This window comes from Impatiens glandulifera, chromosome 2 (genome assembly GCF_907164915.1).
Source record: "Impatiens glandulifera chromosome 2, dImpGla2.1, whole genome shotgun sequence".
In the NCBI taxonomy this organism is placed as follows: Eukaryota; Viridiplantae; Streptophyta; class Magnoliopsida; order Ericales; family Balsaminaceae; genus Impatiens; species Impatiens glandulifera.
In genome coordinates, this window is record NC_061863.1 from 46,415,382 (window position 1) to 46,487,470 (window position 72,089).

Here is a 72,089-nt window from a genome sequence, read left to right on the forward strand (position 1 = left end):
CAACAACTGTAGGCAACTCAACCGTTGCAGGAACATTCGAAGGATAAGCATTGAAACCTTGATCGGGGTAATGCTTGGGTGGCAAAAACGACTGAACCATATTTGGCTTCGCACTGAAACAAGCAGGACTCATTGTCATGTATTGTGCTACAGAAGCAGGAGCAGGAGCAGAAGCAAGATTTTCATTGTACTGTGCTACATTTCCGAGGATTTGAGTTTGGAAACACTTGGGAGCTATTTGTACGTAACTGGTATGTAGATCAGGGTACGCTTGTAAATAAGTCGGGGATGGTTGAAAGTTAACCACCTGTTGTTGAGTGGGCAATGCAATTCTTGGAGCAGATTCGAGAGAAACCGGGGGAATTGCAGGGCTAACCTCGGTGGCACACATATCAGAATGTTGGGTGGAAGAAACAGTAGCTAAACTACTCTCCTTTCTGGAAATAACAGAAATTCCATTAACCGCTTCAACATACTTGTGCCCACTATTATCTTGCAATTCTCCAAAATGTACCATTCCAGCCAAATCAAGATCAGAAGGCGAGAACAAGAACACTCTCAGCTTCGCCGACCCATCTATCGATTTCTCAACCAACTTCTCATACTCGTCCATCATGTTCTCGAGATCATCTGGACATGAAACAGAAACCAGCGCATCTAGATCCTCATCAGGCAGCTGATACTTGACAACCACACTACTTTGTCCATAAGTATCAGCCATCTTCTGAATAAGTTCACTTAAATTCACATCTCTCCTTACACTAACGATCCTGGTCTGACCACCCACATATCTCAGCATTCCATCGCTCGGCCTAGGGAGAACCTTCCCACCAAAACTACACAAGAATTTCACTTTCCGCCCAGAAAAGGAAACTGAATCCTCACCACCACCACCACCTCCACCACCACAGTCGTCCTCACTGGTGGCATTTCGACTGCACCCATTTGCAGGAACAATGGATGGTATGCGAGGATATTGTTGAAGACCATAACCCAAACCAACAAAACCCGGATCAGATATTGTTGGAGAATAATAAACGGGAGAGGTGTTCACATAATAACCACCACCACCTTCAATGTTTCTTCCTGATGCAGTAACGGGAGTATTTCTAGTCTCCTCAGGCATTATCGTTGGTCTTACTATATTCAATTGATGCAAATCTAAAGGCACAGAATTGGGATCGAAAGCCATATCTAATTTCATAAATCAATACATATTAAAGAGGAAACAAACGAAAACAAATCTAGGGTTTAATTCGTATTTCAGCTAAACAAACAATCAATCAATCAATCCCCCAAAGACACGAATCTATACAAAGCCAAAAGAGAGAGATTCAAGTAAAAACTTGCACCGTTCTTAACAGTTGTCAATCATGAATAGATGAGAGCAAAATAGAAATGGGAATGTACCGGATTAAGCGGCCGTGTGTAGATTGATAAAAGGGATTGATTGGGTCAGCAAAGGTGAAGATAAATGACAGATGGCCAGCTGAAAGATGATGATGATGATGATTCCAGCCGGGTTTATTCGATCTTTATTATTGGATTACACCCTTTGTTTTTGTGGATTGTTGGGTTCTTTTTTCTCTGCAAATCTTTGCTTATGACCGACCGCCATTGGAGGAAGAGAGAGAGGGGAAGAACCGAAGAAGAAGTGTCACTTGTCGCGGCAAACGAGGTTGTATTTATTCTTAAATTTTGTATCCTTCAGCATGGGAAGAGTAATTTAAATAAAAAAAAGAATATTAAAATTATTCTCATTAATTTATTTATTTATTTATATGAAGAATTATTATTCCTAATTATTTTGATATTTATTCTAAGGAGGGCACGTGGGCTTCATGCAAAGCATCAAAGTGTAAGGATGTTGTTGATATATGTTATTTTTATTTACTTTAGATTAAAACAAGATAATTTAATCATTAGTTAGACAAAAGTAAGTTTTGTGAGGGTTTATGGGTTCATGTTCCTGGAATCAAGGTTTCCAACATTAGTGAATATAAATGAAGATTTTGAAAAGATGAGATAAATTTTTAAATATCTTTTTGAGCCCACCCCATGTGACTTGTAACTTTTACAATTTATTTGAGCCCATGTGCTATGGGCCGCTGCCTACTAAGAAAGGTCCACAAATTAATCTCTCAAAGCTATAAAGTATAGAGTAAATGATTCTCTTTGTAAACCTGAAATAGAAACTCCAGACTTTAATCATGGACTAGCCACTTGTAGTAATGAAAATCATCATTTAGATTCAGAGATTGATTGTTTTTAAATACTATTATATATAAGTGATATTGCTTAAAACAAGATATGATAATTTCATTATTCTTTTAGCTGGCTATGTCCAAAAATTTCATTTCATAAAAGTAAAAGAAAATTACCAATGAAAAAAACATTTTAAGAAAACTAAGGAATTCGGTTGTTACTTAAATAATTATGACATAATTAAACATAATTTCATTTAACATTTTATCTATGATGTTATTTAATTTATTAATAAAATATTAATGAGTTCTTTTACCCAAAAAATAATTAACTTTTTTAAAATCACCATAAATCATAAATTTTTAAATAATCCTAAATTGTTTAAATAACCCATTAGGAATAACAGAAGGCATAACTCCCTATCAAATCTTTTAAGGTGTGGTTTGGATTGAAATTTTTCAAAAACTGGTTATTTAAAAAAATAATCATAGGTGATAATTTAAAAAAGTGGAAATTTTTTTAAAATGAAATGACTTAAAAAATATTAATATATAATAATAAAATTAAAAATAATTATTTTAAAATAAAATATTTTAATATTTTAATATTTTAATTAATAAATTAAATAATACAAAAAATTATATTTTTATCTTAATACTGAATACGTTGAATTCAAATTAGTTCAAACATTCGGTCACATTCTCCTAACTCAATTTTGAATGAATGTGATAATTCCGCTGACATCATTACATTTTTGCCCTCAATGGCACAATCAATGGCATAATTTTAACGAATTGATTTATTATTTGATTGTGTCAATGTATTCTTATATTTATTAATTTATTAAATTATTTAATTTATTAATTAAAATATTAAAATATTATTATTTTAATTTATTATATATTAATACATTTTAAATAATTTTTACTAACAAAATTTTTACATTCTTAAAATCATTTTTAAATAATTAAGATTTTTTAAAAGGCCGAATCCAAACAATCCATAATCTGCCTCTATTCACACTTTTCAAAAAAACAATATATGTTAGGGTAAGAAAAAACTTTAACAAATTCTAGCTTTTATGTTGGTTATTTAGGGATAAATTTTGATTTTTTATAAAAATAATCTTGTTTTGTGTAAAAAGTGAAAAACTAGTTTTTAAAAAGATTATTACTTAATTTCTCTTAAATAATAGTACAATAAAATTATAAAATATTTAAATAATAGTGTATTTTTGTATATTTTTAATGAAGATTATTGATGAAAATATGGTTGATGAGATATTTTTTGATAAACCAAAAAAAAAATATGATAGGTGTATTGGATAACTATGAAATTGAAAGAATTGTGTGTCTAATTTCAATTTTATGTTTGATAAATCATTTACAATTAAAATTTTGAATTTGAATTAAAATTTCAATGAAATTTAATCAAACGTAGTTTTATTCTTCTTAATTCCACCATTTTTTTAGTTTGGAATTGCAATTTCAATATTTTGTTATATTTTTCAAACAAAATATTTTATTATTTTATCATTTACAAAACGATTAACGAGTTGAACCATTTTTTTTTAATTTACGAAGTTAACCTATCGAATTGACATTTGTTTTTTTAATTTAAGAAATTAAAATGTCAATAATTTATATATATTGAATTTATGAAATTAGTATTTCGAACTGATATTTTTTTACGTAGTGAAAATTAAAATAGACAAAATTTTTGATTATATTTATGTAAAATTGTATAATTTTGAAATTGAAATATTTTATAAATTTATAAAAGAGAAACTAGTCTATTAGTAACAGAGCATATGAATACGTGCAAGATGGGCTTGGTTAACTATCTATATAGATACATTCAACCCCGTTTACTTAAAAGAACATAAATATTATCACATTTCATGGGAATAGAGTATCTTTGTTGAAAAATGTTTAGATTCTAAATTTTCAAACCTCCTACATTCCCTATTGAACATTCCAATTTTAGATCAATTCCTTCATCCTTGTTCGGATTTGAGTTTTTTTAAATTCTAAAGGGAGAAAAAAATAATAATTATCGATGATTTTGAGGAGTTAATGATTGGTTTTTTTTTAAAGTATTAATATATATAAATAAAATAAAAAATAATAATTTAAAATAAAAGGTATTTTAGGCATTGTCCGGATTGAGATTTTTTTTAAAACCTAAAAGGAGAAAAAAATAATGATTGGTGATGATTTTGAATAGAGGATGATTATTTAAAAAAAAAAACTTGATATATATAAATAAAATAAAAAATAATAATTTAAAATAAATGGTATTTTAGTATTTTGGTTAATAAATGAGTGATGTGATTGTTTAGAAGTGATCGATTAGAAAATTAATTTTTGTTGGATTTTTTTAAAACCCAAATAAAACAAGTCATTAGTATTTTGGTTAATGAAATGAGTGATGTAATTGTTAAGAAATGATTAATTAAAAATTTAATTTTGTTTGAGTTATTTTAAAAAACCCAAACCGAATCAGGCCTAAAACTTATTACACAATTTGTACTTGTTCTCAATTAAAAACCAAATCAAACTAGTCATAAATAAATGACTGAGTTGTCTGAATTTTTCTTACCGAAACACATGCAATTTAAGGGAAAGAGAGAAGACAGAAGAAGATAAAAAGGAATAAATGCCACGTCAGTGACAACAATAATATCGATAAGACCGACAGGACACACTCAGACTCGCAGCGGGCCACACATTTTCATTCAAGGACTTGTTTGTTTCAGGTTATTTTTATTACATAATATACTATATTTACTGAAATACAAAAAATAATTAATAACAAACCAAACATAACATTATGAAGAGTGATAGAGAGAGGGAATTTAATAAGAGAATTTGGTGCGGGAATGACTTAGCATCACCTTCATTAGTTGAAAAATGTAAAAATAAGAGAAAAGAGAGAAAAGAGAGAAATTATTTAATTTTTTCAACGAACAAGATTATGCTAAGTCATTTCCTCACCAAATTCCCTTACCTAATCATTTCTCTAACATTATTTAATATTTTACTGAAATACAGAAAATAGTTAATAGACAAACCACAACATAAAATTAGTAAAATTTATAGATAAAGAAAACAACTTGGAAATCAAGTGCTATATAAAACACTATTATTTATATAAAACATTAATTATTTACTGAAGTGATTTCGTGCACTCATGAATTATATATTTGTGTAGAAATAAATAATTATTAGCTTGAATAAAAATATAATTTACAAATTGAGGAACTGAGAGCCAAATAAATTTTATTTTATTTCTCTTTGTGAATTAAAATTATCACTTATGTAAAATAGACATGTTCTTAATTACTTTATTTAAGTAATTTATGTAGTTTAAGATTTTGTGCTATTTATCATAATTACTTTGTTATTAAAAAAATTAGTTCTAGAAAAATAACAATAAATATGTATCATATTAGATTGTCAATCCATTAATTAAATAATACATTATTTCTTACCAATTCTTGAAATTTATCAATGATTATAAATTAAACATATGTTTGTAGTATGAAAAAGTCTTTGTATGGACTTAAACGGTCTCTTTAATAGTGATATAAGCGGTTCGACAATTTCATGATTGAACATGGTTATAATAGGAGTGCATATGATTGTTATGTCTATCACAACAAAATCGGTGATGGTTCTTTGATTTATTTACTCCTGTATGTAGACGACATGTTAATCGCAGCCAAGATAATGTCGGAGATTCAAAAGCTGACAGACCTTCTCAGTTCTGAGTTTAATATGAAAGATCTAGGTGGAGCACAAAAATTATGGGCATGGAAATAGTAAGAGATCGAGTTCAAAATAAGCCATTTCTTTCACAGAAGAGTTATATATTTTGAATATGTTGTCTCGTTTTGGGATGAGTACAACAAATGCTCTAAATACTCCTACAATTGTTACTGATTATTTGTCTGCATTCGCATCCCAGTCTGAAACTAAGAAGTTATACATGTCTTATGTACCGTATACTAGTGCGGTGAGTAATTTAATGTATGACATGGTATGCACTAGACCTGATATTGCGTATTCAGTTAGTGTTGTTAGCAGGTTTATGTCTCGACCTGATAAGGAACACTGACAAGCGATAAAGCAAATATTTCGCTATTTGAGAGGCACATCAGATGTTGGTCTCATTTATGAGAGTAATAACCAGTGTCTCGTAACTGGTTATTCAGACTCAGATTATGCTGCAGATATCGATGGTAGAAGATCAATGACTGATTATGTTTACACCCTTGGTGACTCGATCTGTGGTTAGTTGGAAGGTAACATTACAGTCGATTATGACATTGTCCACTACCGAGGCTGAGTATATGGCGCTAACTAAAGCAACCAAGGAGGGTATATGGTTGAAATGATTAATTAGTGACCTTAGTATCCATCATGATCAGGCAATTATTTTTTGTTATAGATTAAGTGCTATATGTTTGGCAAAGATCAAGTGCATCATGACAGAACCAAACATATTAATGTTCGTTATCATTTTTTCTTCGTACTGAGAGGAGAATCAAGTTGAAGAAGATCAACACTCATCATAATTCTGCTGACATTTTACGAAGTCGGTCCCACTTAAAAAATTCACTCATTGTTTGGACTTGCTAAATGTTGACAGTTGGAAGTAGCCCTGAGACTCTTTTTGTTGGATGATACTAAAGCAATGTGGAGATTTCTAACGATTTTCCTTTAGTATAAGAATTAATATCAATAATTAATTGTTTATGGTTTATATTAATTTCCGTTACATCACAATTATTCTACACTTACGCTTATTTAAGTTAGGTGTTTACGTTTTCAATAGTTGTAGTCTTTTTCATTTGCTGTACATTTTTCATTGATAATTAAAGTCTCTTCATCTATTTTTTTTCACTCTTTATTGTTTATCACTTTCTTACCTTCCGAACAATCATGTATATATATAATATGAGAAATAGAATAAATGAGCATTATCAAATATGCTTGCTAATTATTAATATTTTTTAAATGGATTGAATATGCGGAATAAGATGCTTGAATATATTCCATATAACCGCCTTTGGCATATGATTCACAAGGAGCTATTTAATTATAAGGCCTTGTTTGGATTGGGGTTATTTGAATAACCTGGAGAGAGAAAAATAATGATGATTGATGATTTTGAAAAAATAATGATTATTTTTGGTAAAAAAGACTTAAAAGGTATTGATATATATAAATAAAATAAAAAATAATAATTTAAAATAGAAGATATTTTAGTATTTTGGTTAATGAAATGAATGATGTGATTGGTGAAAAATGATTATTAAAAAAGTAATTTTGTATAAATTAAATAAAAAACTTTACAAGAACAAGGCCTAACTATATATAGTATGGTACTAGACAGTGATTATATATATATATATATGAAAAGTTACAAGTTCCAACATGGTCACTCTCACAAAAACAAAAAGAAAATTAGGACTCTGAACTTTGTACCTGATTTTCAAACGGGGCATTTTCTCTTCCAAATGAGAATCAATTTCATTAATAAACGAGTTTACATTATGATATGAGACTGAAAAGTTGATTGAAATGATTTCGTCATAAACTAATTTGTTTTGCTTTAAACATGAGCCTATCTTTTGATAGCTGAAAATTTTCAGAGAGAAAGAATTAAGAAAGACTAGAGAAGAGAGTTTCATTCATGCCCCCTTTTGTGTGGATTCTTTTGATTTGGAGAGTATTTTTATTTGTTGCAATTTAGCTGAGATAATGTAACAATGTTGAATTACTTCATAAATATATGATATGAGATCTCGTCATTATTTTACAGTACGGTTGGTATTGAGTTTTCTTTCTTTCTTTTCAATCCATAATAAGAGTTTCTATTTTACATAGTCGGTGATTTTCTATATTGGTCAGAATTATCTAAGTTGATTCTAATTTATATTGTAATAAATGAAATCTGAATATTGCATAAATATGTCTTAATTCATCTTTGGAATGCTTTCGAAGCATATATTTAAGTTTATTTAATGTTCACTTTTTTTTAGACTTTCCTTCGATGTAATTATTTTTTAATCTTTTTTTTTCCTCATTCTCACAATTTGACAAGGATATCAATAATATTTTTCTCTCAGTTGATTGAGGACGCAAAGAATAAATTGATTGTACTTCAAATGAGGATCACACCGTTACAAAATAACCAACATTTTGTCAGTTATTATAGTTTGATCATTTCTATTTTAGTCCCTCCTTAAAATTAGAAATGTCACTTAATTATCTTCAATTTATATTAATCACAAATATACACACATAAGACACTTAATTTCACATTAAATCATATTATTTTAATTTATATTAAATATAATATTTATACAATTATTTATTATAATAGCGAATTTATAAATTTTATTTATTATAATAGCGAATTTATAAATTTTAACAATATTTATATTGATTTATAATCTAATAGATGGCATTGTTCCAATTAAAGCCAAAAAGTTATTCAATTGAAAGAACTCTTATTTGGGTTGTGATTACTTCTAATAAATTTTAAAATATTTATTACTTTCGACTTATCTTATCATGTGACTGACTATATCTACCCATAAACAACGACAATTTTAGTTTTATTAATTTGAATCATTGACTCATAGTTTGTCAAGATGGTTAGAGTCTCAATTTACTAGATTTTATATAGTTTTAAACTATTCACATGTATTCATTATATTGGTATGAAATACAAGTTTATAATATTTTTAGTTTTAAAATGAGTCTTCTCTATAATGACTTTTGTGGTCTTTGTTTTAAGAATAAAAAAAACCATACATTTAATAAGAAAAGAAAAAAAGAAAAGATCTCCATACTAAATATCAATAGTAGATTTCAAATGGAAAGTGTATGATTGGATTATGACATTTTATCGTCTCTTGGTTAGATAAAAGGACACAAAACTTAATTTACTTAAAAAAGCACTCACATCTATCATTCTCATATATTTTATTTTGAGCCTAAATTATATTTCTCATATTCATCACATGATATGATTGCACCTTCAAACATACTCTTCAATATCTAGGCCCCATTCACATCCACATCTTTCATTTTCTTGTTTTATTTTATGTTTATCAACATTTTTATTAATGTTATATTTTATAATTGAATTTAGTGCAAAACTAGCTAAAAATGTATTTTTAGTAAAAAATTAAGAACTTTGATCATTACTCTTCCAATTTAAAATAACTTTTTTAGTGCAAAATTAGTTTAAAATGCATTCTTAGCGAAAAATTAATAGCTTTGCTAAAATTATTTATTTTGCTCTTTTAGGATTATAACTTTTTATTTAATTTTTGTTTAGAAAGTTAATTTCGCTACTCATTTGAAGTGCGACTAAGACTAAGCATATTAAACATACTTAGGCCTCGTTTGATCTTTGGGTTTTTGGGATAAAACCCAGGTTTTATCCCAAAACTCAACGATCCCATCATCAATCAAATCAACATTTTTATTAATTAAAATACCCATATTACCCTTACTTAAATATTTTATTTTATATTTATAAATATATATATATATTATTTTATTACATTATAAAATTTATTTTCATATAAAATAAATTAATAAATTATTTTATTTTAAAAAATTATATTAAATATATAAATAAATTTATATATAAATAAAATTATAACATTCTATATTATCTAATATACCATTTAAATTTTAAATAATATAAATAAATAATTATATTAGAAAATAAAATGACATATATTTAAATAAAAATATTTATAACATTAATTTTATGTAAAAAAATTATATTAATTATATTAAATAAAAATAAATACACAATATAAATAAAATTATAATTTATTATATTATTTTATGTAATATTTGAATTATAATAGTAATTATTTATAAGTATTTATAAAAAAATTATTTATATATTAATAAAAGTTAATATTAATATATATATATATATAGTTTTTTAATATTTATTTTATTATATTTAAAATTTTATTTAATATAATATTATTTTATTATATATAGAGAGGGAGAGGAAAGGAGAGGGAGAAAGGGAGGGGTATAGTAGGAATAAAATTAAAAATCTTGATTTTTTATCATTTTCATCACACATCACACAAGGGTTATTTGAAAAAAACCGAGGCTTTATCCAAATAACCCATACATCAAACAAGGCCTTAGAGTGCGACTAAACGAGTTAAACATATTTGTAGTGCGAATAAACGAGTTAAACATATTTGGAGTGCGACTAAACGAGTTAACACATACCAGGCTCCGGAGCCTGCTTGACGGGCTCATGTCATTGATTAATTTTAAACTTTTTGCAATTTGAGATTGATTAATTTCTATTTACAGTATTTTTTTTTAATGAGGATCACTTTTATAAATGATATCTAAAATTTAATAGACAGAAAACTTAAAAATATTGATATATACATTAAAAATTAATCTATATAAATAAAACTCGATCATAAAACACATAAGGAATTTCTTAAAATTCCCTATATATATATTCAATACCAAAAATTTAATTAACCAATAATTCATCAACTAATAGCAACAATTACCGACGGCAAAACGCGATTATCCACTTCCTGAATCGCTCTAAGCGGCGGCGAAGATTTCAAATTCGACATCTGAAGTCTAGACGAAAAACTCTTAATCGGCGATTCATCATAATCGCCGCCGTCAAAGCTTCCATCGTCAAAATTAAGAGCATAACTAAGTGGATCGTAATGAAAATCAGCCGAAGTCGAGTTCCTACGGTGACGTCCGCCTATTCGTCCAATAAGATTGCGACACTTGTCCTTGATTTCCGGTAGATCGGATTTCATCCAAAATGTTGGAGCTCGGAGCAGCGACGGACGGTCGTCGGAGGATGAGGATGGCGATTCGGATGATTGGCGACGGGTAGTTGGGAAGCAACATGAGAGACAGAAGGTTTGTTTGAGCTTGGTTTTGAGAGAAGGAGGAGGAGAATGGCAATGTTCCATGGTTTTTGAGATCTGAGATGGATGATGAGTGAGAGAGTAAGGATTAGGGTTTGTTGGTTGATGTATATAATCCGTGAATGATTGATTCGAGAAAGTGGAGGGAGATAAGGAAGAAGATGAAGGGTGTGGGACCCTAGGATGAGGACACGCTTCCCATACGGGGTAATGTTAACGGTCCTACTGTTTTGACCACCCTACCCTATCCCTATCCACTAGACCTTATAGCCTATAATATTCTTTTCTTTTCTGCCTCTTTCCTTTTTTTACTATGGGCGAAAACGCAGCGGTTTGTTTGATAGGGAGATTTGATTAAACGGCGTTAAAGATTAGACTATTTGTCTCGCGATTGCCGGATGCGTCTTGTGGATGCGTTTTGTGGCTGCGTCTCGCGAATGTCGGGTGCGCCTCGCGGGTGCATTTCGCGGACGCGTCACGTGAATGCCGGCTGCGTCTCGCAACAAGGACATTTTTGTAAAAAAAAAAAAAAAAAAAAAAGAAAAGTGTTACCAACGATTTTTTTTTTTTTTTACCTCCGACACTTTTTGCAATGAAGGGTATCTTCAGGGTCATCTCACCAAATTTTCCTTTTCACATAGGTTGTTTCTTAAATTATTTAATAATAATATTTATTTATAAATATATTATTAAATAATTTTTTTTAACTTAAAAATAATATATTTATTATTAACTAAATATTTTTAAGTTTAATTCCATTTTATTAAAATAATATGATATCATAAGCTATATACATACAAATAACCATTTAGTTATTCAATTTAAGTAATTTTAAATCAAACAAGACCTTAGATTTTATAATTGACTAAACTGAATATTTCTTAAAAAAAATAAAAAAAAATAATAGTGGTACTTTTTTCAATGAATCACGAAAAAGTACAAGTATAATTAATATTATTTTATTTACTTTTATTAATTATAGTTATTCAATTTATAAAAAAAAATACAAGGTCATGTTTGGATTGAAAGATATGAGAGATGTATGATGTTTTTAGGTTATAGTCCAGCCTTAATGTTTAATTCTAATTATATATTGTTTTTTAATTTATTGTGAACTTATTTTATTTTAGTGTTACTTTATTTTAGTGGTGTTTTTAATAAGAATATTCTCTTTCAATAAAAAAAAGTTATTTTTAATATATTTTTTTTATTGTGTCTAGTTTTTCAAAATTAATCATAGTTGTTTATCCTTATTGAATGGTTTACAAATTAAATTAGCCAAATATATTTGTTTCATGATTTTTAAAAGAAAAAAAAAATATTTATATCAAAGGTAGGGACTAGGGATGCAATAGCTGAAGCTTAAGGAAAAAATAAAATAAATTTACTTATACAAATTTGACATTACTCCTAATTTCTTAAAAGTTATAATTTAATACATTATTTTTTTTATTTTATTTATTTTTACAAAAAAATACAACTTAATTTGATTAATTTTCGAGTTATCCATAATTTTATGTTATTTTGTTAAAGGTTATCTCAAAATGAAATGTTTTCAAACGCTCAGAACTCAAATTTCGTACTCTTTATTTTACTACGGTAAAGTTTGAGAAAATTACTTTCATATTTTTGAGTATTTCTTGCTTCTAATAATTATTAAAGTATAATAAAATTTAAATTCATATATTAAAAAAAAAAAAAATTGCAGAGAAATGAAGAAAGCTTGTTTGATAAATGAAAAGTTGTACAACAAGACCTAGAGAGAAGAGAGAAAAAAAGAATCCAATAATCATACGGGTCTCAATTTGGCCCCTTCTGTAGTGTGTTGCATTGGCAAAAGACGAATAATGCCAGTTGGTTGATGGTTGAATTTTCACTATTTTCATATAAAAATAATATTTAAAATACATTTTACACATTATTTTTTTATTCTTTATTTTTTTTGAATCTAAACATATAGGCAATAGAAAATAAAATAAAATAACCACATTTAACTATTTTAGCTTCTTAATTGATTGTGGTTAACTTATATTATTTTTTTTTTAATTTTTTTTTTACATCATATATCTAAAAAAACATATTAAACAAAAATAATAATTTAGTTTTGTAAATAAACGGTTCAGATTAAATTGAATAGTAATAATAAAATAATTCAAAATCTCAATAATTCATTTTTGTCATGGTTTGAGTATGCCAAATGCCAATATATATATATTTTTTAAGATCAATTTCCATGTAAATTGTTTCCAAGAAACTCACCATCTCTAACAACCATATGTTAAAACAAAAAATAAAATACAAACCAATTATTTGAATGAATTATCATAATTAAATAAGTCTCAATTACATTTATACAAAGATAGAATAAATATAAAATCAAAACAATCATTAAAAAAATTCTCATTAGTGCAATAATATTATTAAGCTATATATATCAAAAGTCATCTAGCTAAACATATTTTAAGACCAAGTAGGATTGGGGTTTGGATTTGGATGAGTTTAACTAATGCTCATTTGCATTGACTTTGACATGTGTGAGTGGAATGGACTCGACCTTTCGATTTGAGTCGAGTTGACTCAGTTTGAGTTCGGGTAGATTTGTATTAAATTCATTTGCAAAATTCAGTTGACCTGTCCTAGATAAAATTGTCGATTTAATTGACTCGATTAGTATGAGTTTTATAACTTATTCTTAATTTGTTGTCTTGCCTGATTTTGTATATAAACTATTTTAATAAATAAAATCTCACTTTGTATTTGTTTTTACAACAATTAATCCACTTGTTTCCTATGTTTAGTGTTCCCCGTGTTTTCCTTCTCCACTTTCTTTTGTAAATGAAACCTTCAATTTTTTTTTTTGTAACATAAAAGTAATTAAATTATATTTTAAAACTCACACAAACATTTAAATGAAAAGTTATATATATTTAAATTATAAATAAACAACAGTGAGTTGAAGTTTGTCATAATATGTATGGCTATTGAAAATTTGAATCGATATCTTAGTTGACCATTTTGATATTGGAGGTCATTTTCTTGCTCTAATGGTTTATATGATTGATTCATTCGATAAATCTAGAAATATGGCACTAGACAAATCTATTTATGATAAAAACAAAAGATTAAATATTGATATATTTTTTTTTAAACACTGAGTTCCGTTTTTTATTTGGAGTGCAACTAATTTCTGTTGCTCCTGTAACATTATTTTGGACCTCTTCTCCCATGTTTTTTATTAAATATTATTTGAGATATCTTAAGGTTACGTGTGGTCCAGCATTAATAGGTCATGATATATTTATGATAACATTGGCTTCCACTGGGTGGTAGGCATACCTGTAGCATTTATTTTAACATTTATATAAATATATATATATATATATATATATATATATTTTTCTTTCATTTTAAATTAGAATATTTTAAAGTGGTGTCACTATTGTAAATCCCCTAGGTTTGTTTGTATAGTTGTTAATTGATTATGTAATTTGTAATGAGTGAAAGATTATGAAATTAGTAAAATTTTAAACCTAGTTCAATTCAAGAGCGAAAAAAAACTGAGGAACAACATGATTTTGTATCGTTTTCTTTGTATGACTATCTTCCCGTTCTTTTCAATTCATAATCATTGTCGATGCAAATTTTGTAAACTGTTGAATATGTTTTCTTTACTCTCCCATTCTTAAAAAAAAAAAACTATGTAATAACAAGTTTTCGATTTTAGTCATATGTAAGTAATGCCTCAATATTCTCTCCATGGAGACTAGTTCCATCATACAAGGGGCATTTCAAAGCATAAAACCATTTTATGTATTTGTTATTATTTTTTTTTGTTAGAGAGTCTGCATCAATTAGATCATCAAGTCACTTAATCAAAGCTTGTCCAATATTTATTTGCTATAAATATATTAAAGAAAATATTCAATTTATATAATAGTCAATTGTAATGTGTAATAGAAAAACTTAACCCATTCATACTATCAATGAATTCCCAACAAACTATGGATCAATTAATAATCTTTTAAAATCCGATGCCAATGGTTGTAATGATTCTTTCAATGAAAAATCAATATGTTAGCTTCGTTTATTTTGGTGCAGAATTGTTGGATCATTTATTTGATGTTAGTAATAATTGAATTTGAGAAAAAAAGCTGAAGAGGGAATTAACGGATGAAATCTTGAAGTAATTATTATTATTTTTTTTATCAACTTGGATGCTCATGAAATGGAGTGTCTTCACTTTTATTTATATTAATTAACTTATATGAAAAAATTATTTTAGTGAGGAAATTCCTAAACGATGTTTCACGGGATTCTTCGTAATAATAGTAAAAAAAATTTTCAAAATTGAACGAGATAGAAATATAAGTTCCCTTAAATGTAAATAAATATGCAAATTAATCATTTTCTAAAAAATTGAGAAGATGGGTTTGATTATATTTAGACTGAATTCCAATAATCCCATTTGTGTTTTGTGAATTGATTGGGCCGACAGGAAGATGGATTTAGCCCAAACATTTTGTAGATCATATATTCATATTCATTAGAGGAATAGTACCAGTTACCATTTGTAGTGTGAGTATATCTTGAGTTGAAACAAAATCTAATTAACCCAAATCAAAAATTATAAATTTGAGTAAAATAATTTAGTTTGAGTTGAATTTTAGTTGGATTTAATTCAAGTTGGATTAGAATTACACAGAATATTCAAACAAACTAATTTTAATTAAAAAAATTCACTCTCTCTCTCTCTCTCGTGCTTCAGCCCTTCTCTCTTTCAAAAATACAATATATTTTTTATTTATTTATATATGATTTTAAAATAAAAAATATTATAAAAAAAAGTCAAATGTCATCCAATCAAAAACAAGTTGGATTGAACAAAAAATATAATAAAAGGATTAAAATTTTTAAAAAGGTTAAATCGTACTAAACAAGGTTAAATGATTTAAAAATAGGTTAAACGAGTTAAAAATGTGTTAAAAACTCAAAAGATTGTTAAATAAAACAAAAACGAGTCAAATAATTGTTAAACGAGCTAAACACGTATTAGATGAGTCAAAATACGATAAACGGGCGAAAAACATGTTAGTTTATTAAAAACATGTTAAAATTTGTATAACGAGTCAAATACTTGATAAATAAGTTAAAAACGTGTTAAAAAATATACAAAATTAATTTAAGTTACCCAATTTATACATGACTCAACATATATTAGTGAATAATATGAGTTAAATTACGAGTTGAGTAAATTTAATTTAGGTTGAATGTGTGATAATATGTGTTCGATTTACCCGTTTGTTCATCCCTAACCATTTGATCAGCTATCTAGGTGGAATAAGTACATTTATTTATTGATATAATATAAAAAAAACACCTCTTTAAAAATAAGTTAACTAATTAAAATCGTTAATTATTTGTAAACATGTAAAATTAAAAGTTTTATTCAAAACACAGAAATTTATTTTAAAATAATATTTATTATATATATAATTAATTAATCTAAAATAAAATAATAATAAAATTACACTAACTTTTTTTTTTACAAAATCAATCATAAGAGTTAATTTATTTTGAATAAATAATAATGTATATATACACCAACATTTTACATCATAAATTTTATAATTTTAAATATATTTCAAGCAAACGTAATTTAAAAAAATTCTGGACTAAAATAAATAATTAGTTTAGAAATGTTATCGTATCCATCCGTTCCAAAATAATTAAATTCCGGACCATTTTTAAATAAAATATAAATATATAAATAAATAAATAATTAAATAAATATACTAGATTTTGAAAGATTTCTAGAATTTATCTTATTTTTATTTTGAAAGATTAAAAAAAAAAACAAGGTAAGTACAACACAAACTACATGGATAACATAGACAACAAATGTAGTTCTCCTAAGAATTTTGAAAAGAACATAATCCAACCTAATCGACTAATTAGTCTTTTAAATTTATCACATTACAAATTAACGACACAAATATACAGACTTTGAAAGGTGGATATCATTTGGCTTAAATATAGGAACCTAATTTAATATTTTTGGCATATATATAAACTTATTGTTATAAAAGAGAAGATAGACAAATGAGAAAGAGTGATAGCTCCTTAAGTTTGACTATTTTTTTTTTTTTAAATTATGGAGAACTAGTATAACACATACAACTATGCGGAACAAAACACTTTCATATGGTCCTTAATGTTGACTATTAGATTGAGATAACATCTGTACCTAATTTCACAATTTTATAATTTTCTAAACCTTTTTGAGTTTTTTGAGTTTTGGAATTAGAATGATATTAAGCATGTTTCTCATCTCTGCTCGAGAAACAAATGAGCTATTTTTTTACAAAATTGTACTTAATTTCATATGTGACAATTCCGTTAGGATCTCTTTGTTAGTTGGGAGAAGAATCCGCACAAATTGAATTTGAACGTATTGAGAGAGAATTGGATCGATTTGGTTAGATAATGTGTGGTTGGTAAACAAGAATAGGTTTTTAGCCAAGTACGAAATGTATCGTCAAATATTCGGTATGATTACAAAAAATCTAGTTTCGTTCAAGTAATAAACTCTAACCAATTGAAAGAATCTTCTAATCAATCCAGAGATCTTTAGGATTCCATTAGTAATGAGGATTCATAATATCATTTATTGATCAATCAAAGAGAGATTCAACAACTAAAAGAAAGACCGTTTCTTTGGGATCCTTCCTTTCTTCAAACGGAACGAACATAGATAAAATTAAACATATTCCCGAAACGTCTTTCTGGATATTCTTTAATGTCCCCACTATTCACGGAATGTGAGAAGCGGATGATTAATTATTTACTTCCAAAAGAAATCAAAGAATTTTTTGAGAATCCCATAAGATTCATTCGTTCTTTTTTCTCTAACAGATAGTCAGAACTTCATCTAGGTTCGAATCCTACTAAAAGGTCCATCAGAGAACATAAATGGTTGAAGAAACAATTAGATCTTTATTTTGTCCCTTCTAGAAAACCGGAAAAAAAATAAATTGTTAATATATTATAGATAATTACGTATTTACAAAATACCATCTCAATTCATCGTATTTCATCAGATCTAGGATGTGATATGGTTATGAAGGATGAACCAGATATGGAAAATTCCAATAAGATTTTATTTTTGAACAAAAATCAAAATTTTGATTTATTTCATCTATACCATGATTGAAACAGGGGAGGATACACATTACACTACAATTTTAAATTAGAAGAGATATTTCAAGAAATAACAGATCATTTCATTCTATCAATAACCGAGCCGGATCTGGTGTATCATAAGGGATTTTCATTTTCTACTAATTCATATGGATTAGATCAAGAACAATTATTGAATGAGGTATTCAACTCTAGGGATGAATTGAAATAGAAATATTTATTGGCTCTACCTCTTATTTTGTATGAAGAGAATGAATATTTTAATCGAAAGATAACAAAAAAATGGGTCCAGATCTCCTACGGGAATGATTTGGAAGATCCAAAATCAAAAAGAGTGATATTTATTAGGAATAACATAATGAAGGCAGTCAATCAATATAGTTTAATATGAAATCTGATTCAAATCCAATATAGCACCTATGGGCACATAAGAAATATATTGAATCGATTTTTTTAGGATTTAAAGATATCAGGATATTGTGAATCATAAAGCTATAATGAAATATCCAATCAACCTACATTTATCAAATTTAAAAAAGAGTCAGAAAAAATAGTTCGATCCTCTTATTTTTAGTCCTCGAACTGAAAAATCCATGAATGAGAATCCTAATGCATATATATATATATATATATAAATATAAATATAAATATAAATATAAATATAAATATAAATATAAATATAAATATAAATATAAATATAAATATAAATATAAATATAAATATAAATATAAATATAAATATAAAAATAAATATAAATATAAATATAAATATAAATATAAATATAAATATAAATATAAATATAAATATAAATATAAATATAAATATAAATATAAATATAAATATAAATATAAATATAAATATAAATGGTCCAATGGGAGCAAGAATTTCCAGGTACATTTTGTTTCAAGTAGTGTTCAATTGATTACCTATTAATTAATATTCGATTGATTGGTCTAAGGATATCATAAAAAATGTCTAAGTCAATATGTTTCGTTTTGTCCAAGTCACTTATTTTTTTTTTGTCCAAATTGCTTTTCTTTTTTATCTGACTCACTTCTTTTTTTCTTTATGAGTTTCGAGAATATCTCCATTCATAGGTCCGAGATCTATATCTATGAATTAAAAGGTTCAAATGATCAACTCTGCAATAGGTCTTCAAATGCTTCATTTGAAAAAAATAGAAACCCTTCTTATTGTGTGATAAAACGGGAGAGCTTAGAGACATAATGATAATATGAGAATAAAGGACATATTATGTGAGGGTGATAAAAAGGGGGGGGGGGGAGGACAAAGTATTTCAGGCTTCGCTCACTCTAATGCTCGTTTAGTAGACAACGAGTGAAGTGCATAAGTGTCGAGAGGCGAGTACTACACAAAATTGTATGTAAGGAACGAAATGAGCGAGCCTTGTCTGAAAAGCATAGCACCCTTGTCTTGCTTGCTTTTGACGATGCTTCTAGCACCAGCTAATTTTCTAGCAGGAATATCACTTTTTTAGTCAACAACTACAAAGGAACGATAGCCAAGCCATATAAAGGTGAGCAACTCAACTAACAATAGCAAACAACCCACTTATAGCCCTATCTGTCCTAGGATTTCTTGCTGAAGGTTTTTATAAATTGTGTATATGATGTTTTGTATTCTCCACAACATGTATTTATTTTTGGTCTATTTCGTTTCCTACACCATGACTATACCTCAACGCGAAGAAATTGTTACAAAAATTAGGCGTATTTTATAGGACAAGATCAACCTTTATACATATGTCTTATGAAAAATAAATAATTAATAAAATATATGTAAAAACCACATATGTAAATATGGCCAAAGATTTTGAGTAGAGATCGTTCATTTGGATGGGCACGAAGGTTAAAGCATCGACGCTTTTTTACTAGTGTCACAAAGCACCGAATGAAAAACATAACCTCTTTTCAAACAAAAACATTCTTCAATGCATTTTTTCTTTTCATAATTTTAAATAAATTAAGTGACGACTCTCATAAGTCAAAGTTAGTCTAAATCGTCAATTTTAAATTTACTATAGTCACACCTACAATTTTAGTTTTTTATCTTACTCGAGATTCGAGAGAAAAGTAAGTTATTAAGGGACGACAGTAGAATCGAAAACCTCATTTTTTTAAAGGTCGATTTTTGACGAATTGTATGCAATCATAAATTTAAAATAAATTATAAACTCGTAAAATCTTAAAATAACAAAAATTTAAAATTCTATGTTTATCTAATTTAAAAGTTATTTAAAGAAGACTTAATTAGATTATAAAGTTCGACTCTACATTTTAACTGACTTAAGCCCATTATATTATAAAAAATATGAATTTGTTATTTATTATTCTCTTTGTTCCATGTTGTTATTAGTGCCGTCAATTTGGGTTAGGTCGTTGGGTTGGCCCGTTCCGCCAAACAATTTAGACGAGTTGAGTTGAAATATTAGAAACCCATTTGGAAATGGGCCTACACAGGCTAGTCCATTCGGGTCACGGGCCTACGCGGGTTGGGCTTAGGTTGGCCCGCGGGTTGACAAAAAAAAATCTAATCTGATTTATAGCCTTATAGACATATGTGATATGTTGCATAACCCTATTTTTTTCTCTCCTAGGCAGCACTACAATAGTCAATACTTTGCCCATCGGTCGTCGTCTACTTATTTGTTCTGCTTTTCTTCTCTTCGTTCTCGCCTTTAAGAGTTCGTGGATTCAAACTTGGTTTCACTTCCAGAAGTTTTACAATGAAAGTTTGAAACTTAATATTCTATTAAATAACATATTCATTTTTGAAATGGACTCTTCTCAAAATCAAGATATTAATTTGGATGTTGATGAATTTGAAAGTGCTAAACATGATGAAAGGTCATCTAAAAAGTCTAGAGAATATTCTAATATTTGGATGTATTTTATAAAAAATGAAGGATATTAATAATATAGAAAAAGCTGAATGTAATGGATGCAAAAAACAATATAAATGTGGGGTAAACATTATGTGAGACAACCCGCGGGCTGACCCGCTTAACTTGCAACCCACCTTGGGTTGGGAATTTTCAGCCCGCCGGGATGGTGGACCGGCCCGCCGTCGACCCGTCAATTAATGGATTTTGGTGGGTAAACCCGCCCCGCCATGGGTTGACCCGTCTAACTGCTCTAGTTGCTATATCTTGTATGGTTAAGGCGAAATATCAAATAATATAAAATTTAAGATTTTGTCTTAAATGTTATTTTTATTTTTATAACAATTGATTTTGCAGTGCAGTATATATAATTTTCTTGTTTCCTGTGATTTAAATGAAGTGCCTTCTTGAAAAAGGAAGAAGTATTTATTAGATAAATTTAACCACCATAAAAATAAGTATACTTTTATTTACATCTTAATATAAAAAGATATAGGTAGGCCATTTTGGTAAATGTTTTTAAACCTTCTTACATAATTAAATATTATTTCATATCTTTTCATCTATAATATCATTTAATTTATTAATAAAAATTATTAAAATATCTTATATTTAATTTAATATATATATTATTAATATTAATACTCACTAAATATTTTTACTAAACAAAACATATTTTCACAAAATTAACATTAATTAAGACTTTTTAGATAATCTAAATTTATTCAAATAACCCAATCTATATGTACATATATGGGTCAAATAAGAAAAAAAGAAAACACAAAAGAGGGATGAACTTCACGTGGCAAAATTAAATATTATAGGATTCATATAAGACTTTTATTCAAGTAATTAATGTAGAACAAGTCAACCATATGTTAACTTCAAATATTTAATTAACGAAGCTACCCAATTCATTGTTACATGCCAATGACTTTCCTTTTTAATCTAGAAAGTTACTATCCTTAAAGTATAATTTATTACATGATTATTATTCATCTTTTTAATACAAATTTATGCACTAATTTTCTTCTTATTTTTGTATGTATTTTTTTTTTTTACCAAAAGGTGTTTGTGCCTAATTAACGGACTATAGATTTAAGTGTCAAATATAGTGAAAAAAGAGAGTATGTGATTTAAGTACCGTCAAATCTCTGTTTATAATGATGCTTAATTTTTAAAGTGTTTGGATTGTCGGGTCGAGAGCTATGGTTAATTTGGATATATATGTGAGAGTAATGGATATTTGAGTAGGATTGTGGGTTGACCCGCCCATATATAAATAAAATTTAAAATGCTATATGTGTGTTTCAAACTTACAATATCACAAAACAAGTATAACCCTTTAACCAACTAAGCTAATAACACTTTATATTTAAAATTCAACACCTAATTTGATGAACGCGGGACATTTTAACAATATAAGTTTAACTTTTTAACTAATATATATATATATATATATATATATATATATATATATATATATAATTATACTTAATTTTTAAAGTGTCCAGATTGCCGGGAGCTGTGGTTAATTTGGATATATATGTGAGAGTAAATGAATATTTGGGTCGGATCGTGGGTTGACCCGCCCATATATACTTAAAACGGTTAAAAATAAAATTTAAAATGCTATAGGTGTGTTTCGAACTTGTAACCTAACAAAACAAGTATAACATTTTAACCAACTAAACTAATAACACTTTATATTCTAAATTTTACACCAAATTTGATGAACGCGAGACATTTTAACAATATTAGTTCAATTTTTTAACTAACTAAGGTATAATATGAATCAAATATTTGATTAACCAAAGTGAAAATGTAAGTGTAAGGTCACGAGATAAGATGTTCATTTAGAAAAAATATGTGTGAAGATAAGTTGTTTTACCGAAGTAAATAAAATGTGAAATGAGAGCGTTTTATTTTTATTAGTGATTTATTAAGAATTTTAAACATTAAATACATATTATTATTTTTTTATTATTATTTTTATCCTTATGCATACAAAAATTTTCATTTAATAAAATCTTTTCATTCATATAACACAATTGTAAACATTCAATGTTTAGTACAGCTTAATTAATTCGTAGATTCTAGTAACCAATATTCTATTATTTATATATATATATATATATATATATATATATATATATATATATATATATATATATATATATATATATATATATTATTTTTTTTAAACATGAAGAATAATTAATTAAAATAAAACTTAACATTTTTTATACAAAAGTTGGTTTAAATAACCACTTTATCATATTCTCAATTAATTTATTCAAATTATTTATCAAAATATCATGAATTATTCATTTTTTATTTTAAATGTTAAATTCAAATAATATTTTTATCATCTAACCTAAATAATCTCAAATATTTTTTCCCATTAATTAAACAAGTTATTTTCCTTATAATTATGTTAATGATAAGATATCTCCATCTATCTCTCTCAGCTTATAAATTTATATGTTTTCTTAACATTGGAATCGAATTTAATTAAAACTATATATGTATCAAAGCTATTATTATTGTAAATTATTTTGGTATTAATTTTAGTATTTATGGATCATTTAATAAAATAAAGACATAATTAAATAAAATTATATTTAATGTAGTTTTAATAATTAAAATTATTTAATAGTATTTTATGCATAAAATTATGTTAATTAAAACTAAAAATGGTGAAAATAAATGATTAATAATGTTTAAAAATTTAATAAAATAGAGATTTAAGAAATTTTGATATTTTAAAATTAAATCATAATGTTAGATGTTCTTCTTCCGTTAAAAAACAATCCAATATTTCATTTTGAAAATGACAAAACTAATATTACATTAAGTAGTCTGAAACTATTTCATTAATTTTGTGAGTTCAATAAAATAAAAGTTTAGAGTGATTTGTCATAAAAGATAACAATAATCCTATATAATGAATGATAAAATATTTGTCCAATCAAATAAAAATATAAAGCTTATCATTTAAAAACATGATAAATGCGACAAATATAACTATTTTGTATGTGTAACAGTACTTTTTAAGAGCTAAAACAAGAACAAATCATGATGTATTTGTTTTTAAAATGATTATTTCTTACAAAAAAAAATATGTGATGTGGTTGCAATTAAAGGATTTACTATGAGTGAAATGTCAATTACTAAAAAACAATGTAGTGAATAAATAACATGAGTCCTATTTGATGATGGCAATGGGTACCCGTATACCCGATACCCGTGGGTACCCGATGATCGGGTTCGAGTATTTTAAGTCGGGGTCGGGGTCGGGGATGAGGAGTAAAAAATGGTACCCGATTGGGTTCGGGGTCGGGGATGGGGAGTGTTGAAAACTCAAACCCGATACCCGAATATATTAATATTAATATATATATATATATTAATAAAATTTAAGTGACTTATCAAATTCCACGTTATAACTTGTAACTACTAACCATCATTAAATAAATATATTAATTATTTTATCATTACTAACATCACGCTTAACATCATTTCCTAGATCCACTTTTAACAAGTTAACATCATTTCATTCATTTGTAAATTGTAATAAGTGTTTCTCTCTCATAGTATGTTCGTTGTTTATTTTTGATTCAACCTTTCTTCAAGTCTTCAACTTCTATCTTCTTCCACCTTCTTCTAGTTTTTGTTCAAAATCTTCAATAACTATGCAAGTAAGTAATGTTTTTATTTAATAAAGTTATGTTTGTTCTTCAACTTTTACAATCTTATATTTATTTATTAACTTAATCTTCAATCTTTATTTTGTAGTTTTTTCTTCCATTTTAACAGCAACAAAGTTGATTTTTTCTATAAGTTCTACATGAATACAACACATAATAGGGAAGTAATACTTCTATTATTTATAGATTTTTTTGTTTAATATGTTGATTTATAGATTTTTTTTTTTGTTTAATATGTAGAATCTCTTGATTAATAGATATTTTCAGATTATATATATATATATATATATATTTAATAAGTGGAATAACTGATATATATGAGAGAATAGATTTAGACATACTTTCATAGTTTCATTATATATGTAATATACCTATAAGTTATTTGACTCAGATTAAATAAACCACATCAAACATTATAAAAATTTATTCAAATCATGTAATGTAGATGGATTTTCACAACTCACAAATTAGAGTTTCACAAACTAGGGTGGTAAATTATAATAGAATATTAATATTATTAAATATTTTTTATGAAATAATATATAATTTAATAAAGTAATACAATAAATAAAATTATTTTTTATAAAGGCAAAAATAAAAAATAAAGGGTCAAAGAGTTTTTTTTAAGGAATATTAAAAGTTCCTTATATTTAGTTCAATATATTAGTTAAAAAATAAAAGAGTTTTTTAAATATTATGTTTAACTATATTTAGGGAATAATAGTTCAATATATTAATATCTATATTTTTGTATATGTTAATGTTGATTGTTTTTTCTTTTGATTTTGTAGATTGTAATTTACATGTGTTGAAGAAGAAATGTATTCAAGAAGGATGCTTTTTGTGAGAAAACTAATTTGATGATTTCTGAAGTTTTTGTGTTTAATTAAGAATTATGTTCTATCACTTTTAAGTTTTTTTTTTTTCTGTATTTTTGTAGTATGGATGAATTTATATTATGTGTGGATGATTTTCTTGTCTATTGTTTAAGGATATAATATTTATTAATAGTTTTAGGTTAATTATATTTTGTAGTAACCTATTATATTTAATTTATATAATTTTAGTTAATTAAATATAATTTTTTAATATTTCATATCGGGTAATGGGTACCCGTCGGGGATCGGGTACCCGATGAATCGAGGATGTGGATATAAATAGAGATACCCGTCGGGTTCGGGGTCGGGTAGTAATTTGAAATTCGGGTTCGGGGATGGGTACTTCACTACCCGGCGGGTAGGGTACCCGTTGCCATCCCTAAGTCCTATTTAAAAGTATTCTTTTGTCATAATTAAATTTAGGATAGAAATCACTTGTAAAAAATTGATTGAATCAAAATATAAAATAATTTTATTTGTATATATTATAAGGATATGTTTGAATTTCTTTTGTATAAATTTATTCAAAAAAGTTGTACTAATTCTTATCTAAGTTGACTAAAATCTCAATATATCCAAAAAAATAAAAAAAAGTATAATTATTTATAATGTTAGTTGAGGGAATTGAATGAAACTGAATAATTAGTTATGAAGTTGATCTTTAATATGGTGGTTCGTAGTTGAAACTTGAAAGATATATATTATTAAACAAAATTATATAAATTAAAAGATTTATGAAATAAAAATCGTAACCCTTTCCTTTGGTTTAAGGGAAATGTACGTACTGGGTAGAAGAATGTCAATCCAATATTATATTATATAATTTATTTATTTATTGGTAGAACATTAATATTAATTAATTAATCCTTCTTTTAATATCTATGTAGTTGGTTTGTGGTTGGATGGGGACTACATATTATCCACTTAAAGAGTCAAACCCACTTTTCACTATCCTACTCAATGATTCAATATTTCCCTATTTCATTATTTTCATAAATATTTTGAAAATTAATTATCTCATTTCTCTTTACACACTTGTATAGAAGATTAAGGAATATATAGTCAATAGTAAAATAAGTTTGTTTTAAGTTATTATAAATATTTTACATCACTGTAAAAGAAAATGATTTAACGAGTTATATTTGTTGAAATTACATCACCATCGTAACAAATGTATGTCCTACCATTCTAGGTACATCAGGGGCATGCACGAATCCAAAAGAGATGAATGCATCATGCACGCTGATGCATTTGTAAATTTGTAATATTTGACTCGATAAGTGTTGGGTGCAACTTAAGAGCCTTTGTTCATTGTCTTTTTGTCAATCCGATGAATAATATATTTGATGTATCGGTTTTTTGGTGCATGTTCTTGCCGGAGACTGTGATCCATTAACCAAGTTGTGTGAATTGATCTAGCTAGCAATTATAAGAGGACAATGCTGCAAGAACAGAGCAACTTGTGTCAGCCCTAATTAACTCAATCTAATATTAGAGTTAGTACATATGTTCTACACTAGCATATACTTGGAAATGAGGTTTATTAATCCTATAATTCCTAAATATAATTAGTAACTAGTAGTATGGTAGAACCCGCATGAGCGTTAAAGAGTTATGAAAAGATATTGTATCGGATTGCAGCGCCCTCGCGGGAACGTGGAGAAGAATTCCAAACACGGAGCAGAACTGAAATTTACCATTTTTTAAACTCACTAAATTTGAAAGCATTGTAATTAGATAATTAATTTACGTTTTTAGCTTTTTAGCTTTTATTCAGAATGTTACGACTTCTTAGAATGATCTCTTAAACTCGTGGTTATTTTCTCGTTTTTGTGAATTTTTAATGAAATAACACTAAGTCGTTTTTAAAAAAATAAATAAAAATACAACTAACAGAGGTCTAAGGATTTTGGGTAAGAATTTTTTTTAATTTTTTTTAATTAAAATAGTTATATTTTATATAATAAATAAATATAATAAGTTTGTATTGATTTAAAAAAAAAATTATTTAATTGATTAAATGACATGATAACAAATATAGTGATTTATGAATAAGGTTGACTGATATTTTTGTGTGCCCGTGTGAGAGGGGCTCTAGGGGTTCCTAGCTGGCCTTATAAAACCCTTGAATACAAACAAATTATATCTATATTTTATCTTTTTAAAATATTTTTTTTATTATTAAATATTAATAATTAAGTCTTGTAATCAAATAACTAACTCTTCTATTAATAAACTCAATAAGGTCTAACTATGGGAATGCTAATAACCAAGGAAAATTTTGAAAGAGTAAAGAATTAGACCCAAGGCTCAGGAAAAGCCCGATCTATTTATTAAAAATAGTAAGATTTTAATTAAATATATTATAATTTTGAACATAAGATATTGTAGTATAATGTTTCTAAATAAAAATTTAAAATTTTTATCTTAGTTATAGGTTCAAACCTCACCAAAACTATTTTTTTATTAAATTTTTTAACTCGACCTAGGGAAACAAAAAATTATTGAGCTTTTTTCTAACAGTGGCTGAGATAGCCTAAAATTCGAGGCCGGCTCTGATTAGACCTATACAGAGAACCATTAATTGCTGCCATAACTATGCAATGAAGATCCTGTCTTCTTCCCTTTACTACAGTCTACAAGACCACTTCCACTCTTATCATTAAGAGAAGTAAATTAAGTGTTTTTTTAAGTCAACAATTCTATTATTCGAAGTCGTAAAATTAATGACAAAGGATAGTATAAATAAAGAAAAGAAATAAAATAGAAATGATTATTTAGTGTGGTGAATGACTATACAGTTTCAGTTTCGTGTTAACTTTTAAAATTATAAACAAAAATTAGGTAAGATAGAAGTTTTCATTAGACTAAGAGAAGATTAATTAACTATACACTGGGTTTGTGGTGGACCATAAATTGACGTGTGGAATTAACTTTGGACCCAATTTGCATTTGACTTTGTTTGATGTGACACTTTTTAAATTATTTTTTCATTAGTATTGCTAGCAACTATCATATTTTTTTTCCTTCACAATGATAATATTTTTAATGAATATTTCTTGAGCAATTAATACCACTACTGCCATTTGACTACAAAGTCTAGTGTAAGTGACTTGAGAGCCATTTTCAACCTATAAATAGACAACAAACCCATGACCATGCATGACAAAACAACAAACCTAAAAACATGGAGAAAAATATTGCCATTATAGGAGCAGGCATAAGTGGCCTTCTTGCTTGCAAATACATCCTCGAAAAAGGGTTTAACCCTGTGGTGTTCGAAGCCGAAGATGCCTTGGGGGGAGTTTGGTACAACAACACAATCGAGTCCACCAGAATCCAAAACCAAAAACACGAGTTTCAATTTTCAGATTTCCCTTGGCCTCCTTCGGTTAAGGACTTGCATCCGGACCACTCACAAGTGTTGGCTTACGTCGAATCCTACGCCAAACACTTTGATTTGTTTCGGTACATAAGATTCGGATCCAAGGTTAACAGCTTGGAATACGTTGGAGTGTCTGAAGAGGAGATGAGGCTGTGGGATCTATGGGGAGGAACCGGCAAGGCCTTCAATCCTAGAGGCAAATGGCAGCTAGTCGTTGAAGATACTAAGAAAGGCTCCTTAGAGGTAAGTAGTGAATATATTAAACTTTTGTAGTAACCACTTAAAAATTTGAGATTTTCATTACAGGAATACAAGTTCGATTTCGTGATACTTTGCATTGGACGACATAGCGGGTTGCCAAACATCCCTGAGTTTCCACCCGAACACGACACGAATGCATTCAAGGGTAAAGTTGTCCATTCGATGGAGTATTCGGCCATGGATTCCCTGGCGGCAACGAAACTAATCAAAGGAAAAAAGGTTGCTGTCATTGGTTCCAAAAAATGTGCTGTTGACGTGACAACACAATGTTCTAATGTCAATGGTAATTAAAAACTAATTATAAAGAGACCATATATACCCTAAATAAAACAAGTCTGAAATAATAATAGGAGATAAAATTAACATGCATGGGTACATTATTGATGGGTGTCACCACCTATCTTTTAAAAATATGAACTAATTGTTTTTTTTGAAAAACAATAATAAAATAGGGGTTGACAATGCTTGTACAATGATCCAAAGGACAGTTTATTGGATGGTGCCCATCAGCCATTACCAAAATACTCGGGCTACCGGTTTCCTCTTAATGAGCCGATTCTCCGAGCTCATGGTTCATAAACCGGGCGAGCACTGCCTTCACAGCCTTTTAGCCACTCTTTTCTCTCCACTGGTACTTCACTTTTCATGCAAACCTGATCATAATAACATATATATATTTGCATGGTTTAATTAGTTTGATACTTACAGAGATGGTGTACATCAAAGATAATAGAGAAATATCTAAAACATAAACTTCCATTGAAGAAATATGGTATGATACCAAAACACGGCTTCCTTCAGCAATACTCTTCGTGCCAAACTCCCGTGATTCCTGATAACTTTTACGACAAAGTAATAGAAGGAAGCATCCTTCTCAAGAAATCACAGAACTTAAGCTTTTGCTACGAAGGAGTGATCATCGACGGTCAAGATCAGCCTGTGAAAGCAGACGTTGTGATCCTCGCCACTGGTTTCAGGGGAGACGACAAGCTCAAGAACATCTTCGGGTCCACTTCTTTCCAAAAATGTATCAAGGGTTTGCCTAACACAGCTAGGGTTCCACTCTATAGGTAAGATATAGAGAAACCCATTTCATAGATTAATGTTTTGGTAATTTAATTTTGATATTTGATTGCAGAGAGATAATCCAACCAAGAGTTCCACAGCTAGCGGTGATAGGGTATACTCAGGGAAGGACGGCTCTGCATTCATCGGAAATAGGGTGTCAATGGATATCTCAATTTCTTGGAGGAAGCTTTGATTTTCCAAGTATTATGGAGATGGAGAAGGAAGTGATGCAGTGGGAAGAACATGCCCGGAGATACGCCGGAAAATCTTGTTGGAGGTCGTTTATTGCCTTACCCATTTGGTATAATGATCAAATGTGCAAGGATATGGGATGTGATCATCGACGGAAGAAGGGAGTTCTCAAGGAGCTTTTTGGATCATATGGGCCGTCTGATTATGCAGGACTAGTCAACGTGAGGGATTGAGAGGGGGAGAGAAGATAAAGATCAATAAGAGGAAGATTAATTAATTAGAATGATGTTTTAATTAATTGTCAAGATAATATTATAATAAATGTAAGATGATTGGGAGATCTCTTCGGAAAACCGGTAGAGGGTCGGTGATCTCATTGATCTCAGTGAGGATCTTTGAGCTCGTTAGTTCTAAATTTTATTTTATGTTTGTTTGTTGGAGAACATTTTTTTCTTATGTTTTCATTGTTTTTCTCAAATAATTAACTTCGTTGTGTTTCAAGTATGTATTTTTTTGATAAATGAACACTCTGTTTTTTTATTGGACAAAGACCTACCAAACTATACATTTTTACTCTATTTATTCTTTGGTTGTAAATAAGAATAATGAAAAGTCTTCGTGAACTATTGGCACCAGTCATACATTTTGTCTATGTGGACACAGAAGAGAAAAGGATATATGTATATATATAATCTTAATATCAATTTAACATTAATCAAGTCATTTTGCTGACACTATTGATTTTTTATTTGAAACAAATAAAGACAAATGATCATGGGCCTGAATTTCTTCTCTTTGATCTTGTTTTATATGTGTTTTGGGTAAATACTATATTTTATTTCATTTTCTAAAAAAATAATTTTTTAAAATTACATGACTACTCTATGGTAAGAAAAAAAAAAGATAAGATAGAAAGATCATAAAAAATAATATATAAAGGGAATTTTGGTGAATAAAATTAGGGATTTAATAGATAAAGTAAAACTAATAAAATAATAAATTTTGAATAAAAATCCAAAAATAAAACAAGCTAAAATCTATCATTGAACTTAAACTGTAAAAGAATATTTTATTTTATTTTAAATTTATGTAATTACGACTAAAACAAATACAGTTTTTTCGGCGGCGAAAAAGAATAATTACCGGCGTATATCTGCAGCTAATAATACGCCGACGCTTAATTTGACTATTTACCGACGATAAGTGAAACGTCGTGAAAAGGAATCATGTGCAAAAGTTTAACGATATTGTTAGCGCGGATAAGGAATTTATGTGCCCAAAAAGTTTTACGACGCTTATTTAGCGACGATACAAAGGATTGTCAACTTTTGTTAATTGCATTTTAACAACTTTTCCCAACGTTTTATAGATTATTTTCCATTTGGGAAAAGTTTTGAAAATATTATCATTCATAATTAATATTTTATTTTTATTTTAGAAAATATTAAAATATAATATTATATACAGAACTAAATAAGAAAAAATAAAACATGTCAATAAAGTCAATAGAGTTTGCAAAAAAATCCGAAAACCGATAACTTATCGGTTTCATTTTACCGGTTTATTGGTTAACCGGTTCTAACGGTTCTGTTTAACCGATTTTTTTCCGGTTAAACGGTTCGGTTTTCAGTTAAACTATTTTTCTAGCGGTTTAACTAGTAAACCGGTAATAATTTAATAATATATATTTATATTAATTATTTTTTAAATATTAAATATATTATAAATAATATTTAATGATATATATATATATATTAGTTTTTCTTTTAATTTTAAATTATTTTAAAAATAATCTAATTTATATATCTATTACTATTAGTTTAAAAATAGATACTGAATATATTATATTGTTAGAATAATATAATATAAAATATTTTTAAATATATCTAACCAATATTATAATAATAATATAATATATTATATTATAACAATAATATAATATATTATAATATAGATAAAAAATGAAAAATAACATAAAATACTGTGCAAATAAGGATTTTGAAAAAAAACATTTATTATTTAATTTTAAAAAAAATTGAATTATCGGTTAACGGTTAAACCGGTTAACCGATCGGAACCAATTATTGCAAAATCGGTAAAATTAATACCAATACTAGTCGGTTAACCGATTTGTAAAATAAAAGGTAAAATCAGACTTAACTGGAACCGTTTAACTGACCGTTTGAACAACAAATATCAATATAAGGACGTGTTGAAATTGAAATTATTTTTCTTGACTAATGAGTTAATGTTTAAACTAAAACATAAAATTTAACCGGATAACCAATGATAGACTTGGTTCGAATATTAATCTTTTTATTGATAGGCTTGATAGAATATTAATCTTTTTTTTTATTGATAGGCTTGATTAGAATATTAATCTTTTTATTGCTTTCATTTACCTAGCAAAGTTTTAATTGTTAATTAAGTACTAATTAGCAAAGTAATTAATTAACTTGCTTAGTAACATGGAACTAAAACAATTTGGGCTGGTGTACGAATTTTAGTCAAACAAGACAACTTAATAGTTTGGAATTTTTTTCATGTAATGCTGAGAGAGAGAATGAATTGGAATTAAAGATTCAAAAATTAATTATACAATTTAGTCTTTTTAGGATTCAAACTCCAAGAGTAACTCTTGGGTAAAGCTGAGAGATGCCCTCAAACTTAGCAATTAATGCGTGTTATTTAGTTAATTAATTACAGTTTTTAACATGAATATTATGTCCAAGTATTAATTACGTTTGTCTTTTTTTCCTTTACACATATAATTTGTAGAAAATTCGTTTTTACTTAAAACATCTCTATCACCATTAAACATACTTTTTATTAGTTGGAACAGAGAAGACGATGATCACCCAAAAAAAATAAAAAATTACAAAGAAATATGTAAGTGCAAATAGGTCATATATATTTCTGACCCACTAGCAAGCATTGAGTTCATTAATTAAACAAAAAATAGCAATTAGGGTTTCGATTATTATTCTCTAACTTTTGAGACGATTTGATCAATCAACTTACTTCCTTTCAACATTTTTCTTGATTTTAAATGAATCTTGTCGTGCAATATCTCTTATTTTGCATTAAACAATGCGTATCATTCATAGTTTTATTATGACACGATGTGAAACTCGTCTTAAGAAGCTCGTGAAGTCTAGGGAGCTCATCGCACTTTTAAAGACATTCGTGTATGTTAATCTTTTGGTGTCCGTAGCCTACATCTTTATTTTGCTTCCTTTGATTGTGTTTTTTATTTATTTATATTTTTTTAACTTTTTTAATGTCACGTTTTAATTCGTTGTGATTAAATGACTCATTCGTTTTTAATATTTCATGAATCATTAACAAAAACAAAAAGATATTACTTAGGCAAACATTATTTTAAAAATATTAAAATTCTATTTATTTAAAAAAATAATAATTATTTTATCATTATATATTAATGTATTTTAAGTTCAACAAAAAATACTTTATCAAAATCACCACAAATTAAACTTTTTAAATAACTCACAAGTTCTTTAAATAAACCACTACCGAACAAGAACTTATTTCATCAAACAATTATCTTCTTAATTTTGTAGTGTATATTCCATTTATTTTTACAAAAAAATAAACAATAAAATTCAAAGAGCAACAAAGTCAACTAACTGAGAGTTGAGGCAACAAGAATGAACCAAAATTTAATAACCTTGAGGACCAATAAGGAAATATAGTCTTAAACTATCGATAAGCGTCGCTAAGCGTCGCTAAAACTCATTAGCGACGTTATAAAATAAGTCCTTATAAGTAATATTGGCTTCAAGTCTTGAAATATTTAAGTCAGGTTAAGCGTCATTTAAAATCCTAGCGACTAAAACTAAATATCATTACTCTAAAACAACTTATAAATTGGTAATATTAATGTCTAACTTAAATTATTATTAACTATTATTTTGTTTTTTGGAGTTGATGGGGCTTTATGTTTTTTTGTTAGGCATTTATATTTTAACCCTAGCTGCTAGATAAAAACTTAAAAGGGTTAGGGACGGGTCAAATGGATGTTCCAATTTAATTTGTAAAAGGTTTTTTTTTTTCTCTTTTTTTTCTAATAAAATATAAAGATTCCAGCCTTGTTTGAATTCAGCTTATTAAAATATACCAGAAGTTTATTTCAATAAATCTATTGTATAAAAGTTTTAAGAGTAATTTATTTAATAGAAGACTTTAAATATATTTATATTTAATAAAATTATATTATATTATTTTTATAAATAAAATATAAGGTATTTTAGTATTTGATTGAGTAATTAATTAAGTGAGATATATTATATTTTAATATTTTAAAATTTTGATCTAGATACCTCGAATAAAGTGAAAATTCATAATTCAAGGCAGATTGGGTTTTAGTGACCTATATGTTTTTAATAAGATTCTCTTTGTTAAAATGGTATGGTTGTTTATTTTGAAATAATCTTTGTGTTAGTAGAATGAGGAGATAAGATGAATTAGTTTAGTTTGGTTCATAAAAATATTAAATTTTCTTTGAGACGTAGCATGTAGGGTGACATATCATTAAATTTGGAGAAACATTGAACATTATTTCTTTATCGTGGGCGATAGTTCATTGATCCGTTTTGGGAGGATGTATGAAGTGGGATTAATGTTTTGCGATACTCTTTCCCGTGCTTGCCTTTATTGTGCTTGCCTTTATTGTTATTTGTAGATGACACAATTAAGGACATGTATTACCATTGTTCTCATGGTTTTTACCTCGTATAAAAATAAAAAAGGTTGTTTTAGGAGAGTTCTTCCACAATCAGGATTGGGTGAGGCGAGCTAGTCAACTAGTGGACTAGGATCTCCCACTTCCCGGGCTCCTAAAAAAATTTAAAACTAATCTCTTCAATTTTTGAAATCTCAACTTTAATAGTATTATTATTCAAAGATTCCATCAAATGTCTCAAATGTCTCGTTCTTTGTATAAAACGTTATTCACGGTGAAATTTTTATGGATGATATATGCATGACAAAAGGTTACATTATGGTTAGTTGTTATCGTATATGTCACGAGATGGTTAAATCGACAACTCATTTACTTTTGAATTATTGAGGGTTGATAGTATCTAGAGTCTTTTGTTTAGTATTACTGAGATTCGCTAGATGATGCCCGAGTCTTTAAGTAGTTTATAGAAAGTTTAGATTGATGGTACTTATATGGCAAGCCTACATATTTGAGTTACTATCTCAATTATTATTTGATTTACTATCGGGTTGGATATAAATAGTCGACCCTTAATGGTCGTAGTCGTCCGATGCGTATTATTTATAATGCTATTATTTTGACACTTTTTAAGATTCGTTTCGGAAAACTAGTAGAGTTCATTAGAAAGCTAATCGTTTTCCTCGAGAACTTATGGGTTCGTTAACCTATTGAGTAAAGTTTTTTTTTTCATGTCATGTTTTGTCGTTGTGATTACACGATTTTTATCATTTTTAATATATATAGACCTTTTTCAAAAAAATTAAAATAAAATGATAGCATTTAACTAGCTAAATTATATTATTTTTGTTAATCTAAATACAAAATTATTATACTATTATACTTGTAAATAAAAAATAAGAATAATTTTGTTTCCCAGTACACTCTAAGCTTCGGGATTCACCATGCTCATACTGTATTGTTATTTTATTGTTAAATTGAAATTTAAATTGAAATTGAAATTGAGATTGAGATTGAAATTGATATTGATATTGAAATTAAAATTGAAATTAAAATTGAGATTGAGATTGAGATTGAAATTGAAATTGAAATTGAATTTGGAATTAGAATTAGAATTAGAATTAGAGTTGAATTTTGATTTGAAATTGGAATTAGAAATGAAATTGAAATTGGAATTCCAAACTCATTAAAATTGACATTAAATTGCAATTCATTTCATATATTTGAAAAACTATAAAATTATAATTTTTATATTTGAAAAAAATTATAATAAAAAAAAGTTGAATATATATTATCTATATTATTAATATATTAGTTTGATACAACATAGGATAGTTTGTGTAGTTTTTTTTCGAGAAGTCGATTCTTATTAAAATAAATATTTGTTCTACAAGTAAATTACTAAATTAAAATAAATATCGGATTAAAATTTTAACTCATTAATTTTTTATAAAAAATATTGGTTAAACATGTTAATTTCCTAAATTAAAAAATATATATAATTTAAAATGTTAACTTATATATTGAATTTAAAAATATATTAGTTTTATATTTAACTTTTTAAATTAAAAAAAAAATTACTCAATATGATAATTGTTTTGTAAATAATAAAATAGTTTTATTTAAAAATATAAAAAAATAAATATTTAAAATTATAATTTCAATTAACAGCTCAATTCAGGTTTCAACCCCTCTAGACAATAAGAAAGCCGTGAGCTCGGTAGCTGTTGCCTGGTAGTACGTAGAAGAAGACCAATTCTCCAATTCAGCCCCTAATCTTTCTCCTAACTGTGACTTATGTATACAACTCACTGTTGTAGTCAATTCGGTCCTATTCTTTTTCTATTTATTTGTAGTTTGAACCCTTCATTTTTTCTTAACTCAAGTTTAAGACTTTTCAAACAATATTATTTTATTTCAAGAAATTAAACACTTTTTAAATTGATATATCCTCCAAAAATGACAATTACCCAAGTAAAATTTCAAACATTAATATAAAACCTTAAAAAACACTTCCCTTGGTAAGAGTGGTTCCTAAACTATCGAGTTTTATTTTTAATTTTTTTAAGTTGAAATAAAGGTTTTTAACATGAATCTAATCTTTTTGTTTGTAATTGACTTGAACCCAAGCCGATTTAACATCACAAGTCAATCTACAGAAAACCATACAAAAAATGAGTTAGTAGTTATGAAATGATAAAAATAAAACCCTAAAATTTCTAAACGAATTTTACGAGTCTATTTTGAATCATTTCAGGTTGATCCAATTTTTACATGTTTATTAATCAGGTTAAACGAGTCGACCTGATTTTAGTCCGAACCCAAAATTACATATTCATAACCTGGTTTTTCGTGTTCGGTTCGAGTCATATTTTTTTTCGGGATAGAAATAACAAACCCTTATAATCTTATTGATTATGTTTAGTAAAATTCAGGGTGAAAACTATAACCCTATGATTGAAAGCGGAATAATAACAATCGTAGTGAAATGCAGAAATAAGCGTAAAAGTAAGAAATAACGAAATAACGACATAAAAATCTTACTCAGGTTCGGACCAATAATGTCATACGTCCTTTTTCGGAGAATCGATTCAATAGAGTTATAATAGGGATTACAAACTCTAACTCTCTCTGTTTGTTCTAAGTTTAGTCTCACACCCTCTTCTTGTTTACAATTATATATATATATATATAGGCTTTTAAAATTCATAATTAGGGTAAAAATCATTTGATATCTTTGAAATCTCCACCATGATATGATCTCGTTGCGATTTAGTTCACATTTCTATAATAATACGATTTGATTGACATCTTCACCATTATGTGATTTCATGCCTTTTTGAATCCAACAAATAATCGCACATACCTTCTTTCTCTTTTTGTACCTAACCCTAGGCCCAAATTCAGAAATTAATCCTCAAAACCCTAGGCCCAATTTCAGAAATTCTCCACCTTGCCTATATGTCTATTCTTAAACGAATGAGCCTCATCACCAAGAATACCCTAGAACCGATCCTCCTACATCTTCAATTACGTTCTAACCTTTGTGATGTGAATCAACTCGCAACATTTCCAAAACTTGATTCACGTCACCACCTTTGTGGCCATATCTACATGATTTTCATCTGTGCGAACCTTTTCCACAACTACTACTCCACTCGCTATGACATCTCGAATGTAGTGAAATCGAATGTCGATGTGCTTTGTGCGCTTGTGAAACATCGAGTTCTTGGACAAGTGTGTGACACTTTGGTTATCCCAAAACAACTCTACTTTATCGTGCTTCATCCCAAATTCACTCACGAGACCCTTCAACCAAAGTGCCTCCTTGACTCCCTACGTCACAACGATATACTCGGCCTCCGTTGCTGAAAGGGCAACTACGGATTGTAATTGTGCCTTCCAACTTACTAAGCATCCAAATAGAGTAAACACATATCCCGTGAGGGACCTTCTCTTGTCTAAGTCACATACAAAATCAACATCAACATATCCTCTTAACTTATCATCACCTACACCCGCCTATTTAAAATAAAGACCGACATCTAAGGATCTCCCAACGTAACGGAGAACTCACTTCGTCACCTCCCAATATTCTTTCCCCGGGTTCGCCATAAAGTGACTAACAAGACTGACTACGTGAGTAAGATCGGGTCGCGTACATACCATGATATACATTAGGCTCCTACCGACACTCACATATGGGGTGTTTGTCATTCTCACCATTTCCTTCTTGGTACTCGGTGATATCTTTGAGGAGAGTTTGAAATGAGTAGTTAATGGAGTTTTGAATCGCCTTAACGTTAGACATCCTGAACTTGGCGACTAATTTTCATAGATAGTCTTTTTAAGACACGAACAAAGTGTATTTCTCTCGATCCCGCTCAATCACCATTCCCACAATTTTCTTTGCTGGTCCCATATCCTTCATCTCGAACTCACTCCATTGAGATCTCTTGACCTTGTGGACGTCTTCCTGATTTTCTGATGCAATCAACATATCATCCACGTTTAACAATAAGAATACACCGTAACCATCAACCCACTTAACATAGAAACATACCTATGTCTTGAGGATTATTTCAAATCATAAAGCGAGTGTTTAAGGAGACATACATTTCCTTCATCATCGGGTTTGACGAACCCCTCGGGTTGCGTCATGAAGATCTTCTCCTCCAAGTTCCCATGAACAAATTTCCTATTCATGTCCATTTGCTTGAGCTCCAAGTGAAACTAATTCACTAGAGCGAGCAATACATGAATGAACGTGTGCTTCACTACTAGAGAGTAGATCTCGTTAAATTCGTCCCCTTTGCATTGTGTGAAGCCCTTAACTACTAATCTCGCCTTAAACATTGGCTTATTACTACCTTCTACACCTTCTTTACACTTAAACACCCACTTTGAACCAACCATCCACTGATTCTTGAGTTTGTCCACCAATTCTCATGTCTTGTTTTTGTCAAGCGATGCCATCTCCTCCACCATAACACGCTTCCATTTGGTTCTCTCATTACTCTCCATCGCTTCTCTAAACGATATCGACTCTGAATCTTGTACCTAATCTGCCACAAGAAATGCAAGGCCACAAAATCAGAGAAGCCAAATCACTTTAGAGCTCGGGTTATCCCACGTTCTTTATCTCGCGCTAACTGATAAGAGCTAAGGTTCTCTTCCTGACCCGTACCTTCCTCCTCTACCTGACTGTCTATTTCATTCTATTCACTAGTCTCCCCCGTGTCTACCGATTCTTTAGTAATATCTCCACCTCAAATTCGGTCCTCTCTCTAGCGACTTTGCCAACTTCGAGTGACTGTGTTGCTCCATAATAGGATCTGGTTTCCCTAAAGACCACGTCACGACTAATGATGCACTTGGTCGTCTCCCCGTCCTTGCAAAATAGTTTTGAACTCTTTACTCCCTTAGAGTATCCAACGAACATACACTTCTTCACTCTCAGATCAAGTTTCCATCATGTTGGTGCACATAAGTTACACACCCAAATACCTTCAGGTTGTCGAGTTTTTGAGGAGCGCCATTCCAAACTTCTTTTAGTGTCTTGCATTCTAATGTCATCAATGGACAACAATTGATAAGATAAGTCGTTGTGTTAACCGCCTCACCCCAAAACCACTTCGGTAGATTGGTCTTAAACAACATACATCAGACATGATCAAGTAGTGTTTTGTTCATTCGCTCCGCCAAGCCATTCTGTTTCGGTATCTGCCAGACGGTTTTGTGACGAACCATCCCTTTTTCCTTGATAAACTAATTGAACTCCTCGCATAGGTACTTCAAACCGTTATCTATTCGGAGCTTTTTAACCTTCTTTCCGGTTTGAGTCTCCACCATCTTCTTTCGCTCCTTGAACTTAGCAAATACATCATCCTTGTGCTTCAAGATGTATACTCAAACCTTGTGTGAAAAATCATCAATTAAGGTGATAAAGTATAGACCTCCACTTGGAGTTGCAGTCCCCACTGCCCCCCATAAGTCTGAGTGAACATAACTAAGCGCCTCTCGAGTCACCTTAACCGACTACCCAAACTTCACCCTCGTAGCTTTACCGTATATACAGTTCTCGAAAACTCCAAATCATCAAGTTTCTCCTTGCCAAAATAGCCTCTTACTCAGCTCATTCAAATCCTTTTCACTCACGTGGCCCAATCTCTTATTCCATAAACTCGTGGGCAATTACTCAAGGCTCCGCCACTACCGTCATATCACCAACCAAGGTACATGCTGCCTTGAAAGACGTAAAAACTCTTCTCTTGCACGCCTTTCATTACCACTAACAAACCCTGTGTGACCCTCAATACATTTTTCTCACCCTTCCATGCAAACCAAACTGGTCTAGTAGCCAAGAGAGATTGAATTCCTCCGAAGGTCCGGGACGTGTCGTCCGTCTGTCAATACTCTCTCGATTTCATCATGTGTCTTCAAACGTACTATTCTGATCCCTATCACCCTAAAAGACTTGTTATTACCTAACAAAATCTCGCCCACCAAAATCTTCTCTTAGGTCTCAAACGAACTCTCATTAGGTGTCATATGGAACAAACACCCGGAATCCATAATGCAACGTTTGTCGGACTAATTAGTGGATACAACGAGAATGTCCACACTTTTGTACCCATTCTCGACCTCTTCAACAACCGCCGCATCTCCACTCTTTTTTCCGTCGTTACTCAAATCTGGACAATCTCGCTTAAAGTGCCCATCCTTGTCACAATTGTAGCAGTTAGTAGATTTCTTCCTAAGAGACTTCAAACACCCTTTCTTCTTACTTTTATTGTATCTCTTCTCGGTTCTCCCTCGAACCAAGAGTCCATATTCACTTACATTGCTCTCTTCATTCTTCTTCTTTTGGTTCTTTGATCTCAATGCACTCATCACATCATCGAGGGTAAGATCCTCCCTCCCATGCTCGAGTATGTCTACGAACGTCTCATACGACTTCGGTAAAGACTTCTAAAGTATTACCGCCTTATCCTCATCCTTGTATTTCTCCCATATGTTTTCCGAATCAAGGAGAATCTTGACATAATATCCGAGATGCGTCTGCATGTCCTTCCCCTTTGCCATTCTAAATTTGAAATATCTCTTCTTAATGTAGATCCGAGACGACAATGTCTTAGTCATATACAAATACTCCAACTGAAGCCACACCTCTGTTGTCGTCGTGACATTATCAACCTCTCGCAGCACCTTATCACTAAGACCAAGAATCAAGATGTTATAGTCCTTTTCCAACACCTCCATCTTTTTCTCCATGTCCAACGAGTCTAGTATTGTGATTCCCCCTCGAGTGCTTTAACAACTCCCATGTTGCATAAGTATGCCCACATCTTCATCTTCCACAACCCAAAGTCCTTTGTCCCATAGAATTTCTCGATATCAATCCTAGAAGTCGACCCCATCTCAAATTTTCAAAATAATTGACTAAATCAAGAAAAAAAACTCGTCAAAAAAATTGAACAGCGACCGCCTTAGCCCAACTTGGCTCTAATACCAGTTTGTGGTGAAAATTATCACTCTAAGATTGAAAGAGGAATAATAGAAATCGTAATGGAATGCATAACAATAGAGTAAAAGTAAGAAAGAACGAAATAACAACATAGGAATCTTACCCAAGTTCAGACCAATAATATTCTACGTCTTGCTTTCGGAGAATCGATTCAATAGAGTTATAATAGAGATTACAAACTCTAACTCTCTATATTTGTTCTAGGTTTTAGTCTCACACTCTCTTCTAGTTTACAATATATATATATATATAAAATTCATAATTAGGATAAAGATCATGTGATATCTTTGACATCTCCATCATAATATGATCTCGTGGCGATTTAATTTACATTTCCATAATAATATGATTTGATTGACATCTTCGCCATTATGTGATTTTATGCATTTTTAAATCCAACAAATAATCACACAAATCTTTTTTCCTATTTTTTTTTACCTAATATTGAGGCACACCAGTTCTTTTAAAAAATAGTATATAAGGGGCCTCAAAACCCTAGTCCCAATTCCACAAAAGTTTTCAAATCTAACCTATAGACTCCATTAATATATAATAACCAATAAACATGGTCAATATATAATTGCATCACCACAACCAATTCCTAACATATCTTGTCAAAACCCATAGAACCAAGTGCGCATATGCTCAATCATAAAGTTCCAGTCCACTCGATTTAAAAGTTTTTTTGTTCATATTCAATTTGAGTAAATACATACAAGTTGTTCAGTTGATATAAAAATATAGGTAATAAATGGATCTAATTAAAGAATAATGAATTACAAAGAATACACCTTTTATAAATTGAGAAAAGAGATAAGAATTAGGTCTGAGAGAGGAAGAGTAGGTAAATAATAATAATTTAAAAAAAAAGGGTTATGAATAGTACTATATGATGGAAGAAAAACTAATTCCGGCAGGCAGGCCGGACAGCCACTCCAAGAAGAGGTAGCATTGTTTAGGGCAGGGAGCTCTTCAGCCAAGAAGATGACAACCCATTTCTTAATATGTATTCCAAGGCATGGGAATAGTGCCCACGTTCCATCATGTGCAGGTCTCGTTTGTTTGGTTACAACTGGTTCATACATTTTGACTAAATGTTCTTTTTTTTTTTTTTTAAATCTTCAAATCATTTCATTAATTCACAGAACCATTTTGAAAGACAGTCAAAAACCAATCACAAGAAGGTTTCAAAAACAAAACTCAACAAGTATTTTATAAGTACATCAAAACAAATTAAGAAAAATCAACAGAAATCCATCTCATGGCCCAAATACTTTTGTCTAGGGTATCTCAGCTGCTTTTTATATATGAATTTTGTAGTTTTCTGTTTTGAACATTACATCTCTCAACCTTTTTAATTAATGTAATTAATTATTTGAGTCTTCATTTTGGTTGAGCGTAAAAATAAGACTTTTAGGTGTTTTTTTACCATTATTTCTTGTTAAGAATGCAATTCACTCATCACTAGGCAAAAGGAGGGCTATCATAGTCTGCCGGTGCATTGACTTTGCCACTAGGCTCAATCAGCTTTGTTGTTCAACATCAATTAATGACCAAGACATAAACCCTAATTTACATCAACACTAAGTGCAAAACAAATCCTAACATTAATTGACATAATCACTTTTTTGAACATCAATTATATAATTGGTACACCAAATCAAATCAAGATCTAAAAGAAGCTTTAGTTTGACTAATTAATGATTGATGAAGGATGAATGAATGAAATTGGGTGAGGATATGTCGATAAATTAATGTGTATATATTGTGTTCTTTGCAGTGATTTTTTTGTGTGTATTTCTTTTTTTTTCGTTGTTTGATTTTGATGATGGTTTTCTTTTGTTACCCTCGTGTCAACTTCGGAGCTTGTTATTGCGTTTTGGAGTGTTCCATCGATTTTTTTTTATGAAGTTGAGAACATCTCAACATAATGATTAATGAAAAGTATCACCCTATCAAAAATGTTCTTGTTATAAATTTGAATCAAATATCTAGTTAACTTGATTAAATATAAAAATGTATAGTGCTTGAAAAGAAGCCCATACATCCACAAGCTGCCCTCTCTTGACAAAATGTTATCTGCCCAATGAATAATTATTAATATATAACTATATGGTATACCCCTTTTTCTCTCTAGCTAGCTTGTGACCAATGGCCATCCATCCATCCATTGATAAATATAATACTATGTTTCTCATCCCCATGTGTGCTTACTGCGTAGCTTGTTCCCCCCACCCCCTCTCCTCTTTAATTTGTTCCACCATCAATATCTCAATTCTCAATAACCCTAGCTAGATATATAGCTAATTTAAGGACATGATATATATATTCCCATCTCACACTATCTACATCTATGTATGTTCATCAATTCATCATGGTAAGTGACTCTCTTTCTCTTTGTATATCCATTTGTTTCTTGATATGATTCATCATTAAATGTTTTTTCTTGGGGAATTTCAATTACTTACGGATAGGGAGCTCATAAACCAGCATGGATGGAAGCCCTTTACACTCATAACTTCTTTGCGCCATGCGATGTTCATGAATCGGCCAAGAAGAACGAAAAGAACGTTTGTTGTTTGGATTGTTGTGCTAGCATTTGCCCTCATTGTGTTTCGGCCCATCGCCTTCATCGTCTACTTCAAGTTCGAAGATATGTATACCATGATGTGGTTAGGCTTGAAGATCTTGAGAAGCTCATCGATTGTTCCAACGTGCAGGTTAATCAATTAATTACTTGTGCATGATTTAATTAATTGAGTTGATCGAGTTTTGATTAAATTAAATTTGCTCATGATTTCAGGCATACACCATTAATAGTTCAAAAGTGATATTTATCAAGAAGAGACCACAAAACAGGCAATTCAAAGGCTGTGGAAACTATTGCACTTCATGCGATAGAAGCCTTCAAGAACCTTATATCCATTGCTCTCTTGGCTGCAAGGTAATTAATTATATATGTACTTACAAGCTTAATTTCTTACAAAATTATGTTCAATCATATATATCATGATGCTCGAGTTAAGATGATCATGTACCCCTCGATATAATGCAATTGAATTTTGATTAGTTTTGAGTGTGGATATATATTTAGGTGGAGTATTTGGTAAAATGCTATAAGGATCTTAGCCCCTACTTAAGGCAATGCAATACTCTAGAACTTGGTCCTGATTTCTTTGTGCCACAAGAAACGGGAGATGAGGATATCAATGCTGCCCGATCGGGGTTGGACTATGAGGAGGCATCCGATAGGTTGTCAGAAAACACGAGCAATATTCAGCATCAGCAGCAGGTGGTCATGTACACGGCCAACTTCATCACTAGGAAGAAGAGGAGCAATAGTAATAATAATGCAATATTGTATTTATGTGGTCGACCATCAGCCTGGAAAGCGAGTACTCCATCAGATGATCATCAGGTGGATATTAATACTACCAACAATTTCATTAGTAGAAGAAGGAAGAGGAATCCCCATCGGTCTCCCTTGTGTTAAGTTAGTAATTAGCATTAATTTACACTTAACTTAATTGGGTAGGTACCCTAGCTTGGTTTCCAATTGGGTCTTTCAATTCTCTTGGATTCTTAATTTTTCCCATGTCCTTAACCCTAGCTAGCTAGCTAGCATTATGGTTAACAAATGACACGGTCGGTTGGGAGACAGCACGTGATTCCCAATTCCAAGTTTACGTTTTGATCAATATCTGCAACAATTAATTAATTTTACTTATATGCTTTTCATGCATGATATATGGTGACATCTTATTGAAATTATGAATAAATATTTGGAGGACAATATTGTTGTTTTCTTTCTTACTTTCTTCATAACCAGGACTTGTTGAGGCATGATCATTTGATATAGGATTTGATATACGATTGAGGGTATCAAAGTAGATAATAGGTCGTTAATGATCATTTTCATAATGTCATTATCAGGATCATGTTAAAAGTTAAATCCAAAAAACTCGTTAATTTGTTGCTCTTAGGAGAACTTTGAGCCAATTAACTTGTATTTTCTTTTGTTTTATTTGTGTGAATTTGGTCTTTGCATTTTCATATATATACTAAATATTATGTTTAAACGGTTTTTATTTAATTTGTATAGATTATTTTCAAAACAAAAATAAACTAGATCGGCATATATGAACTTTAGCTAGCTAGCGATTCTTTGTTAATTTTATTTGGACTTTATATTTAGTATAATGGTAGACAACAAGAATATTTAGATAGAACATCTAACAAGTTGTCTAGAGTCACTGAAAACATGTTAAAATCAAAGAGAAAAAAATCAGTTAAATTGAGTGAAGAATCCTTAATTCCTTTGTTTGATTTGAGAAATGTCGTCCTAATGTGAGAATTATTATTGGAAAAAAAAATTATGTCAAGTGTGAGAAGTGAGTTTGATTGATATTATAGGGTTCAAGACATGCATTTTCAACTTAATTATAATCTATCTATATATATATAAAAAAAAAAAACAATATTATTTCTTGAGTGAAAAGAAAATTAGCCCTTAGTAAAGAAAGTTCATCTTAAAAGAAGAATGATTTTTGTTTAAATAAATTAATATTCTCATTAATTATTCTACAGCCTACATAAATGTCACGTACATACAAACAAGATCAAGTAAAAAAAAAATATGACAAGAATACAATATATATATAGATGAAGCAACATAAGAAAAAGTAATATTCCAAACAAAAATCTCAAATCTCCAAGTCAAAAAAGTTAAACTCTGCTCAAGGCTCAAAATATTTTTACTTGCTACATTTTTCTTTTGAAGTCTTCACAATTTTAATGATGATTTTCATTTGTGAGGCAGATATATTCATTTAGTCATTTTACACAAAAAGAAAACATCACGGAATGTTATATCTTTTAAATAATTAATATATATTAAAAATGATAAAATTCGTTTAAATACAACTATCCAACATTATAAGAGAAAAAAATAATCATAAAATGTCAAATAATATTAAAATAAATAAAGAATACAAATACACGATATCCAACAAATTATCGAGCTCATAGATCTTTAAAAAAATTGAATACATTCACTAATTCATCTTACAAATTTTAAAGACTATAATATACTATTTTTTTGCTCCATTTTTTTTCTATCCACAATTTGTTTGACTGTATATTTTTTCTTTATCTTTTATCCCTTGCGTGGTTGTATTTATGTTACTTTTTCAGCAAAAGGTTAGCTGGTAAGCATCCTTATTCCTTTTCTTAATAAGTTTTAATTAATTCAAAGAAATTATTTTATAAATAACGACGAAACCATAGTCTAGAAGGATAACATCTTAATTTTCTATTATTTGATAATACAATTGTTAGTGTTTCAAGGAAATGTATAAATAAACAGTTTGAGTTAGACAAACCAACTAAAGCAATTAGGTTTCAACATTATAATTGAGAGAGGAAATTTGGGAGAAATAATTTTAAAAGAAATGATGTGGCGCAGTCTGATTGGTTGAAAAAATAACAAATTTTTTCTTTCTTCTTTCTCTCCTCATCCTTTATCATTTTTCAAGTCAGTGATGTAGTGACACGTAATTTCCTCTCCCTATCACTCATCTTATTTTTGTATAATAGTTCAAACGTTTTTTATTTGTTTGTTTATTAATCAAATAAATGTGTATAATATAGTAAGAATTAAGTTAAAATCTAATTAATTGACAAACATAAGATCCACTGGTAAAAAAATGACATTTACCGACAGATATTACTGAAGGTTTTATAAAACTCTCATAATTGATCCCGAGAGAAACAAATTTTTCGTTATTGAAAATAGATTCCAAGAGATGTGTAAAACTCTCGGTTTTGATTATTAGTACCGAAAGTTATGATAATAACTCTCGGTTTTGACTTTCCCAAAAAATGAAAAAAAATTCTAAGTGTTGGGAGTTGGTTAATTGCGAAGGTTATTCTAAAAACTTCCGGTTTTACCTTTCCTCAAATGTTTAAATACGAAGGGTTTCCATTAAACCGTCGGAATTGACTCATCCCAAAAAATTGAGAAAATATTCTAAGTTGGGGGATGATTAATTGCGAAAGTTATTTGAAGAACTTTCGTACTTACTTTTTCCTGAAATTGTTAATTGCGAAGGTTTATCCTATAAATCTTCGGTTTTGACTCATCCAAAAAAAGACAAAAAAAATTAAAACCCGTGATTCTTATTACCGAAGGGTTTTCAATAAACCTTCGGTTTTGAGAATAGTCAAACCCGAAGGTTTATTGAAAAACCTTCGGTAAATACCTTTATGAAAAACCTTCGGTAATAACGAACCTGGAATATCTGATTTTGAATTAACGGAGAGGGTGTTCGGACAACAAAAACACGGGGGAGTGTTCGGAATGGAATCAGGCGTCCGACCCACACACTTTCGTGAGGATCGTCGAAGTGGAAACAGTTCACAACGAAACAATGAGCGATTGTATGAAGAGAATCAAAGATTGGCTCAAACTAGAGGAATTGGAGAAAAGGGACGAAGAAAGAATGCGCATAATCAATGAAATACAAGCGGAAAAGGAAGCAACAAATGCAAGAATGGAGAGAGTGAAGTTAGAAATGAATGCAAGAATGGAGAGCGTCGAATTGTTTATGAGGCAATATCAACCTCCTCCCCCACCAGCTAATTCTAGTACGTTTTGATATGTTGTTTTGATTGAAAACATGTTTTGATTAGTAGTTGTTTCGATTTGAATTTCTAACAGATTGTTCGGATGATTAGTTTGGTTGCGAATTTTGTAATGATAATGATCATTTAATGTATGTGTCATTTCTTTTATTATTGATATATTGGTTTGGCTGAACAAGTTTTGGTTGCGAGCAAAATAATCGGCATATTTTGTAAATTTTACAGGAAAAAACCGAAAGTAATATTGAAATCTTTTGGTTTTTCTTCAAATGGAAAAACCGAGAGTTAAATGAAAACTATCGATTTTTCCATTTAAAGAAAACCGAGAGTTAATTAGAAAACTCTCAGTTTTTCCCGTAGGAGTATAACCGAAAGTTTTCTAATTAACTCTCGGTTTTTCCATTTGAAGAAAACCGAGAGTTAATTGGAAAACCTTCGGTTTTTCCCTCAGGAGTAAAACCGAAAGTTTTCTAATTAACTTTCGGTTTTACAGTTGAATAAAACCGAGAGTTTTCTAATTAACTCTCGGTTTTCCATTTGAAGAAAACCGAGAGTTAATTGGAAAACCTTCGGTTTTTCCCTTAGAAGTAAAACCGAGAGTTATTTGTAAAATTTTTGGTTTTTCTCTCTATGGAAAAACCGAAAGTTTTTCAATTAACTCTCGGTTTTACTTTAGAGTATTTAAACCGAAAACTCTACGATATCTCTCGGTAAACGCCCAATTGTTTTTAACGAAAGAGTCAATACCGAAGGATGGCGAGAGTTACTAAAACTTTCGGTAATGTGTCTATACCGAAAGTTATAGGGTCAAAACCGAGAGTTTTTACTCTCGTTTTGACCCCTTTTTCACCGGTGATCATATTCGACAAGAATATTCTTAATTCTTAATTGAGTTTATATATATATATTTTAACATCATGTTTAAAAGTAGACTCCCCAAAGTATATAATATATAATAATATTAAGGGTTACTTGTATCATTACAAATAATTAAATACAAAACAACCGAATTAACAAAATCTCTCGTTGCCTGTTTAAAACTTTTTAAGCATTTGTCTAGAGATTACTATTTAACTTAACATTGATGATGTACTAAACCAACTTATTCTTGTGTTCCTGATCCTCCCTTCCGGACTAGTCCATCGAATTCAACTGCTCATGTTCCTCATCGGACAACACTATCGAATATCATTTCCCGTGTTCCTCATTTTCCTTGGACAACCCTATCGAATTCAATTACTCATATTTCTCCTCGACAACACTGACGATTCTCGCTCATTGTGTTCCTCCTCCTTCTTGAATAGTCTCATCGAATCTAATTGCTCGTGTTCCTCCTTCTCATTCTCCTCGAACAATATTGTCAAATCAAAATACTAGTGTTCCTCCATATCCAATATAATTCTCTAGAAAAAAATAATTAATAATAATTAATGTTGTAGGCTCAACCTCTTCATCAAATGTATTGAAGATTGATATCACTCAATTAGTTCAAGGAATCAAGCCAATTAGGTTAATGTTCAATGGAAAACTTGCAATAACATGTAACAAAATACAAGAAAAAATGGATATTATTAAGAAAAAATCAATATTTATGTCTCAATATAGAGCAAAGCTACATGAACAACAAAATGTGTTTCTTTTTTGTTTTGACATGTGCTTTACTTGAACAAACTTGTTTACTGTTTATGTTATTTTTTTTTATGAATAATGATTTTTGTTTATGATTTATATTTTAATAAGTTTATGGGTAATAATTCTTTTTTATGATTTATGTTTTAGTATGTTTGTGAATAAGATGTTATTTGTTTATGGATAATAATTATTTAAAAAATCAAACTCCAAATCAAATTTTTTATAAAAATTTTATTAAAAAACTCTACTTTCAATTTCAAAAAAAAAAATATAGAAAGTATTGAAATTTTAAAAAAAATATATTAAATCAAATTAAAAACAAAAATGCAAATTTGAATTATGAATCCTAAATTTGCCATTTAAGCATGATAGGTTAGAAAAGTTGAGCGATTTATATATATACTACTTAAAAAAATGACATTTCATTAAATTAGTGACATCTATTTTTTATATATAAATAATAAGCTAACATTGTGTTACGACTTGTTCCGTAAGTTGTGTTTTGGGTTCAAGAATCAAGTTCTTGATCTCTAAGACCGGTGGAAATTCTACAATTAAATGGCAGCGGAAGGTTTTCAATAGAGAATTTGGGGGTGAGGGGATAGAAGAACCAAGGGTGCGAAGAGAAAATATTATTGGTCTACACCAAACAGTCCATAATAATAATAATAGACGAATAGGAGCGAAGTCACATCTTCATCATTCTATTCATGGGTCCTTGGGGAAGAAAGACCAGCCTTATATAGGTGATGTCTTGCCCCAGAATATTCGGTTACAACAAATACTAGAAAATAACAGAATTCAGTTTGTAAAATAGAAAAGTAAAGCAAAACAAAATATTAATACAACAAAACAGAAATCTGGCCCATATGCACACTAGGACCGAGACCGGGTGCCGAGAAAGGTTGCTGGAATTTATTCTACGACCGAGGCCTTGATGCTTAGGGTCTAGCATTATCTCCCCCTTCAAAATTCGTCGCCCTCGACGAAAAAGACTATGGTCTGCCGAGCCTCTAATGCGCATGCTCAATATTTCAAAGAATTCGGTCGGACTTCAGCAAGTCCAGCAAGTATCGGAGTCTAGGACCGCATTTCTTAGAAGCCTTCGGTTTTCCTGCTCCACGACCAGTCCTTCCTTTGGCCCAACACGCCAAGTGCAGCAAAAGGGTCATCTTTCTTCCAGACATACTCTAGAATGTCTTCAAACAACCAAGCCCAGTCCTTTATCCAGACCAGCAACACATGCGCAACAACATAGCCATGTCTTCCGACTACCTTCCTGGCTGGTGGTCGGTTGTTGGGTGAGCCCTTTGATTATTTTTTGGGAATTTTCAGAAGCGTCCTCCTAAACAAGTGAAACAGTTTGACATTCGTTCTTACTCTTTATTTGTACCGTGGCAGCAACATTATGATTTTCCAAGGCCTTTTCTAGTTGTTTGCCTTGTATTATGTTGACCCGCGACTGAGTGGTACCTTGCTGGACCGAGAAAGTGTGCAAAATAATGACACGTTCGTCCCTTGTCTCAAGCACCAAAGGTGGGTCATAAAAATCTGATTCTTGGACGGGTTCTTGAACGAGTTCTTGGACTTCTTGCTGATTAGCCGGGGCCATGAACAATCTGGATTTGCACTTATGATTGGGCTCCCAATTATCATTTCAAGTATATCGTCGGTCTTCCTTGGGATCGGTCGTCCGGTTTGTGCTCGGCCAGGCTGTGTTAACATTGCATGTCTTGGGCAGCAACGGCAGTTTGGCGCTATACAAGGGCATGCGACCGAATCGCAGCAAGAGATCTTTCTTGAATTTATGCCACGTCAATGCTTCCATATGGTTGCCATTCCGCAAATATGATTCATGCCATGTTCTTGCCTCTTTTGAGAAGTGAGTGCGGACAATGTCTAGCTTTGTGGCCTCATTCGTCTTGCTCTTCCTAAATACTTGCTCGGAAAATAAGAGTCAGCCCTCCAAATCAGTCCCATCAAATTCAGGAATATCAATATTTGTGAGCTGGGTTGGAGGAAGGTGGTAAGAAGCAATAACATGGGGTCGGGTGCGGAGATTTTGGCCATTATTAAACGCACATCTTTCAATGGTTGTCAAGCTTTTTCCAGCAGCATACCTTCTGTCCATATTTTGCTGAAAGACATTGTGCAAGGCAGCCTGTTCGGTCATATGTTGTCGCAGGGCAGTATTCATGGAGGCATATTGTTGGGTCAGCCCTTCGAGTAGGGTCTTAAGATCATCCATCTTTGCTGCTATCTGGTTTCTTTCATTTGAGAATCGTCTTCCTCTGATACCAAGAATGTTAGGACTTGTTCCGTAAGTTGTGCTTTGGGTTCAAGAATCAAGTTCTTGATCTCTAAGACCGGTGGAAATTCTGCAATTAAAGGGCAGCAGAAGGTTTTTAATAGAGAATTTGGGGGTGAGGGGATAGAAGAACCAAGGGTGCGAAGAGAAAATATTATTGGTCTACACCAAACAGTCCATAATAATAATAATAGACGAATAGGGGCGAAGTCACATCTTCATCATTCTATTCATGAGTCCTTGGGGAAGATATACCAGCCTTATATAGGTGATGTCTTGTCACAGAATATTCGGTTACAACAAATACTAGAAAATAACAGAATTCGGTTTGTAAAATAGAAAAGGAAAGCAAAACAAAATATTAATACAATAAAACAGAAATCTGGCCCATGTGCACACTAGGACCGAGACCGGGTGCCGAGAAAGGTTGTTGGAATTTATTCTACGACCGAGGCCTTGATGCTTAGGGTCTAGCACATTGTTAGAAAATCGTTGAGATAAAACCTCATTTTGTAAAACTTTAACATAAATAAGGAGTCCCAAGTTGTAAGGTTTGAAAGAAGAGGTCCGAAATGAAAATTGACCCTCAATAAGGAGTCTCAATTTGGCAATTCGGCCAATGAATAATAATAACATCTAGAAAACATACTGTCAGTGAACTCATTGATCTTCTTGAATATCTCCAAACTCGTTAATGCATATTATGTTATATTGTGTCTGTTCGTTGGTGAGTATTTTTTTGCTTATATTTTAATTGTTTCTCTCACATGGTTAATCTCGTTGTGTTTCGGGTGTGTTTGGTGATAAGGTGAACACTGTGTTTTTGTATTGTTTTTGTTGTTATTTTAAACGACTATTATTTATAGATATTGTATATATCTTTTTTTTAAAAGAAAAATTAATATTAATAAATAAATACTCAAAATCAAAATTAACACCATATATTACTCAAAATTATACTACTTAACTGAATGCATATTAATCTTGTTGTGTCCTACATCGTGAGAATTAAGTTCATATTTCTTAGTATTAGTTATTGTCCGAGTTTAATTATATGATCATGTGCTTGACTTATATGTTACTTGTTAGGACTTCAAATTCGTTTGATGAGAGAGAGAGGGGGAGCCCAAGGGTCACATGAGGGGAAGAGAGTTGGTGAGCCACCGTCTTTTATGTAATGGAGACAGGTGGTTGAGTAACTCTCAAGAGCAATGGATGATGAGGAGGAAGGGTGATTCCTTGTTGGTAGAGGAGGTCGGGTGGTTTATCTTATCAATTTTCACCTGCAAGTGTTAATGAGAGCCTATTCGACGCCATCGACATGTAGGTAGGCAGGGGTAACTGATAGGGTAAGTCGACCATCAGTTTTCACTAGGATCTCCATGAAATCGCTAAGGACATCTCTTGCGATTGGGTTTGGGGAAGCACGTTATATAGGTGGGAGACACTACTAGAGTAGGCGTGATCGAAAGTCTATTGATTGCTCTAATCGTGAATATATTGCTCAAAACTAAGGTGGAAGTGATGGCGCGGGTTAGTGAGTAGCAGATGAAAGACGGTTTACGTTCAAGTCCGCAGGTCAAGGGCATCGGCTATAGTAGATTGTCGATGAGAGTTGTTGCTACAGTTTTAGGTTTTCCTCAAGTTGTGGGTAGTGGAGGAAGCGGGTTGACTGAGGGTATTGTTGATGCTCCTAAAATTGGTTTTATTCAAGTCGAGGTAATCGACAAGTGTGGGTCATCGGTGGGGGATGTTTTGGACATAGTGGGTCTCCATCTTGTACGAACAAGGTGAATAGAAAAAGGCGAGTAATTTGGTCGGATTGGTCCAAGATGGTGGCTACAAGTTCAAAATCCTTTAAACTTGATACGGTGTTAGAGCGATTGAATGTGGTGACAATCTCTAAAATCAAGAGCGGTAAGTGTCGAAGGATCAAGTCACTTAAAATTATTATATTGTTACTTATATTCGTCATCCTGGACAAGAAAGCGTCTTGAACCTACTCCATTTGGTGGTGAATTTTGGTCCGGGTTCATCTCTTGAGTAAGGTATGTTAATCTATGGATTGATTATCGAACTATATTCATTATGCCTCAGGATAAGAATATAATTCCATTAGTTGAAGAAAGAATTTGACGCCTCGAGAATGGTATTAGTAATGAAATTAGTAGTAGTACTGTGTTGAATAACTTGGATGCTCAGGAACCTAATATTTAGAATAAGTGTTATGGTGAGGAGGAGCGAAATTACGTCGAAATGCCGACTAAGCACAACGAGAGTTCCAATAGCACTTGGGTCCGGTTATTTGGACTATCCATGATTTGTTGGATCATTGAGTGCTTGAGAAAATAGGGTAAAAAGTTAGGTCAATATTTGGAGATGGACGAAGATACTAGCCTAAAATGTGAGGTCGAGTGGACAAGGATTTGTGTGGGTCCGGTGGAATGAATGCCAAATACTATTGTCTTGGAACATGATATGCTTGTATAGAAGGTTGCGATGTGGCCTAAATGTCTTATGATTGTGTCATCTGTCACTAGTAGAAAAAGATGTATCAGTAAGAGCGAAAACTATTATTAAAAGCATCAAAAGCCGTTACTGATAGCCATCTGTAACGGCGAATAAAACTGTTACCATTCGTTACAGACACTACGGTTACTGATAGACACATGTGACAAGTTCTAATTTATGTCTAGATTATGGGGAGCAAAATGTGTCGATTCAGACTCCTCCCTCCACATAATTAGAGGAGGAAGATATATTAGGTTCAACATCGCAAGCAATTAATGTGAATAATTGTTTAAAGGAGAAGATTAGTTTCAGCAAGGTTGTGGAGTATGTGGTAGGCATTCACCAAGATGATGAACCATTAGAGGTGATAGTTACAGATGAACCAGGTAGCGTCATGGAGGAGGGTCAAGATTGTGAGATTGAGTTTTAGTCGTTGGGATTGACCTTTGAGTTGGTATATGAATCATCACCTCCGTCCTATAATTCTGAATTTGATTTGCGCGAAACTAAAGATGACAATGGGTACCCAAATTTCTGATACTCGTGGGTACTCGATGATCGAGTTCGGGTATTTTAAATCGAGTTTGGGGTTAGGGTCGAGCATAGGAAAAAAAGTACCCGATCAGATTTGGGTTCAGGGATGGAGAGCGTGTGAAACCCAAACTTAATATCCGATACTTGTTTATATTAATAATAATAATAATAAAATGTTTTGTATTTAAAATTAATGTGACTTTTCAAACACCTCACCATGACAAATATTATCTTAAATACATCATTTATTTTGTTTTTATCCACACTTTACTTTAACTTTATTTTTTAATATTCTCCAAAAAAAAGTTATTACTCTCTTCATTACTCTTTAATTCTCCGTCTTCAATTTTTTTTTTTAAATAACAAAATGTTATTTTTCTTTATCTTATTCCTCTTCATTTTTTAATTTTTTTTCAAACTTCATTCTAACATATTTCTTCAACTCTACAATAAAATTGTTATCTTCATTAGTATTTACAACATAAATATGTAAGGTAAGTAATGTTTTCATTTTTTTAACATTTCCATTTACTAATTTTAAAATAATTTATTATTTAATAAAGTTATGTTTCTTATTTTTCAACTTAAATAATCTTATAAAATTTTAATCGGATAATAGGGTACCCGTCAGGGATCAGGTACGCGGCGAATCGGGGATGGGGATATGAAGAGAATACCCATCGGAGTCGGGTTCGGTCCGGTTAATAAAATGATAATCGGGTTTGAAGATGAGTACTTCACTACCCGATGAGTAGGGTAGTCGTTCCCATCCCTACACGTGACATCTGAGGAGTCTCCTCTAGTTAATATTTCGATTAATATGCTCCATGTAGTTTTGTATCAATCCCCATTATAAATTCTTGTCCATCCTATCTCGGGTTTGGTGGCTAATTGTGAGTTGATAGATGCGGCGGAAGGTGGTTGTGGTCACCCATAGAAAATGTGGTTCAAGCAAATCCCAACAAATTAGTGTATTATGAGAAAACAAGTGATTCTCCTATCAAGGTACATGAGGTATCGGAGAAAGAGTTGATTGAGTTAGATAAAAAAATATGACACTAATGAGGATGTATGATGCGTTTTCGACTCATAACATTACGTTTAACAAAAATAGATCTCTTGTTAGAGAGATTTTTGTTGAAGAGTTAGAAGTGTGGCCTGAAATTCGCAAAATCTCCACATTAACATATAATAAGAGGTGTTAGCTCAAGAAGATTGGCGATCTACCCCCTAGATTCCTATCATCAAGGAAAAAGTGTCCTAAAGTCGAATTAGATATAATCCATGTAAGACTATTTTGATTATTGGTAAAATATTAGCCTAGAATGTGTATGGGATCAATGTTAGCGAGAAGCGTTGTATTATTAAGTCTCTTGTGGGATCAATTGGAAGTGAAATATATTGTTTGTGAGAAGAAAATTCATCAGATGAATTAGTGGATTGTTAGAGAGTTGTGTAATTGACGATTGTGTGGGATTCTAATTTCTTACGTATTAAAGAAGATTGATGTTGATGTTGGAAGATTTTCAATTAGCATGCAACTTAGGAATTTGGGAAATAACTTTAGTTGGGTGATGTCGATAGTCTACGGGTTAATGCCATAGATCTAAAAGTAGAGTTCTTTTACGAGTTGATAAGAGTGGTTAGTTTATGGGATTTGTCGATCATCTTTGATGGTGATATGAATGAGGTGAGGGATCCGTCAGAAAGAAAGAGTGTTAGAAGATTGACTAGTCAAATGAGAGAGTTCTCTAATACTATCGAGAATCTTGAACCTGTGGATCTATCACTTGAAGGAGGACAATACACGTTCAGAAGGCAATAGTAGTGGTGGGTTGTCCTAGTTGCGCATTAACCATTTTTGGTTAGTGAATTGATATTTTAGGGGGTAGCTAATATTTTTCAAAAGGTCCTTCTGTATAGTTATTTGGATTATCGAAATTTTTTACTAGAGCGTAGGGTAGTGCATAAGTCATGCCGCCCTTTTAAGTTCTAGAATAAGTTGTAGATTAGGGATGACTTTGTGTTGCGTGTCAAAGAATGGTGGGGTCTCAAGTTCCTTCGGGTTCGGCATCATCAAAACTTTTTATTAATTTGAAGAACTTACGCAAACTACTAAAAAATTGATATGTGGGTGAACCTGCAATTTTTTGTGCAAATGTCAAGGATTTATGTAATAAGATAAATGTTATTGATGAGGTGGAAGAGGTTCGTGACCTTTTGGCTGAAGAGGTTAGATCTCATATTTTGTCAGTTAGTAATTTTCTTGAGATATGTAAAGAAGAAGATATCGAAGCTAGACAACGTTGTAGGGCTACTTGATTGAGAGTTGGGGATATAAACACACAAAAAAACATGGGGTCTTGAAGGCGCATGCTAAGAACAATGCAATTAAATCAATTTTGGTGTAGGGTGTTGTCCATGGATGTGAGCCTACGATTTCAAATAGTATTGTGCAATTCTATAAACATCTCTTCAAAGAACCACATATAGTCAGATCGAAGTTGGATTGTGTGAATTTTGCTACTATTAGTGTGGAGCAAAAGGACGCATTGGAAGCTCGTTTCATAGAAAAAGAAGTGGAGGAAGTGATTATGAGTTGTGGAAGCGATAATACCCTAGGTAGTGATGAATTTACTTTAGCCTTCTTCAAAAAAGTGTGGCATTTCCTCAAAAATAATATCATTGGAAGCGATCGAGCATTTTTTTTTATATTAATTCTCATCATTTGATAAGAGTTGGAACTCTTCATTAATTTGTCTGATTCACAAAGCTTCTGAGACTGTTGATGTGAAAATTTTAGACCTATTAATCTATTTTCATCATTCTATAAGATTATGTCTAAATGTTTGGCGAACATGCTATGCAAAGTTCTTGAGTTAGTGATCTCGACAAATCAGATGGCTTTTATTAAAGGTTGTCAAAAAATTTATGCATCTCCTATTTAAAATGAATGCATTGATTCGACAAATTTCAAAGGAGATAAGTGTTCTTTCGTGATGTTGGATATTGAAAAAATATATGATCATGTGAATTAAGAATTTTTATTCGATGTAATGGGTAGAATGGGTATGGAGGAGAAGTGGATTTATTAGATCAAATTTTGCATGTCGACAACCAAGTTCAATGTTATTGTAAATGGAAGCCCTATTTTTTCGAAAGCTCGAGGGGAATTAGGCAGGGTGATCATTTATCCCATTTTTTGTTTGTCGTCGTCATAGAAGCTTTTTAAAGAATGATAATTTTCGTCGAACATGATAGCCTAATTAGAGGGTGGATTGTGGGTAAGTATGTCTCCATTTTCCACTTATCATTTTCTTTTTGTGGACAATACCTTATGCATGATTCAAGCCACACACAGAAACTTCAAGCATCTTCACGATATTCTCTAGTTGCTTAAAGCATGTTCTGGATTATGGGTTAACCTCGGTAAGTTTAAGAGTTTTTTCTCAAATTATGTATCAAGTAGAAAGAAGATGACACTTACGAGCATCTTGGGCTTCAATATGAGATCAATTCTGTCAACTTATCTTGGGATGTCTTTAGGTGCTAAAGACTGTTCCAAAGCTTCTTGGGATCCGATCATCGCTAAAATGAAAATAAAGTTATCGATCTGGAAGAGTAAGATGATTTTGAAAGGTGGACGTCTAGTTCTCATCATAAGTGTTTTAGCATCTATGCTAACTTACATTATAACTTTGTTTTTATACCTAAAAGTGTGGTTGGGGAGATGTAAATAATTATTTGTAAGATTCTTTGGAGGTTCTCTAAGTCATCACTTTATCATATGGTTAGTTGGGATACTGTGAAGAAGTTTAAGGACTAATGGACTTTGATATATGTTAGGATTGGCGACAACAATATAAGGGGGGTTGATTATTGTTGTTCAATTTTTCACTTTAATTGCGATTTTAATCCTGTTAGAGATTAAAAATTTGTTTCTATCTTTGACAAATCTTAGCAAGTTCTTGAACGGTTTCAAGTGCGGAAAGTGCTTGCTAGATTTGAAGCGGCAAATGTACAAAGTGGATGATGCAAAAAAGGACAACACAAGATTTTATGGATGTTCGGAGATAAAACTCATACCTTCTAAAATCTTGTGTTGTCCTTTTTTGCATCATCCACTTCGTACATCACAAACCCCTTCTTCTGTTTTCAGAAGGATTCCACTAGAAAACTTTAATTTGTATAGCCTCTACACAAACCCACTTATATCACAAGTCTTATCACTTGCTTATTCTGAACTTCTGGCTATCACACTCTTTGTTGAACAGACAACATTCTGTTAAACTTACAATACTGAAATTACTATCAAGTAATACAGGAAATTATCGCTCAGCATAATGTAATGATTTGCAGAATATCTTGAACAATGATTTAACTGATAGCGAGAATGAGTCAGAGAGAACTAAAGAAAAGCCAGAGAATCGAGAGATTCGTCGTTGTCCTTTGATGCCCTTTTTATATTTGATGGATGGCAACGGTTGAATATATTCCATAGATACGTGACAACTTTTCGTTTATCGTACACCTAACATACAAGGTAGTGCGTATAAGAATAATATTCATTAGTATGTGGCGTACGTGATGGTAGTGGACTGATCGAATATTATGTGGTGTATAAGAACGTGGTGTACGAGATAGTAGTGCGCGGGCTAAAGGAATATTTGAATATGTGGCAGTTGTACATTTTGGCGTATTATAAGTTGCTTAAAGAAGTTTGTTGACGCCCAATACGGTTGTTGGCGCAACACGGTTGTTGGCAACTCTACTATTGTTGATGCTTCTTCAGTCTGCTGTTAGCACAACTCTGCTATTGGGCTACACAGTTGTCAGTGCTTCTTCAGACTACTGACAACACTTCTTCAATAATACTGTTGGAGCAAGGCTGCTGCCATCGCTTCTTCAACACTGCTATTAAGCAAGGCTGCTGTCAGCGCTTCTTTGAACATTGTTGTTGGCAAGGCTGCTGTCAGCGTCTCTTCAACTATGTTGTTGGCAAGGCTGCTGTCAGCGCTTCTTCAACACTATTGTTGGAAAGGCTACTGCCAACGTCTCTTTAACTCTGATTTTGGCAAGGCTGTTGTCAGCGCTTCTTCAGCTCCACTAACGTCAGCTCTGCTGTCAGCACCTCTTCAGCTCTATCTGCGCATTAAAACATTTGCAAAACTTAGTTTTATTCATTTATCAACACATCATCAAAACTATGTCGTATTGATTTTAATTATCCTAAGTCCATTTTAATTAATTAAAGTGTTTTTCATAATTTAACTTAATTAATGATTTTCCATTTAATCTTAATTTAATAATTTCCCCATTTTTCTTTCTTTAACTTAATCTAACAATTTCCCCTTTTTAATGATGTTAAAACTAAGTTATAGGAGCATAGAACTAAGGATAAATTATATATATGAACATAAGAGAACAAAATATTTATAGTATAAAATTCCCCCCCTTTTGGTTCTTCCTCCTTTGTAGCTTGAGCCTTCAGTTGGTTTCCTCTACTACCTTCTTCTTCCAGGCTTCCCTCTCACTGCTTTGCCTCCTCTACCGCTTTCCCCCTTTTTAACATCAACATCCTCTATTCGATTATCTAATGCATGCTTAAGGAAGTCTGTTACTTCGGTAATTTGCATACCGATAGTATCAATCTTCGCAGATAGATCCCTATTATAACCGCCAATGGAGTTGTGCATAATAGTTTTTAGCCTGGTCATGGATTCCTTGATTATTGTGACCTCAATAGTACTCCTCGAGACCTGGCTAAGGATTTTGTCTTGCACCGAAGTTGTTGAGGCTGATGCTTTCGAGGTAGTTGTTATCTTCTCCTTTAGGAATTTTATTTCACCAGCGATAGATGTAATACTCTATTGCAGGGGCGCAATGGTGTCCTGAATGAGGCTATGGAGATCCACCGTTCTTAATGATGACTCTTCTGGATAATGAGGAGTCGACTGTTTAAGTTGGGAAATGGCTGGTAGAATCCGAAGAAGAGTAACCTGGTGAGAGTTATCCTGAATAGAATCTAGCTTTGGATCATTAGAAGAAGGGGAAGATCAAGAAGAAGGCACCTTAATCAGCGCTTGAGATAAATAGTCGACCTCCTAAATCTCTTCACATATGTTTTTGATGATTCCAGTTACTACTACAAGGTGATTAGATGCAGTCGAAAGGAGTTGTTGCTCATACGGGAGAGATTGTTGCTCGATTGGAGACGGAAGCTTCTCAACAACAAGACTGAGTGGCAGCTTAGAGTCTGAGGAGATCTGCTGCATAGCAGCCTGAGAGAGCTACTTCTCGGGAGTAGGGGAGGAATGATGTTCAACAGCTTGGGAGAACTACGGCTCAATATCTGATGAGGGTTTCTGCTCAACAGCTTGATAGAACTACTACTCAGTAGCTTGGCTAAGTTGCAACTCTTCAGCAGGTATGATCTGTTGCTCTGCAACCAAGGAGAGCGACTGGTCAACCGTAGGGAATAACAACTTTTCAACATAGAAAAGTTGTTGCTCAGCATCTAAACAGTTTTGCACTCCTATAGAGTTAGAAGCTAGATAACTTTTGCTTTATTTATAGACTGGAGCTCTTTGCTGCTCAACATCACTAGAGGACTCAGTACCATGTGTGAAGGACATCGTTATTGAGCTAAATGAATCCAGGATTTACAGAAGCTTGTCATTGACTCTAGCGTCCAGCCAAACAGTTTTCTCAAGAAGATCATAATTTGTCTATTTTTGACGAAGGATTGGGTGCAGGGCACATCCTTTAGCGTTGACAGTGACTAATTCTCTCCTCTTGAGAGCTTTCTGAATGTTCTTAGTGCAACACCAATTCAGGACTGATTTCTATAGATAAATCAGTGCTTTGAACTTCAGATTAAGATATGCACTTGAAAGGAATTCAGAGAATCTTCGGTGGAGCCTTTTATTGCTCCAATTGTCGAAGAGTCTTATCTTCTCCTTTTATGTCTTCTTAACCTCCTCCATAATCAGATCTATGGTTTATTTCACTGGGGAGCTAGGGAGCTTTGGGAACAAAGACTGCAAGGTCTTTTCTTTTTTCTATAATTTCGACAGGTTGTGCAGCGGTAGGGACATGTTCCCTAAATATAACACCTTTAGTAGCAAGAGCTCTTGCTTTAAGAGTTGCTGGAGTGATAGCAGTAAATGAAGCAGTTGCTATAGGCGATGCTGCTATCGGATCTTCAACATGCTTAGCAGCTGACTCTATAGCAGGTGTATCAGCACAATCGCCAGCAGACACAACAACTGGTGCTTCAATAAAGACTACAGCAGGCGCCTCGGCTAAAATCAGTTCAGGAAATACCTCAAGAGTCTCCTCTACTACAGGGGTTTCCTCCATTCTAGCCTTCTTAGCCTTTGAGACAGTCTCAACTGTCTCTTCGATAGATTCAAGGTTTTGGCTGTTTGAGCTCGCAGACTACTCCTCAACCATCAACTTCCTTCTCTTCCTTGGAGTTCGACGTCGAGAGAGAGTTGAACGCTTGGAAAGGATAGTCGATTGTCTGCTCGACTGTTGAGCGAATGATTCAAGGTTGGTGTCCTTGATCCCTTTCATCTTGAGAACGTAATTACATACCATTATGCTGGTCATAATTCTGTTAGGATGAACATTTACCTCCTTGCCTAGGCTGTCCTGGAGGTGCTCGAGCAGTCTACTGATTTGCACGACAATCCAACGTGATGTTTCTTTGGAAGCATCACCATGGTTACGAGGGTAGTGAAAAGAATGGATGACCAGTTGATGACCATTCCTTTTGTTATTGTCACCATTATTTCAAATTTGTTCTGAGTGTAGGCATTGAAGGACCCTACCTTTGTCCGAAGATATTTCGAAATAATGTCGTTGAGAAGACAATATTACGACTTCAATAGCTTCTTCATTCCATGAGTCTCAACAGGAAAGGAGACGTTTGAGAAGACCGTTTGCATTTCCGTGATCGTATCGAACGGAATCTGGTCGAAAACCGTGAACCCTTCAGTTGGAAGCCCAAAGTATTAGGCGAGTATCTCTTCGGAAATAGAAACTTGATCATTAGGTTAGTTGGGATACTATGAAGAAGTTTAAGGACTAATGGACTTGGGTATATGTGATTTGACTTCATTTAACAAAACTCTTTATCAAAATGATGTAGCAGATATTCCTCGGAGCTTACCTCTTTGTGGGCTATTATGATTAGATTTATGTATGGGCATGATTGGTTTGTTGGTTCACTAGACCTATTAATCAGGTAGTGGGATGCATTATTTTCAGTGACATCTCAATAACGTGGGAGTCTTTTCGTGAACAATGCAAAGTTTTGGTTGGCGAGGGCTCTTCGATCAATTTCTGAGATGATGTATGGTGTAGTGTCAAAGTTAGAGTCTTTTCTCATCATTCCCGGGTTTTGCTTTGATCGCTATTTGTAGTGATGTTATAGTCAATGATATGTTATGTGAGTTCTGATAGTTTTGCAATGATAATTAGATATATGAGAAGACTAAATACTAAAGAGTTAGATTCACATGATAGAGTGTTGAAACTAGTGAGACACAAAAAGGTGAATCATTTTTCGTGTGATATTTTGCGTTGGCAAGATATTGATAATTTTAAGGTTAGTCATTGTTATATTTTAATTCTAGAGAATGTTTTGGATGGAGTGTAATGCATGAATGGATATTGACGAATGATATATGCATGAAAAAAATGGTACACAATGGCGAGTCGTAGAATGTGTCATAAAGAGATGGAGTCAGCGGTTCACTTGCTCTTACACTATGATGGAGTGACTACGATTTAGAGCTTATTATGGAACATGACGGGTATATGCTGAAATATATCGTAAGCTATTAAGAAGTATGGATAGAGACAGTGAGTTCAGCTGGTATAAGTCGTTTGGATCTTATCCCGCATTTCTTCTAGTGGATAATTTGGCTTGAAAGGAATGGTAGAACGTCCAGTGATCGTTATCGACCAATGCGTTTAATTCATAATTCTATTATTATGAAAATTGAGAATTTTTCATTGGATAAACCGGTTTAGGAAGTCGGGGAACTCATTTATCTTCTCGAAGAACTTTGTGCTCGTTAAAAATTATTATTTTTGTTTGTTTCTTTTTTTTTCATTGGTGAACAATTTTGTATGGTTTGTTTTCTTTCAACTATTTGTAATGTTTTTGTTCAATCGACCCTCATGTATATCCTTTTGAATAGTTATTTAAAAAAATTATTATATTAGGTTAGGAAAGAGTAACTGTGAAATTAATCCATTCCAATATTTTATAGGTAATGTGATCAAATTTTGTCTTTATTTGACTCTTAAATTGGACCTATATTTATAAATAATGATCAATTGATTGCATGAACATTGTCCCCTGTTTTGTAATTTATGGTTGTCTTTACTATTTTTTTAATACAATGATTTAGATTGAAAAGAAAATAACTAGAATTAAAATTAAAATTTTAAAATATAGTTGAATGAAAAAATGAATTATTTGGTTTAAAATATATTTTTATATTTAATATTTAAAATACTATAAAAAAAAAAGTAAAATTATACTATTTTAAATATTAAATAAAATTATTTTAATTAAATACCCTCTATTAAGTAGAATGATGCTGAAAAAATATCACTTCCTATTATTATAAGCTAGTAGTGTATGATTAAGCTTATTATTAATTTAGCTAGCAGACATAATACTATTTAGATACTTTATTTTAAGCAATGAAACTTATATAAATTAGGTTTATATACATGATTTATCTTTCTTGTTTGTTTAAAGACATTTGAAAAATTATTTATATAAATATGAAAATTGAAAAGAAAGAGATAAAACTAAAAAAAATTAAAATTAAAATTTAAAATAAATATTTATCTAAACAGAGATTCTATCTTATCCTAACATATCCAAATAATAATAATAATAGTGTATACAGGACCACATTTAGTCCCTTTCTTCGTCACTCCACAACACAATTATATTAATGAACACAGGACCACATTTCGTCCCTTTCTCAAAAAATTCATTATTATAACTTATTATTATTGTATAAATTGTTTTTAAAACAAAATAAATCAATTGTAACAATTTTAAAGAAAGAAAATAACAACTTAAGGTGGCAGGTCGCTTTCTAACACTCCCTCCTTTTGTTGTTTTGCTTCACGGTTCTCTCGTATTGCATTTATTACGGTTTTGACTCATTTTTTATAAATTATAAAAATTAATAGTTTATCAAATTGAAAAAAAATAAAAATTATAAGTTACATTTATTTAATTTTTCTGCCCCTGATCCTCCTATAAAAAGACTCCTCTAGATAAGATTTGTTTGCCCGATTCAACAGTCTCGCAATTTTAGATTCCACGACATTTAACTGAAATGGCAACATCTCGACGAATGATTATCCGCTCCCACTCTCATTCTTCGGCCTCCTTTGCTTCCTCTACATCCTTACACAGATCAATCGCGATTTCTCGTCTCTCGTCTCCGACGACGATGTCTCAGATGAGGACGTGCATGTGCTCACCTACTACGCACCCAGGCTCATTCAGATGTAGTTTGCATAAGAATTCTAATATCCAACGCCATTCGCCTCCTTATCCGTCTAATAGACTTAACGTGCGTAGATCGGCCATGACGAACTCGTTGCTACGGACAGGGACCGTGGAAGGGGAAATGGTCAAGCGAGCACTAGCCGCGCTTATCAGGCCGTCTTCACATCAGCAGCGACGTCGCTGCAACTTCAAACTGCAGCCGAGTCGACTCTCCGTCATGTCCAAGATATATAGATGATTAGGGCCCGGGCCCTATGCGTTGTAAAGGTTAATAATTTTATGTTGGTTAAATGTATGGTTAAAGATAAGAAATGATTTAGGTAATGAAAATATAAAAAAAAAATATATATCTATAAAAAATCAAAGCCATGAATCGTGGTATGTCATTGGCATAAGAAAGAAATAAAACAAAAATCATGTCTAAAATAATAATAATAAATAAATTAATGGTATTTTTAGTGAAATGACACCTTAGATTTATGATTTTACTTTCGTACTCAACATCGCTGTTCCTATTACGAAAACATATATGTATGACGTAAGGAGTGATGAAATTGTAATTCGGAATCTGGCTATCACTGACCGATGAATGATACATTATACATGCATACCAGATTTAGACGAGATTGATGAACAATAAATTAAATCCGATTTAGACGAGATTGATGAACAATAAATTAAATCCGATTTTGATATCATTATTTCGTCCTCGATGATTGTAACTTTCAGTTCTTGCTCCATTTCAGGTAAGAAGAGTCAGACCATTATCACAATTTTATCTTCAAATTCTTAAATGGGATTTAATTTATTTCTGTTTTTTTTTTCAGGGAATCATTTTTTTTCATAAAGGTTTCAGTTCAGAACACCGAATAAATACGGATCCCACCACCATCACTTTAAAGAGAGTATTAATTTAAATTAAATCAACCCCTATTACAATAAAATTAATTATTACCAGCAAATAGGAATACATATTTTATTACTATAAACCGTTGATGGTTTCAGGATTCTCAATTATTCACATAAATATTATTAAAATCAATCAATGAGTAATTTGTTTTCTTCTTTTTTCTGTATTTAGGAAAGTAGCTAGCTAGCACCACTGAGAGGAAATGTGATGACCACATGTGATCTGATTTAAACTTTAGAATTTGTATATATCAACATTTAGATTTAGGGGGAAAAAAGAAGAGAAAAACTATTAACGTATTATTATCTAAGTGGCGAATTACTGGAATTGAGTAGACTTTGTTTTGAACATCAAATTTCTCACTTTCTAAGGCCAAGCAACCGGAGGAAAAGAGGATTCATTTTCATGACTTATAGTCATTTACAAGTAAGTATCCTGTTTTTCTATATAGTTTTCCATGAACAAAGAATGGGGATTAGATCCGATACAAATATTATCCACTACACATGTTAGAAATAAAATATATAATTATAATATATATTATATCAAACTTTCATAATATATATTAAAAATTTAATGGATAAGAAAAATAATATTATTTGTAAATTAATATTTATATATTCTATAATGTTTTTTTTTTAATATTTAGACCGATATACTTCAGAAAATAAAAAAATGTCATTTATATTTTGGATTATATACAATTTTATTATGAATAGTGCTTCATTTTCTTCTTCTATTTTTTTTTTCTCTTCTTCTAGTCTACGGTTGCGACATGTTCTTTTGCCTGTTAAATTTAAATTTATGCTGTTGGGTAATTTGTAACTTATTTTTTTTGTTTTGTTTACATATCTAATGAATACTATGGGTGTCTTGAATAATGATTTGAACAAGAAATTTATTGTACTTATTAACTACTATTCCACTTACTTAGATGCATTCATTAGACTATATCCACTTTCATCGTTATTAAATTTTCATATAGGAAGATTCGATGATATGTTTAAAGTGATTGACGCTACTAAACATGAGTGAATATTTATGCGTGAATCAGTTTTCTCAAATATTTAGTATCATTTCAGTTGAAAACCCGGATGAAAATCAAAGGCAAAAAGATGAGGATGTTGAAAACTTGAATGAAATGCGAGAAATAGACAACACTGCAATAACCAGACCGAAGAATCAAGACGACACTTGTAACATAGCGCCAAAAACTAGCAATAATTTTAACGAAACAAAGATATAACGGACCTTCCGCTAATACTATTACTAGTTTTTGACACAATATTACAAATATCATTTCAATTCTTCAATTTTGTAATTACAATGTTATCTATTTATCTTTTATTCAAAATTTCAACACTCCTCTTTTAGTCTTTCAATCTCATTGGGTTTCAATTAATATCATACTAAATATCTGAGAAACTGATTTCCGCACAAATATTCATTATTGTGTAGTAGTGCAATATCGGTTAAAACATCAAACATTTTAAAATATTATCAAACAATCCTATATGAAATTTAAGTGATAACGAATAAGATGGATAGAGTATAAAAAATGCATTTAAACAGAATAAAATAATATTTTCATTCCAATCATCATTATTTAAGGGACATATAATATTCATCAGATATATAAAAATAAAAATAAAAGTAATTGATTATTAGACGAAAAGTTAAACCTACTGGGCAAAAGAAAATGAAAAATGGATAGAAAAGAAGTATAAAATGAAACACTGTTTATACTAAAATAATATATAATCAGGAAAAAAAAATGTATAAATGATATTTTCTATTTCTCGGTGTAAAAGGTTTACTATCTTAATATGAATATTCAGAGAACATTTTAAAATATAAATATTAATTTACAAATAATAAAATAATATTAACTTTTTATATAACTATATTTATTTAATTTGTCATCATATTTTAATTATTAATAATTTAATTAATTAATAAAAATATATTATAAATTAATTAAATTTTCTCTTATCCATTATAATAATATTTTTAATATATATTATAATTATATATTTTGTTTTTATTAAAAAAAGTAAATGGTATAATTTTTTAATTTTATAGTCCCAATATAATTATTTTAATGGAGATTTTAATTAGGATAGTAATAGGATGATTGTTTTTAAATATAAACTATTCAATCCTAAATACATAAACATTTGAAACTTAAAATAATAAATATATTTATATAATTATAAATTATTAAAATACTAAATACCAAACAAAAATAACATTCAATCACAATAATTTTAAAATATTAAATATATAAACAAATAAATATCATATAACAATAACTTTTCAAAAAAATAATAAAAACTTTGAATAATTCCATTAAAAAGTAAAAAATTAAGAATTTCATTTTAGCAAAAAGTAAAATAATGATTACTTAGACCTTGTTCAGATTAGGGTTATTGTAATAACCTAGAGGGTTTTGAGAATTGAGAAGATAAGAATATTTTTAGTAAAATTAATTAAAGAGTATATATAATAATAAAATAATAAATAGTAATTTAAAATAAAGGATATTTTAATATTTTGGGTAATGAATTGAGTGATTTGATTGATGAGAAAGGGAGTGAAAAGATGTTTGAATGGGTTGGCCCCAACCGAACAAGGCCTTAATTAATAATATATATTAATTGTAAACAACTATTACATTTTTAAAGTTGGGATCAATCATTGCATGTAAATATTATCCGGCGAAAAGTCACACAAATCAATACTATTACCCGGAAAAATTATGCTGTTGTTTTATTTTGAAGACAAAAAATTGGAACACCATCCGGACATAGAATGTGAAAACACTCTAAACATAAAAAAAAAAACTAAACTAAAAGGTTAAAAAGACATTTGAAAAACTAATTTCAGTTTGGAATTGCTGGAAATTCAAATCGGGGAATTATGTCTAATAGGCCCATTTGAGAACACTTTTTGTTTTTGAATTTAATGATGAAACACTAATAAAATTTGAAATGTATACAAATTTTATTTTAGATGTCATCTCATCTCCAATAACATCTAGACGATATATTTATAAAAAAATTATTTCCAAATGTATACAAATATTGCTCTTAAAATTTTGAGCTAGGCAAGAGGACTTACTGAACAGTCCAAAATAGTCTGCAGCTCCAAGAGGCTTGTCACATAGGTCTTCAAAGAGGGAATAAGCAAAACCCTTAGCGCCAAATGGAACCTGAAAACGTATTTAAAGATCAATTCAGATCCATGCTCATAAAAGATGCAACACAACCATTCAAACGTATTAATTGAAGTGAGGATAATGAAAGTTGTATGATGTGTTAGTAAGGGGGTAAATCCTTGTCGCAATTTCCGTCCCATACTTTCTTTTTACCTGTCCTTTATCTACAGCAACAGCAGATACAAACCAATTTCAAGTTATTATTATTATTATTATTATTTTTCTTGATTTAACTCTGCATCATTCTATAAACTAATATACAATACAGAGAACAATTCCTTAACACTAATCCAAAATATAATGTCAACACAGAACATCAAAAACAAACTTAAATATGCAAACTGAGATTTTAAGCCAAACTCATATAATATGACACAGTTCAAAACAACAACTTAAACCATTTTCTACACAATCTAAATTCTAAACATTCTTATTCATGACTAGCAGCATTTCTACACTATTCAGAACTACCAAAGGCACTGACAAAATCATCTTAAGAACATAAACTTGCACAACAAAATCTTAAGATTTTCACCAGAATCAATGTTTTCAACTCATTTGAAGCATTCAAAGTTGTCTACAAGACTCGTCCAACACAAACAAAATCTAAGTCATAATATAAAAAAAGCAAAGCATGGACAGATAGAATGTCGTTTTCTTTCACTATCAAATTTTTGGACAATAGAGGAATGTTTTCAAGACTTACAAGATTCGCTTAAGCCGAGCAGTAGTCATTCTCTTCCTTTTTCCTTCTTTATTTCTCTTCTTTCTTGCTTACATCCCCTCTTTTCCTTTTATAAGCGGCCTCCCTGGCGATTTTTAGGGTTTCGTCTCCCATCTGTCCTATTTGCTGCAGCTGTCCAGTTGAAGAGCCTCGTGATCCTCGCGGCTTAAGGGTCGTCTGGCTTTTGTCTGAGGCAATTTGATCCTGCAAATCAAAAGCTTTGTTTTCTTTCTGAAAGAGGGTTCTGCAGATTAGGAAAGGGGGTCGTCCGGAAGAGAGAGAAGCAAAGGTTGATGAAGATGAGGAAATGGAACCTCCGGTCTTACCCATATTTCAAACAAATTTTTCCAAATTACCCACTTTTTCATTCTTATTCCCAAATTACCCATCTTCCCTCTCTACAATATTAATTAACCTATTAATTAACTCACTCTCTCTTAATCCACTAATTAACTCACTCTCTCTTTCTTAATCCATTAATTAACTCTCTCTCTTAAAAAAATAAATTTGAATAATAAACTAGGTTAGTTTAAAAATAAATGAATAAATTAGTTTAGTTAGGGAAAATGA

The 72,089-nt window shown here is 30.7% G+C and overlaps 5 protein-coding genes across 5 annotated transcripts in view; 3 read left to right on the forward strand and 2 right to left on the reverse strand.

The window, feature by feature from the left end:
- LOC124925883 overlaps positions 1-1,679 on the reverse strand; it is a 4,649-nt gene extending 2,970 nt beyond the window's left edge. Inside the window, exon 1 of the mRNA XM_047466004.1 lies at positions 1-1,679. This exon is cut by the window's left edge and continues 843 nt beyond it. Coding sequence (XP_047321960.1) covers positions 1-1,204 — 1,204 coding nt within the window. The 5' untranslated portion in view covers positions 1,205-1,679.
- Positions 1,680-10,638: 8,959 nt separating this feature from the next.
- Positions 10,639-11,297, reverse strand: LOC124927827. Its single transcript, XM_047468310.1, has one exon. It carries the CDS (start codon positions 11,213-11,215, stop codon positions 10,769-10,771), a length of 447 nt encoding a protein of 148 aa, XP_047324266.1. The 5' UTR covers positions 11,216-11,297; the 3' UTR covers positions 10,639-10,768.
- Positions 11,298-29,030: 17,733 nt separating this feature from the next.
- On the forward strand, positions 29,031-31,026 carry LOC124926957 (probable flavin-containing monooxygenase 1). The gene is made up of 5 exons (XM_047467291.1): positions 29,031-29,485; positions 29,549-29,786; positions 29,956-30,134; positions 30,212-30,573; positions 30,642-31,026. Exons 1-5 carry the CDS (start codon positions 29,045-29,047, stop codon positions 30,994-30,996), a joined length of 1,575 nt encoding a protein of 524 aa, XP_047323247.1. The 5' UTR covers positions 29,031-29,044; the 3' UTR covers positions 30,997-31,026.
- Positions 31,027-43,473: 12,447 nt separating this feature from the next.
- On the forward strand, positions 43,474-45,982 carry LOC124924743 (protein RGF1 INDUCIBLE TRANSCRIPTION FACTOR 1-like). The gene is made up of 4 exons (XM_047464738.1): positions 43,474-43,524; positions 44,964-45,209; positions 45,293-45,433; positions 45,584-45,982. Exons 1-4 carry the CDS (start codon positions 43,474-43,476, stop codon positions 45,980-45,982), a joined length of 837 nt encoding a protein of 278 aa, XP_047320694.1.
- A 20,510-nt stretch (positions 45,983-66,492) lies between these two features.
- On the forward strand, positions 66,493-66,906 carry LOC124924744. Its single transcript, XM_047464739.1, has one exon. The coding sequence runs from the start codon at positions 66,493-66,495 to the stop codon at positions 66,904-66,906; it is 414 nt and encodes a 137-aa protein (XP_047320695.1).
- The last annotated feature ends 5,183 nt before the right edge of the window (positions 66,907-72,089 follow it).

Excerpts from the sequence above, each read along its gene's own strand:
- LOC124927827 (XM_047468310.1), bottom strand. The coding sequence starts at position 11,215 with ATGGAACATTGCCATTCTCCTCCTCCTTCTCTCAAAACCAAGCTCAAA.
- LOC124926957 (XM_047467291.1), top strand. The coding sequence starts at position 29,045 with ATGGAGAAAAATATTGCCATTATAGGAGCAGGCATAAGTGGCCTTCTT. Across the intron at positions 30,135-30,211 it reads CCACTCTTTTCTCTCCACTG|AGATGGTGTACATCAAAGAT; the intron begins GTACTTCACTTT and ends TGATACTTACAG. Across the intron at positions 30,574-30,641 it reads GCTAGGGTTCCACTCTATAG|AGAGATAATCCAACCAAGAG; the intron begins GTAAGATATAGA and ends ATTTGATTGCAG.
- LOC124924743 (XM_047464738.1), top strand. The coding sequence starts at position 43,474 with ATGACAACCCATTTCTTAATATGTATTCCAAGGCATGGGAATAGTGCC. Across the intron at positions 43,525-44,963 it reads GGCATGGGAATAGTGCCCAC|GGAGCTCATAAACCAGCATG; the intron begins GTTCCATCATGT and ends ACTTACGGATAG. Across the intron at positions 45,210-45,292 it reads TCGATTGTTCCAACGTGCAG|GCATACACCATTAATAGTTC; the intron begins GTTAATCAATTA and ends TCATGATTTCAG.
- LOC124924744 (XM_047464739.1), top strand. The coding sequence starts at position 66,493 with ATGGCAACATCTCGACGAATGATTATCCGCTCCCACTCTCATTCTTCG.